The sequence below is a fragment of the Gouania willdenowi genome, unplaced genomic scaffold (assembly GCF_900634775.1).
Source record: "Gouania willdenowi unplaced genomic scaffold, fGouWil2.1 scaffold_151_arrow_ctg1, whole genome shotgun sequence".
Lineage (NCBI taxonomy): Eukaryota > Metazoa > Chordata > Actinopteri > Blenniiformes > Gobiesocidae > Gouania > Gouania willdenowi.
The window spans coordinates 19,050-91,138 of record NW_021144901.1 but is presented as its reverse complement, the minus strand read 5'-3'; the positions used below and the strand labels follow the sequence as shown (position 1 = coordinate 91,138).

At 41.7% G+C, this 72,089-nt stretch overlaps 2 protein-coding genes and 1 long non-coding RNA gene across 3 annotated transcripts; 1 reads left to right on the top strand and 2 right to left on the bottom strand.

The window, feature by feature from the left end:
* Positions 1–4,062: 4,062 nt before the first annotated feature.
* Positions 4,063–7,836, bottom strand: LOC114458640 (uncharacterized). Its single transcript, XR_003673094.1, has 3 exons — positions 7,773–7,836; positions 5,714–5,717; positions 4,063–4,279 (listed from the first exon to the last, which is right to left on the bottom strand). It is a non-coding gene; the product is annotated as an uncharacterized LOC114458640 (long non-coding RNA).
* A 4,965-nt stretch (positions 7,837–12,801) lies between these two features.
* On the bottom strand, positions 12,802–25,405 carry LOC114458642 (coatomer subunit delta). The gene is made up of 10 exons (XM_028441057.1): positions 25,220–25,405; positions 21,551–21,814; positions 19,574–19,753; positions 17,744–17,949; positions 17,506–17,667; positions 17,122–17,287; positions 16,220–16,367; positions 16,044–16,152; positions 14,669–14,873; positions 12,802–13,485 (listed from the first exon to the last, which is right to left on the bottom strand). The coding sequence occupies exons 1-10, from the start codon at positions 25,220–25,222 to the stop codon at positions 13,396–13,398; spliced, it is 1,533 nt and encodes a 510-aa protein (XP_028296858.1). The 5' UTR covers positions 25,223–25,405; the 3' UTR covers positions 12,802–13,395.
* A 6,143-nt stretch (positions 25,406–31,548) lies between these two features.
* LOC114458641 (porphobilinogen deaminase) lies at positions 31,549–62,039 on the top strand. Its single transcript, XM_028441056.1, has 17 exons — positions 31,549–31,755; positions 36,028–36,209; positions 36,305–36,358; positions 37,884–37,956; positions 41,466–41,515; positions 41,592–41,647; positions 41,832–41,909; positions 43,110–43,187; positions 51,380–51,455; positions 51,529–51,642; positions 52,197–52,219; positions 53,423–53,610; positions 54,730–54,860; positions 55,060–55,179; positions 55,257–55,310; positions 61,058–61,144; positions 61,204–62,039. Exons 2-17 carry the CDS (start codon positions 36,180–36,182, stop codon positions 61,372–61,374), a joined length of 1,383 nt encoding a protein of 460 aa, XP_028296857.1. The 5' UTR covers positions 31,549–31,755; positions 36,028–36,179; the 3' UTR covers positions 61,375–62,039.
* The last annotated feature ends 10,050 nt before the right edge of the window (positions 62,040–72,089 follow it).

Sequence of the window (72,089 nt, the reverse complement as noted above, 5' to 3'; positions counted from 1 at the left end):
CCCTCAACCTGTCAGCTTGACCCCCTCCCTACAGTCATTGTTAAATCCTGCCTCCCTTCACTTTCCCCCTTTATCACCAATATCATTCACTCTTCTCTCATCACTGGTACTATCCCTCTCTCATTCAAAACTGCCATAGTCACACTGTCGTGGGGTCCTCCCAAAAAACACTCCAAAGAGTGGGCAAAACACAGACGTAGTCAGAAGATTTTAGTGATGTTGAATTTATTTACAGTCGGCCTCCAAAGGAAAAAAAACAATGATGAGAAAATACTATTTACAATAGATACAATGAAACAAAAACAAACAAAAAAAAACAAGTTGAATAGAGTCCTTCTGTGACTCATCAGACCAACTCTGTCATCACCTGGTGTTACCTGCTCTGTAACCATAGCAGCCTGTATTTAAAGTTAAAGCCCCTCCTACTGGGCCTCATCAATCTCATGATCTGTTTTTCCCAAAGAATAGTTTCTTCTAAATAAACCATTCCACACATTGTCATCACCATCATTAATTTATAGGTTTTTTAATTACCTATTTTAAATTCAATCAAAACCCCAAATAACACTTATTTTCCCCCAGGAATAATTAATATCTAAATTACCCCCATCATGTGACCATTTAGTGGTATCAATAAACTATAAAAAAGGCAGAAGTATTGTGCCCCGTTTCCTCATCCCTACATCAGACGACTGCAGGTAAGAGCGCTTTGAATGTTTGCATTTTAACAACTAGAGCTTCCAAGTGTGACCCTTGGTTGTTCTATGACTGTGGAAGGAAGGAGAGGTTCTGTTATTTAACTGTCTGCACCCAGAACCACTGTCAGTAGGGAAAAGTTTGGAGGATGACGTGTCTGCTTTAGAGCTGTGTGTGTGTGTGTGTGTGTGTGTGTGTGTGTGTGTGTGTGTGTGTGTGTGTGTGTGTGTGTGTGTGTGTGTGTGTGTGTGTGTGTGTGTGTGTGTGTGTGTGTGTGTGTGTGTGTGTGTGTGTGTGTGTGTGTGTGTGTGTGTGTGTGTGTGTGCGCGCTCCGTCACATCATCCCTCTCCTCCGGGAGGTTACCGATGTGCGGAAACCTTGACAGGTAGTCAGTCACCACATTCGTCTTTCCTGATCGGTGTCGGATGAGGAACTTGAACGGCTGAAGAGAAAGATACCATCGGGTCAGGCGACTGTTTTGATCTTTCATTGAGTTGATCCAGGTAAGGGCACGATGATCTGTTTCCAGGTCAAACTCTCTTCCAAGCAGGTAGTATCGCAGGCTCTCCAATGCCCACTTGATGGCCAAGCCCTCCTTTTCCACAGTGGAATACCTGGTTTCTCGTGGCTGTAGTTTGCGACTCAGATACAGGATGGGACGCTCTTTACCAAGATCTCCTTGCGCCAAAACCGCTCCAAGGCCCACTGCTGATGCATCTACTTGAACCAGGAACTTTTGGTTAAAATCTGGACTCATTCAGGACAGGTGAGGAACACAGCAAGGTCTTCAACTTGGTGAAAGCCGTTTCACAGTCCTTAGACCAGATCACCGGGTTTTTCTGATCTTTACTCGTGAGCGCTGTGAGTGGTGCAGCAATGGTTGCAAATTGTGGCACGAACCTCCTGTACCAGCCAAATAGCCCCAGGAAAGACCGTACCTCCTTCTTAGTCCGAGGTCGAGAGCACTTCTGGATAGCTTCAACCTTATCCACTTGTGGTCGCACCTTTCCTCGGCCTAGTAACTAAGGTAACGTGTTTCCTGATGTGCCCATTCACACTTAGAAGGATTAAGAGTCAGTCCAGCTTCCTTAATCTTTCCCAAGATCAGTGCCAGATGTTGAAGATGATCCTCCCATGTGTTGCTGTAGATCACAACATCATCAAGGTACGCAGCACTGCAGTATCCACACTCCTGGAGAACCCGATCCATTAATCTGTGGAAGGTGGCTGGTGCCCCATGGAGACCAAATGGCATTACTGTAAATTGAAAAAGGCCAGCTGGTGTCCTAAATGCCGTATAGGGTCGGCTTGACTTCTCCAGAGGAACCTGCCAGTAGCCTTTACACAAGTCCAATGTAGTGATGTATTTTGCTGCCCCAATCTTCTCCAGGAGGTCATCAATTCTTGGCATTGGGTAGGCGTCAAACTCTGAGATTGAGTTCAGCTTCCTAAAATCAATGCATATGCGAAGAGACCCATCCTTCTTAAAAACAATTACTACTGGGCTGCACCATTCAGCGTTTGTCTGCTCGATCACACCCAGCTTCAGCATCTCCTCCACCTCTTGTTGCAGCTTTGCCACTAGATGTTGTGGTACACGGTAGGGTCGTTGGCGGATCGGTTGGCCCTCCTTCAGGCGGATGACATGCTCAACCACTGTTGTTTTTCCAGGGCTGGCCGAAAACAGTGATGAAGGCAAAGACATTAACACTTTAATAGAGTCAACAAATGAAGAACTATTAAAAATTCAAACATGGTTAGATGTAAATAAACTATCCCTAAACGTCAGTAAAACAAAATTCATTAACTTTGGAAAGAGAAAAAAAACAGGAGATATAAGACTGAAACTAAACAAGGAAATAATAGAAGAAGTAAAAGAATATAGGGCACTAGGAGTGTGGATGGACGACAAGCTGACCTGGAAAAAACATATACAAATAGTTAAAAACAAAGTTGCTAAAAGCAGTTACATCCTATGGAAGCTTCAACAAATCCTACAAACCAAATCACTTAAAACAATCTATTCTTCACTCATAGCATCGCACTTAAATTACTGCTCCGAAATATGGGGTAATAACTACAAAACGTATCTTGAACCACTATTTAAACAACAAAAAAAAGCCATAAGAATTTTACATAAAGTACCACACAACACACACACAAACGATTTATTTGAGAAGTCAAAATACCTAAAACTGCAAGAAATAATACACTATAACACACAAATACACGCATTTAGGGCTTCATCAGAAAAATTACCACATCAAATCCAAAAACGTTTCACTTACAATCAAAATCCCTACGAATTCAGACATAATAATGTGTTTAGACCAAACAGGGTCATATCAAACGTTGGCAAACATAGTACTGTGTATAGAGCCATGAACCTCTGGAACAGCCTTGACAAAGAGACACAACAGTCAGATAATCTGAAACAATTTAAGAACAAAACGAGGAGGACATTTTTACACACATACAGATCTCAAGTCAACTCTCCATTGAACTCTACAGCAACGACATGGAACTCATCAACTGGTCATTGAGCACCATTGACAAAATCTTCTCAACGAGGCAATTGCTTCAGCACGAAATACCGTGTCCAAAGGACACATACCCAAGTGGATATGTCGTGGACGCACGAGGGAGAAGCCAGATGCTCTGTCTCTCCCAGCTGAAAGTGGAAGATGTGGAGGACATCTATCTGCTAGGAGTCATGATCTTTGGCCTGCTGATGATGGGGGTATGTGTCTGTGCATGTGCCTTTCTGATGGATCGTAAGCTGAGGCGACTCTCAGAGGATATGAAGGTTCTCAGAGAGAAGAAGAACTTTACGTTTGGAGAGTTGGAGGAACGTAAACAACGACTGGAAAAGAAAGCTCGTGGAAATACGGGGGAAAAAGACTGTGAGGAGGAGTAACAACAGGAACAATGACTGCAGACGAGAACACATCACAAAAAAAAAAAAAAAAAAAAGGGAAGAAACGAGGTTGGATGTAAAATTATCTGTGTTCAAATTAGGGGACGGATCTGGATAAGCATAATGCTTTTTTCCGTCGCCCTTTCCGGCATGAAAAAAGGATGTGATTTTGCTCTGAATGTCAAATGAATTTCTGTGAATGCAACCATGTCAGAAATGAACTGAATAAATAAAATAAAATAAATAAATAAATAAGTCTGCTTGAAGACTTGGAGAAGCTGGTCAGCTTGTACTGGAGTCAGATGAGCCAGAATTGGAGAAACAGGCGGTTCAGGAGGTAACAGACCAACATCCTTTTCGTCTTCCAGGTTTACTTCCCTCACCAGCATAGCCATCCCAGGGGACTGGTCTGGTCGCTCTTTCCACTCTTTTAGAAGGTTTACGTGGTATATCTGTTTTTGTCTTTTTTTTTATGGTTGGTGGACCTCATAGGTGACCGGACCCATCTTCCGTGTAATGGTATAGGGGCCTTGCCATTTTGCCAGGAGTTTGCTGGTTGAGGAAGGGAGGAGTAGCAGTACCCTCTGTCCTGGCTGGAACTCTCGATGGCGAGCCTGTTGGTCATACCAAGTCTTCTGGCTTTTCTGAGCTTCACGCAGGTTGACCTCTGCCTCCTCTAGATACTTTGCAAGCCGCTCTCGCATCTCCAACACATACTGGACCACTCCTTTGTCGCTGGTCGGGGTTGAAGGGGCTTCCCACCCTTTACGGAGAAGATCAAGGGGTCCCTGAACATCCCAGCCGTACAACAACTCAAACGGTGAAAAACCTGTTGATGCTTGAGGAACCTCCCGGTAAGCGAAAAGCAGGAAGGGCAGCCAGCGATCCCAGTCCCTCCCTGTATCGTCTACAAACTTCTGGAGCATCCTCTTCAGCGTCTGGTTGAATCGTTCAACCAGACCATCAGTCTGAGGGTGATACGGGGTGGTTTTGAGTCCGGTGATGCCCAGTTGGTTGTAGAGGAGCTGCATCAGCCTGGAGGTGAAGTTTGTGCCTTGGTCGGTTAGGATCTGGTCCGGTATTCCCACCCTGGAGAAGAGTTGAACCAAGGCACGCACCACAGCTGGAGCAGTGATGGAGCGGAGGGGAAATGCCTCTGGAAATCTTGTGGCATAGTCACATACGACCAAAATGTATTGATGACCACTGCTGCTTTTCACGAGTGGGCCCACAATGTCCATGGCAATTCTGCGAAATGGCGTAGAGATAACTGGCAGGGGCTACAGAAACGTCCGGTCAGACCTGCGGGCAGCAGAAGTTTTCTGACATGTGGGGCATGTAGTGCAGTATTTCTGAATATCAGAGTACATTGAGGGCCAATAAAACCGTGAACTAACCCGGATATAAGTTTTGTGGCGACCTAAATGTCCTGCCCATGGGAGTGTGTGTGCGAGATGCATGATAAGGTCTCTACACTTTGCTGGGATCACAAGCCGTTTAGCTTCAACCGAAACACAGTAAAGCACATCATTCTCAATCATAAATATATATTTTCCCACACAATCTCTGATATTCTCTTCAGTCACTTTAGCAAACAAAGGTCTCAATGTTGCATCACACTTTTGCAGCTCAGAAATATTTTCAGGTACATCCCACATTTTCTCACCCAACAAATCCTGTCTGACCGGTGGAGATACCATTAGTTGTTTTTCAAAGCGCCGTTAGCGGCGTGATTTCCTTGGCCCCTTAGTGCCACCGTCACACAGACTACTGTCGAAGTCTGGGAGTGGTTGGACACCAGTTTTTGCTTGGGCTCTGGTACTAACAGGGCATGAAACATTTACATTTGCATCCAATACTCTGGGATTTTCCACAACAGTATCAGTCTTTCTGTCATTGTCATGTAGCAAATCTAAAAGCACTGGTAAGTCACACCCCAAAATGACATCAACAGGTAAATGTTCAACTACCCCCACTGTCATAAGATAGGGTTGTTCATCAATGGTAATGGTAAGATCACTTTTTGGATAAAAATGCTTGTCACCATGTACACATGAAATGTCTACGGTTCTGCTGTAGTCCATACTACCTACTGGTACCAGGCTTTGTTTAACCAGAGACATAAAACTACCAGTATCCAATAATGCTGTTACCAGCTGTCCATTGACTATCACAGTTTTAAGTTTAGTCTTCACAGCCATGTCCCGGCTAGCACTTACTTCAAGTCGGGGTGCATAGCAAGCGCCTGTGACTTTAGCTTTGCGTATGGGGCACACAGAAGCTTTGTGTCCTGGCTGCTGGCAGTAAAAACAAACAAGGTTCTTACCCAGTCCACGTTGGTTTGGGACAGATTTGACATCACCTGAAGGTTCATAGCTGCTCTTCCCCCAACATGGCCCCGTTTGAGGTCGCTGGAAGGATGCCCGTTGAGGTGTACCGATGTTGCGTGGAGTGGAGATACCCTTCCTCGCGTTCTGGTACTGTAGAGCCAGCCTGGCTGCAGGAAGACCCTCCACTGGCTCGTGCTCCTTTACCCAGGTCCTCACCTCCACTGGAAGCATCCGAAGAAGCTGCTCCAAGATGATGGTCTCGCCGATTTCCTCCTTGGAATGCTGTTCTGGCCTGACCCAACGTCTGTAGAGCCCCTTTAGGCGATGGTAGGTCTCGGTTGGATTCTCACCAGGCGGGATATTCGTGGATCTAAACTGCTGACGGTATGTTTCTGGTGAGATGTCAAACTTCGTCAACAGGGCTGCTCTCAGGTCTGGGTAGCAGTGGGCTCTCTCTTCGTCCATTGCAGTGTAGGCCTCCAGTGCCTTCCCGGTCAACAATGGAACAAGTCGGCAGGCCCATTCACATTCAGGCCACTTCCAAGTCTTAGCAATGCGCTCAAAGCGCAGCAAAAAGTTTTCAATGTCCTCACCCATCTGATACTGGGGAATTTTAGGGTCTTGATAATACCTCCATTTCGAATTTGGCTGCTGAGGTCCGCTGCTGGAACCCTGCAACTGAAAGGTAACAGTCTCTGCAGCCTCAGATGGGGACCTCTGATGTTGGTGTGCCGGTGTTGGCAGGTCTAGCCTTGGGCTGCTTGCCGTCACAGTGCTAGGAGTGGCAGCAGGTGTAGGCCGGTTTGGAAGAGAAACCCTTAGGCCTCGTAGCTCTGCAATCAGGCCCTCTTCTCTCCTCTGCTGTGCAGCCATAAAGTCTCTCATCATGGTAAGCAGTTCACCTACTCCTGTGCTGCTTGCTGTTTCTGGGACATTGGCCCCTGCTGAGGCTGATCCCGGTCTGGGCTCATTCGCTTCCTCTTCTGCTGCCGACATTACCTCCCAAGCTGGATCAATCCATTCAGATTCCTCGTCCAGCTGCTGTGAACGTAGTCCTGTGCGTGCTCTTTTGGACCGGATAATCTTGCGACTAGCCATCCCACTTCTGACACCATTTGTCGTGGGGTCCTCCCAAAAAACACTCCAAAGAGTGGGCAAAACACAGGCGTAGTCAGAAGATTTTAGTGATGTTGAATTTATTTACAGTCGGCCTCCAAAGGTGTAGCACAGGAAAAAAACAATGATGAGAAAATACTATTTACAATAGTTACAATGAAACAAAAAAAACAAGTTGAATAGAGTCCTTCTGTGACTCATCAGACCAACTCTGTCATCACCTGGTGTTACCTGCTCTGTAACCATAGCAGCCTGTATTTAAAGTAATCTATTACTGATCTATTTTTCCCAAAGAATAGTTTCTTCTAAATAAACCATTCCACACATTGTCATCCCCATCATTAATTTATAGGTTTTTTAATTACCTATTTTAAATTCAATCAAAACCCCAAATAACACTTATTTTCCCCCAGGAATAATTCATATCTAAATTACCCCCATCATGTGACCATTTAGTGGTATCAATAAACTATAAAAAAGGCGGAAGTATTGTGCCCCGTTTCCTCATCCCTACATCAGACGACTGCAGGTAAGAGCGCTTTGAATGTTTGCATTTTAACAACTAGAGCTTCCAAGTGTGACCCTTGGTTGTTCTATGACTGTGGAAGGAAGGAGAGGTTATGTTATTTAACTGTCTGCACCCAGAACCGCTGTCAGAAGGGAAAAGTTTGGAGGATGACGTGTCTGCTTTAGAGCTGTCTCTGTTCCGCACTGCGGGTGTGTGTGTGTGTGTGTGTGTGTGTGTTGTTGCCCGCGGTCAGTGACGGACCTGCTCCATCACACACACCCATCCTAAAAAAAACCTGGTCTGGATCCCACCAACTTCAACAACCTTCGTCCCATTTCAAATCTCCCCTTCATCTCCAAAATACTTGAAAAATCTGTTGCGGCCCAACTCCACAATCATCTCATCACGAACAATATTTACGAGCAGTTTCAATCCGGTTTCCGTCCCCTTCACAGCACTGAAACAGCCCTCCTGAAAATTACCAACGACCTCCTCATAGCTTCAGACTCTGGTTTACTCTCCATTCTCATTCTCCTTGACCTCACTGCAGCTTTGGATACAATTTCTCACTCCATTCTCCTTGACAGACTCTCCTCAATCGGCATCACTCACACCCCCCTCGCTTGGTTCACTTCCTATCTTTCTGGCCGTACACAATTCATCCAACTCAACTCTCACTAGTCCAACACTTTCCCTGTCCCCGTGCCTCAGGGCTCTGTCCTGGGGCCCCTCCTCTTCATCATCTACATTCTCCCACTCGGTCACATCCTCCGTAAACATAATATCCATTTCCACTGCTATGCTGATGACACCCAGCTCTACCTCTCTACCAAACCATCTTCCTCCCTTACCCTCTGTTTACAAGACATTAATTCCTGGTTCTCTTCCAACTTCCTTAAACTCAATAGTTCCAAAACAGAAGTCCTCCTTGTAGGCACCTCATCCACTCTCTCAAAATCCAACAGTTTCCATATTTCCTTTAACAACTCTTCTCTCCTTCCTTCCCCTCAGGTTAAGAGTCTGGGTGTCATCCTGGACAGTTCACTTTCCTTCCATTCACACATTAACAGCATCACCCAGTCCGCTTATTTCCACCTACGGAACATTTCTCGTCTCCGCCCCCCTCTCACCCCCCACACCACCACCATCCTCGTCCACAGCCTCGTCACCTCCCGCATTGATTATTGTAATTCACTTCTCTTCGGCCTCCCCAACAAATCCCTCCAGAAACTGCAGCTCCTCCAGAATTCTGCAGCACGAATCATCACACGGACCCCCTCCACTCACCACATCACCCCCGTCCTACAACAACTTCACTGGCTTCCCATAAAACAAAGGATCAACTTCAAAATACTCCTCATTACCTTCAAAGCACTTCATAACCTGGCCCTCCGTACATATCTGACCTCCTCCACATCACCACCCCTGCCCACACACTCCACTCTCCAACTCTCTGTACCTCTGGTCAAACTCATCACCATGGGACACAGAGCATTCAGCTACTCTGCCCCCCAGCTCTGGAACTCTCTCCCCCCTGACCTCCGTACCATAGACTCCTCCCACTCTTCAAATCAAAACTCAAAACTCACCTCTTCATACAATCCTACTCCATCTAGACACACATTCACACCAACACTGTTTTATTCTGCTGCACTTGTTTTTATCTGTTTTTATTGTGTTTATTTTAATGACTGCCCTGTACAGTGTCCTTGGGTGTTTTGAAAGGCGCTTTTAAATAAAATGTATTATTATTATTATTATTATTATACTAATATATATATATATATATATATATATATTAATTATATAACTTAACGTAATTATTACTATTAACATGTGGTACATAGAGAGAATGGAAGCAGAATAAACTGTGATTGGCTGAGGTGCCACAGACACTAAAACCTCTGTTCCACACACACACACACACACACACACACACACACACACACACACACCAAGGCCTGATGGGCGTGGCCTTGATCCTGTGAGATGATTGGACATCTCGTGGGGAAACAAAAAGCTCAGATTCTGTAATTAGTGATAATTAAGGATCAGTAGAGCGGGATGTGAACATTTGTAAACCTTTGAACAAAATGGATCACATCTGTGCTGAGAATGAGCAGATTTATAGATCTACTCCCACATGTTGGTTCTAAAGGTCCATGAACTCAGAACCATGAGTTTAGAACCATGAGCTCATCCTGTCTCTGACAAAGGAAGGATTACTGCAGATCACTACTGCCCCCTGCTGGTTCTCATCTAACCAACACCAGTAAGAGCAGTATCAGCTCTATGAGGCGTAAAAACTCACTCACTCTTTTATATCCAACATACATACATAATATTCTTCACCACTTGCTCTCAGAGGAGACGGACGCTATTTTTTTCCCTCTCCCAAATTTTCCCTGCTTGCTGCTCTTTTGTCTTGTTTTGTCTTGTTCAAATCTAACAGGAGCCTCTATCATCGTCCCAATCCTGAATCTAATCATGGAATTGATTATCTGGTCTTTCTTCGCTTTTGGTCAAATTTCTCTATTAGAAGGACGGGAAATGGGAGAGTTCACAAGTCCTGAGGATGTGGAAGACGTCCATCACCAGATTGGAATGTATGATATCGGGTCTTATGCTGATTGATCTGGCAGACGTGCCACTTTTGGCTTTCAAATTTTTATTTTTTTATTTTGTCTGCACAAGATGTCAAAGGTCAACATTACAAGAAGTTTAATCTTTTATAGACAGCAATACATGTTTTGTTATTGCAATTAAATAAATTAATTTATTGTATAATTGTGACCATCACCAGCCCTCCATAAGGAAGGGAAAGAAACATTTTATTATAGGGAGAATATAAAAAGGGAGAGCAGTGTTACACCTGGGGGGGAGGGGGGGGGGGAAGAGAGACTCAAGGTAGAAAATGTAAAGAATGGGGAAGAGTTGATTATTGTAAAGTGAGAGTGAGATGTGTAGTTATAGTTGTGTATATTGTGTTGTGTAATCAATCCAGTCAGGTGACCAGTGTGTAGCTTAGCTATAATGGTGGTGTCTGTGGACAGAGGGAAGGAGTGAGAGGTAAAACCTAAAACAGGTATTTAGGATCAACGTGTCTAAAGTTAAGCCCAGTTTTATCTACAGTCTAAGACATGTCAGTGTATCATAGACATATGTATGTGTAAGAACCACTACTGTAAACCCAGGCACTGTAGACGCAGCCAGACCAGCAGAAAAAGCGGTGGCCAGGGAGCCACCTCTCGCCGCACCCACAGTAATGCAAGGGCGCAGCCCGCGCCACCCACCCCGGAAGACCCCCGCTAGGACCGGCCCAAGACCAGCCCAGGCAGCTGACCAAGTCTGCCGGACCCCAAGAGAACCCCCCCGGGACGGAAACCCCCCAAATATGAGCCTTCGGGGAAACTCCTCCCACACACCAGCAACCCCCCAGCGCCCCCACGCTGGCGCGGCAGGCCGCCCCAGGCCCACACACCGCAAAGACCGCCCCCAAGGAAACCAGGAGACTAGACAAGCACCAAGCCACACCCGAAGGGAAGAGGCAACCCCCACCAAGTGATTGAGCCAAGCCAGCTGGGAGTGAAGTGAAATGTCCATGTAGGAGGCCTGTCTGGTGTGAGCCCGGCCAGTCCACATGGCGAGCCACCGGAGAGGGTAGATGGCGCAGACGGGCACTCAGCACCGCGGGCCCCAGTGATGCGCTGAGTAGCACAGCCGGAGACCCACCCCGTGGCCTCCCCGGCCCCACGAAGTACAGCGACACGCCCCATCCCCCAGAAGTCCAGGGGGCAACACCTGCCGCAAGCCGCTGTTTGTGGTGATTAGGATTTCAGTCACATTTAGTGATTGTGATTAGAGTTAGTGTTCAAGAGGGATCTGTATATTTTTGAGTTTTTTTTCCTATATATGGCCAGTTCTGGAGGTTGTAAGATAATTGGATCTAAAGGAGTATTTTTAGTACTGAAGAAAAAAAAAAAACTTATTTATATTAAATGTTTGGGTTAGATTATTATATGTCCTGAGCTTATCATTTTTGAAGAGGTCTTGGAGATGAATAATTCCGCTATCTTCCCATGTTTTTAGATAGAGCAGTGTTTTTCTGTTTCTAAAGTCAGGGTTGTGCCAGATTGGAGACAACATGCTAGTTTTTAATGGAACATTTGTGATGTCCAGGGCTTTCCACCACGCAGTCAGGGTGGAGGCAATCAGTGGGTTTATAAAGCAGTTATGACGTTTGAGGGTCACAGTGATAAAAGGGAGATCAGAGAGTTTAATATGTTTACAGTCTAGCTGTTCTATTTCTAGCCAGGTGTTGTGGTATTCTTTTGGTTTTAGCCATTCTGTTAAATATAATATTTGGTTTGCTAAGTAATAATATATGAAATTAGGGGCTTCAACCCTCCCTCGCTTTTATTTTTTTGAAGAGTTGAAAGGCTTATTTTTGGTTTTTTATTCCTAGCATAGAATTTTGTAATTGCAGAATCTAATCTTTGGAACCATTGTGTTGGTAGTTTCAGTGGATCATAGAGAACAAGTAGGAGTGAGATGTGGAGATTGTTCCATCTCCTCATATCTGAGAGTTATTAGTGGAAGTGTTTACAGGAATATACAAACGCAATATTTAAACAGCAAAAATTATGAATATTTCATCATTTGTGTTGCAATTGTTCCTTTACAAAATGAAACTAAACCAGGCTCCGTAGCTCTGACTCCCCATGGGGGCACCCCACCCTATGTGCCATCACGCTTTAAACCCACCTGTAAAAGTCACCTGTGCGTCACCCAGTGACACGCCCAGTGACACGCCCATCACCAATAGACCAATCCTAACAAAGGAAACACACGCAGACAACCACTGATATTATGGCTTCTAACATTTTAAAAACCATGTACAAAGTATATAATTGAATAAAATAATTGAAAGAAAGTAATTTGACTTGTGAAGAATAGAGAACATTTATAAAATAGTGTTTTAGTTCAGGGTCAGACTATGAATATAAATAACAAAATGGCTGAAAAAGTTTAAAAATAATGTAAAATGTTTTCTGTTTAATAAATGTGGAGAGAAATATAACTGTACTGTTGTTTATAGTCATTCATTCTTTGTGGAAGGGTTGGGTTTCTGCTCCTTTTCATTCTTTTATTCAATGTGGACGATAAATAAATGACTTTTAATGTCTTGAATGAAATAAACTAAAAACTAGGAGCACAAACAGTGAAGCCACTGTGTCTTTTTCAAGAATACATTTTATTCCATTAAAGAGTTTGTGTGTGTTTGTAATTGTACATTGGAATGTAAAGATCCCGTTAGAACCAACAACCATCACTGATCCTTCAATGTAGGGACGACTAAAGAAAGAAAAAAGTAGTAGAGGACAACTGTGGCTGTTCAGGAGTGCACAGACGCTAATGCTAACGCTAATTTAACACCATGACGAGGATTGTTTAAGTTTAAAACATGTTTGTCACAATTAGCAACGTTTGTTTATTTGTTCCCTAAAAACAATGGAGTTTCAACCAATCAATGAGGAGGGGGAGGGGCTTAGACCTGCACCGACAGGGTGGATCACTGATTGGCTGACAGAGAGAAGGCCACAGTTACTCCTGAATCTCACAGTCATCCTTTACTGTGTGTGTGTGTGTGTGTGTGTTAACTCCATATATAGCTGATCTTCTCATACAAACATAAATACACCAGCCCTGCTGTGCTCCACTGGGGAAGGCTCTCAGGGTTCACATGGTGGACAGGTTTCTTCTGGAGCTCTTTCTCATCCCGTCACACGCTTTAAAAGATTGTTTTGCTTTTTTCTCTCAAACTTTTTTACAGAATTTCATATTTGTCGACAACAAAGGAAGTTTCTGAGGAGAATCTGACGGGACCATCACCGTCTACGTATGTCACCTTGGCAACCTGAGAACACACACACACACACACACGTTTGACATTTCTTTTCTTTACCGCTAAGCTAACGTTACCAGGATGTCACAGTAAGCTAAGCTAAGCTAAGCTAACGTTACCAGGATGTCACAGTAAGCTAAGCTAACGTTACCAGGATGTCACAGTAAGCTAAGCTAACATTACCTGGATGTCACGGTAAGCTAAGCTAACGTTACCTGGATGTCACAGTAAGCTAAGCTAAGTAAACGTTACCTGATGTCACAGTAAGCTAAGCTAAGCTACGTTACCTGGATGTCACGGTAAGCTAAGCTAACGTTACCTGGATGTCACGGTAAGCTAAGCTAAGCTAACGTTACCTGGATGTCACAGTAAGCTAAGCTAAGCTAACGTTACCTGGATGTCACAGTAAGCTAAGCTAAGCTAACGTTGCCTGGATGTCACAGTAAGCTAAGCTAACATTACCTGGATGTCACAGTAAGCTAAGCTAAGCTAACGTTGCCTGGATGTCACAGTAAGCTAAGCTAACATTACCTGGATGTCACAGTAAGCTAAGCTAACATTACCTGGATGTCACAGTAAGCTAAGCTAACGTTACCTGGATGTCACAGTAAGCTAAGCTAACGTTACCTGGCTGTCACAGTAAGCTAAGCTAACGTTACCTGGCTGTCACAGTAAGCTAAGCTAAGCTAACGTTACCTGGATGTCACGGTAAGCTAAGCTAACATTACCTGGATGTCACAGAAAGCTAAGCTAAGCTAATGTTACCTGGATGTCACAGTAAGCTAAGCTAACGTTACCTGGATGTCACAGTAAGCTAAGCTAACGCTACCTGGATGTCACAGTAAGTTAAGCTAACGTTACCTGGATGTCACAGTAAGCTAAGCTAAGCTAACGTTACCTGATGTCACAGTAAGCTAAGCTAACGTTACCTGGATGTCACGGTAAGCTAAGCTAACATTACCTGGATGTCACAGTAAGCTAAGCTAACATTACCTGGATGTCACAGTAAGCTAAGCTAACGTTACCTGGATGTCACAGTAAGCTAAGCTAACGTTACCTGGCTGTCACAGTAAGCTAAGCTAAGCTAACGTTACCTGGATGTCACAGTAAGCTAAGCTAACTTTACCTGGCTGTCACAGTAAGCTAAGCTAAGGTTACCTGGATGTCACAGTAAGCTAAGCTAAGCTAACGTTACCTGGATGTCACAGTAGTTGCGTTTGGACACAAAGGAGACGTTGATGGGGAAGAAGTCGTTGGGTTGTCCAGCGATGCTAAACTCCAGACTTCCTGTCTTGTTGTTGGCGTCGATGAGGGGGAGGTTCCATTCTAGAACGTTCCTCCTGCTGTCATGTTTGTATTCTCCATCCAGATCACCGATCACAGGGGCTCCCACACCAGACCTGCAGCACACACACACACACACGTCTATCACACACACTGGGCTGTTTCCCCTATAGGCGGGTTAGGGTTGATCAAAACTTAATCAATAAAGCTGAACAGATCCAGTAAACCATTAAATATGATGACATTAATACATCTTTATATGACATAAAAATTTAACAAGGTTCATCACAATAATCCATGTCACTACAACTTATATCTACCTTTAAATTGTATCTTATGCATGGGTTTATATTACATTTATTTATTCATGACATACATTTGTTTAATAATGGTTCTTTCATTATTATTCATTTTGTTTCCTCACAGAAGTTAAAAAGTATGTTTGTATTAAAGGACCACAGTGACCTAAAGAGTTATTATAAATATACAGTATCAATGCTCTGAGCAGAGATTCCCTCTAATACTGACTATGTAAAGTTAGGAGAGACAGACGGTCATGTGACCTGGAGAATACATCACTTTATGGTGGCAGTCACATGACCACAGGCTAAGGACAAATGGATAGGACAGATAAACCATTCTAATGTTAGAGCTAAAAGTAGAGGAGCAGCTATAATAAACAAAGACACAGGAACGTTTGTTTTGAATAAAGTAATTCCAGACAGTAGGAGCAGATCTATTATTGTAACAGGAACACTTTATAACGACCCAATTACATTAATTAGCATCTATGCTCCTAATATAGATGATAATCAGTTCATACCTAATATGAACGCTCACAAGCTTATTATTGGAGGAGATTTTCATTTTATACTTGATCCACAGCTGAAAAAAAAAAAAAAAAAAAAAAGGGAGTAGGAGGGGCCAAGGGCCGGGAAGCCCAGCCCCACTTTGCACCCCAGCCTGACCAACCCCGCCCTGAGAGCCTATCCTTATCCTGAAGTTACAGATCAACTACTGTCTGCATACAGACCAGGGAGGCGGGGCTCACTGACTGATTTTAGCAACAGTGCTGCGGTGCTTGTGGCCACTAGGGGCGCTAGACGTGAAAGTTACAGGTCTAGCGCCCCTAGTGGCCAAAAGGTACATCGTGTGTCTTTAACTTATAAAAGTTCTATTTTTTATGTTTGGAACATGTTTTCAGTTTCAGTAGATTAATGAATGTTGTAATGGGCGGATACCAGTGCTGGGTGATGATGTAATGATGAGTGTGTCCGTATACTTACGGCACAGGGATGCTGATGACCACGTCGTTGAGCTCCAGACTCTCCTCCTGCAGCTCATACTCTATGTTAACGTCACATCCTGAGCCGCTCTCTGAAGGCCAGCAGTTTACTGCACAGGGGGAGGAGCCTCATTACAACACTGAGCTTTATTGTGAAAGGGCTGAGACAGGACGTACTAGTTAGAGGTGTGAGGGACTCGTCAGTAGTCTGTAGTCTCCACTTCAGAACGCCCACGTCGTTGTTCAGAGGAAACGACTTCTCTGGGTTCTTCAGACCAATCACAGACTCAGCTGTGAACAGCTTCTTATCCACGTTAGGATGAGTCTGACAGGAAGTAGTACACACTCATCTTTACATTCATCACAGGTTCATGTCAATAGTGAGAGAACACTGCCCTCTGCTGGTCTTTAAGGTAAATTACTGCCATTAAAACCTTAACATCAGCCCCCCCCCATCATTTTCAAATGTATTAACAGAAAACAACTTTCATAATAAATCAAAAACTAATTAAACTAATTACCTGCATGAAAAACACACGTAAAAGTGCAGCAAAAATAACCAAACATTTACAATCTGTGGCAAAAAGGTTCAGAAAACAAAAAAGGAAATTCATTCATTTTAAATCATAAATTTTAAACTTTAGTTCAAAGTAAATTCAGTTTATGAAATAAACTAACATGTTTCATAATGTTTCTAACTAAATTAATCACCTACATGAAAAACACATTTAAAAGTGTTAGTTAATGAATTAATTAGTCAAAAACACAGGAAATAAAGGAACATTGTTTACAATCTGTAGTCATTCATTATTTTTACACTTTAGTTCCTGGTCCATATCTATTTACAGTAATAATAATAATAACATATCTAATTATCTCATTATTACTATTAGGTGTTATTGATCTCACAAAGGCATTTGCCACCTGTCGTACCTCCATTCCCCACCAGGGGGTGCTCCCCACACTTTGAGAAGCACTGCTTTATAGAGACTTATGGCGCTTTCCATGTTTCCTTTATGATTAGTGGTGTGTACGCACTGTACCACTAGATCACTTATTAATATTAATAATCCACCAACCTGCAGCTGCAGCCCTTTGTTATCGTTGTTGTTGATGATGAGGCGGATTCGTCCGTTTTTATCGTCTGACACTCTGAGTGTCACCATACCCAACACCTCCATGTTCTGGAGACCTCCATCACGACCACACGTTAAGGAGATCTTCTCCTCCACACGCAGATGAACACTGGACCAACACACACACACACTACTAAACTATAGAAGAAGATAAACTCCTCCCCTAAGCAGTTAATGAAATGATTGTTCAGGTCACATGGTGTAAAATGATCTCACTGATGGGTTAGAAATATAAAAATAACACTCATCGTTTCTGATGAATTATTTTCTATAAATGAGCACCGATACATCTACAGGACAGATTAGCTTAGCACAGGCTAACAGTACCTTTCCACGTTAGCTGGTGGGGGGAGAGCTTTGGACACCTCTGAGCCTCTCTTTCCTGTACTGGCCATGATGGTTTCACCCTCAGACTTCAGCTTGTCTACAAAGTTGTCCACCTCTTTCCCTTTAGCTCCCAGTTTGAGAGCCTTACTGGGACCAGTGGCTCTGAACAGCAGAGAAAACACAGGGATCAACAAGAGGAAGTCAGGAACTAAAGGGCGTGGCCCTGGAGATCAAGTACCTGGCAGGTGCTGGTGTGATTTTAGGTTTCTCCTGCTCCACCATGGTGTCTGTGATGATGGTTCCTGAAGACACGCTGGTCATCCCAGCACTACCAAACCCTCCAAACGCTGGAACCTTCTTCCCAGAGCGCTCAGCGTCTCTCCTGGCCTGCTGCAGCTCCTTAGCCTTCCTCCTCATCTCCGCCTTAGCCTCTCGTTCCTGGGTCTGATGGACAGGTTAGCGTTAGCATTAGAGTTAGCCTCTTGTTCCTGGGTCTGATGGACAGGTTAGCGTTAGCATTAGAGTTAGCCCCTCGTTCCTGGGTCTGATGGAAGGGTTAGCTTTAGCATTAGAGAGTTAGCCTGTCGTTCCTGGGTCTGATGGACAGGTTAGCGTTAGCATTAAAGTTAACTGGTCCTACCAACCTTTTAAGGAGGCCACACCCATTTTTTGCCACTGTCCTCTTTAGGCCGCGAGCCTTTTTTACTTTACTAATTCTTTCAACTTATTTAGAGTGACTTCATTGTTAAGAAAAACTAAATACAAAAAAACAAAATAAGGCCAAATATTTAATGTCAACATTTTATTGTGAAAGTGCTTCTCATAATCTCTACACACAGAGAACTTCATCCACCATGTTTAAAGATTAAGATTAAAGATTGTAGTATCCACATGGACAACTTAATCTAATTAATATAATCAATTTATTATGTTTTCCTTACATTTTGGCTTATGATGTAAATATGTATTTTTTCTGACAAACATTTCCACTTTAAAAACTATTCTATTCTAAGAGTTTTCTGTCTAACAAATGAAATATTTTCAATTTCAGTGTAATGAGTGGCTATAAAGTGCTTGTGAACAGAAAATGTATATTTGAAAACAGAGGAAATTTGTGAGAAATGTATAGTTAAATTCATAAAAAGTAAAAACTGAAAGGATTAAAATTCATGAAGAAGTTCAGATTATTTAATCCACAAACCTGTGGTTAGCAGCTCATTTAAAACATGTCCACTGTAGGAATGGAAGCGAGGAATAAGAACAGTTCGATGACGATGCCCAACCCTATCATATATAGGCTGTGAAAAAAAATCAACTTCACGATATATCGCAATTTTTTGGGTGCCAATTTTAAATTGATTTTATTTTTTAAAAATTGATGTTTTTATTTATATTTGGCAGTGTGTGATGCCTGCAATATTTATGTATGCACATATATTTTATTTTCATATAATCTGTGTTTAAACTGATACAATACGATAAATTACCTTTTATTACTTTATACATTATCAGTAACTCAGGGTGATTTATCCTTAATGTTCTCACTTACAGTTACAATGATGTCATTATGTTGTCATGGTTACTTTGAGACTTCTACACAGTAGTTTCAGTGAAAAGAAACTTGTTGCACTTTATTTTATGATGACAGTGTGTAACACTAGTGAAAATGTGTAAAAACACTAATAATAAATAATAAATAGGATGTTTTGAAGCAAATAGTTTTGACTCAATTTGTTCTGAATGAACAATATCTTCTGATGAACATTTACAGTAACTTGATGTTTCATCTCTATGTTTAATTTTGATATTAACTGGGCAGAATATCACAATAATATCGTATCATGACCCACGTATCGTATTGCAACACCCTTGCCAATACTCACCCCTAATTATATATTATATATTATATAACTTCCTAAAAAATCCAGTAGTAAACAGGAAGTAAATGAGAGCGTCTCAGCACTCGGACAGTGTGTGAGCTGTGCACGTGATGGGGAGAGTGCACGTGGAGAAATAAACGGCCTGTGTTAAAGGGAACATGTTGACATAAATAAATAGTGATGATCACCTCTCTGACAGCACGGAACACCTTCTCCTCATGGGAGTCCATCTCTGTGAAGGTGCGTATCTGAGCCAGGTTGACGTTCTCCCGGTAGCCCAGAGCAACAATCTCATCAAAGGCAAAGATCAGATCAAAGCAATGCTCTGATATCTCACTCTCCTCCAGCACTCTGCAGTACTCTGGGATCTGAACACAACATCAACAGTGGTGGCATTAGAGCTGCTGCTTTAATTATGAAACATGGTTTATTAACAATAAATGTCATTGAGATCCATGAAAATGGTATAACAGACTTTTAATTTGAAAGGCCTTATTGGCTGTTGAACCATCTAACAGGTTTATTTGATACATTTATTCTAATGTGAGGATCAGACTATGGCTGCACGATTATTTGGATCCCAATAATAATCGTGATTATTCATCATGTTAGGAAAAACATTGGTATTTCTTTTTAACTACTTTGTAACAAACAATATAAGAACAACTTATAGAAAAGAAAAGCTTTAAAGAAGAATAATAAATACTATAGAAAGTCCCTAAATAACTATAAACAGTGGTACAGACTCCTTAAAAACAATTACAACGTATAAAGAAAAACATTAGGTTTAAACTTCACAGGTTTTCAGCCAGAAATACCAGCCTGTCAACATTAATAATACTAACTAATTATGTACTTATGTCAATACGTCCAATACCAGCGCCCTCCACACCTAGCGCATGCACACATATGTTTGAAGCAGAGAGGGGCGGGGCTTATGGTTAACACACCAGGCTGACCACCAGAGCATGTCAACATGTTTTTCTTTTTCTGAATAAAAACCAGTAAAAAAGCAGCGCAGCAGGTTGGTCACATGACTGTTCTCATCAGTCTAGTTTACAGAGCTGTTGAAGCATTGTTCTCTTGTTATTAAGGTAACTTAATGAAGCCTTAATCATGTGTTCGCCCCCTGGTGGTTGATGACTACTGGGGTTGATAAAGTGTTGATTAGATCTGCAGCAGAACCACATTAACTGTAAAAATCACCAACGATCAGTTCATTTAATCATGGAGGACAAAATCATAATAAAATCAGATGAATTGTGAAGCCTGATTGGTTAAAACTACTGAAGGAACTTCCTTCATCATCATCAGTACTGTGAGCTGTAAAGCCTGTAGCATGATGGAGGTAGACTGAGGTCAGCGTAAACAACTCAACTCCATCTAGAACTCTACAAAATGAGTCTGTGTACATCCAATGATAGCTTGATCAATACTTTTGCTGAAAACAACAACTTTCACACGTTGAAAAGCTCCCACGGTGTGATGTGGTTCATTTAAATGAAGGAACTATAATTAATAACATCAGGTCTGTAAACACACTGATCAATAAGATCAATAACTGCATTTCTCCCACACTAAATAACTACATTAGTTCAGAATCAGAACCAGCACATGAAGTGTGACGTGTGTAGTCTCTTGTTATTATATAAACTGGTACAGTGCCTGTCAGAAGTATGTATTCATATAGTGGGAGGAGCTTAAATGAGTATGTATTATAAGGTTGTATGTACATACAGGTGTACATACTCTGTACTCTGTAGTGTTATTAAGGGTTTATTTGTGGGTGTAAAATAAAAAAGTGTGTGTGATTTATCTGGTTTAATTATATGGGACATGAACATATGATGTCCCACACACACACAAAGACCTTTTATGCTTTATAGATAGATTAATATGATATTAATAGTTATTCTGTAATGCTCCATGACTACAGTTAGACTGAGGATGTTTTAACGTATTCATAGATATAATAGAACCATGTGTTTTACTGTAACGTGCAGCTGATTGACTGAAACAAACAACTAAAACATAAACAAAGCTGGTATTTAATCAGCGTGGGTTCATCTCCCTGGACCTGAAACTAACAAACTACCATTTTAAATATATATATATTATAGAAGCTTTTAAAATGGTCGATAAGCAGCTATAGTTGTGTTTCTTACCACTCGTGAGAAGAGTCTGAGGGTCTCCAGGTCCTCCAGGATGTTGCTGTTCTTGGTGGTGATGAGGACCATGTAGAGCTTCTCCAGAGGCTGATAAACGTAGCGAACACTGTCCGTTTCTACAAACGTGTGCTGCTTCCCCGTGTTCATGAGCTTAGGAAACGCAGCCAACAGACCCTCGATACGTGTCCTGGTCATCTCCACAAACTGACGGGATACGATGGCCTTCCCTGCCTTGGTGCACACCGCCGCTGCCAACAGCACCTGGAGGAGCAGGAAGTGACATCACACACACATGTTACCAGTGAAACATTCAGCCAGTGTGACACAGAAATAAAAGAATACATTTTGATTTATTTCAGCAATTTTCAGAAAAACAATAAAAACAAAACAATCAACTCTCCATTGTCTAAATAATGAGGCTAAAGTGTGTAAAATTAATATATATTATAACCTCACATATATCAACAAACTAACTAGGCTCTATAGATTATATCACTAAAGAATAATTAGGAAACTATTATCAATATTTTTAATATATATTATATATAGGGATGTAACGATTCACTCAACTCCTGATACGATTCGATTCACGATACGATTCTCTCACGATTTATTTTACAAAATGGGACTGTAGACAATTTTTTTTTTTGGGAAAAAAACTAGAAAATACTGCATTATTTTCCTTTTATATTTCATTGTCAAAAGAATCCCTTGATAAACTATTCAAAATAATGTAATTTAACTAAAAATAAATCTTGAATGAAATAAATAAAGGAATAATACAAATGAAAATGAAGCTTATTAATTTAAATTCTGGTTCTATAATAAACAATGCAAAACTGCATAATAGTTCTTTTTCTTTTAAAAGTGCAACTGAAAATGTATTTTGTGCCTTAACAATTGGACTTTAAAAAAACAAAAAAAAACAGTGAATACACTGATTTAAGTCATATTTGTTTGGACCAGCAGAGGGCGCTGGTAACACAGTGGTCGGTTGGTATGCAGATATTCTAGCAGTGAAGAAGAGAAGCTATGCTAGCAGACGGAGCTAATAGAAAAAAGACTTTTACAGATATTCAAGTAATATTACAGATATTCTTTCGGTGCTAAAGGGATAATGAATCATTTATTAACATATTTAGGAGTAGAAGGCAGCCAGAAAGAAACTATTAGCAGACTCCGCCCACCGCCTACACTTGTGGATAAAAAAAGTACTGCGATTCAATTTTCAGAAAATCGATATCAACCGTGATACCTATGAATCGATTTTTAACTGCCTTACGATTAATCGTTACATCCCTAATTATATACAAAGCTTTATATATATATACACACATCAAACATATACAGTACATAAACATGCATGTACATAATATACTACTTAATATTTACTGTACAAATTTCATCAATTCAATTTTAAATACAATATGTATCATGGCAATAATTAAATTAATAATATTCTCTATCACAATATATACCTTTTATTATGTTTATTAAGTATTCATATATTTCATACATCCTAGTTAAAATATATCAACACTTATAACACTATATTCAGTTATTTACTGAATGATTAACTGCATGTATCTGTAGGGATTATTCATTTTTAATGATGTTACAGCATTTATTAATCTACTGTAACTAAGTGTGTGTGAGCGGCTCATTGGTCTGTTTACACTCACTGTCTTAAAGGGGCCACATACTGAATGGGACAATGTTCTAAAACAGGGGTATTCAACTCCAGTCCTGAGACTTTTAGATGTGTCGCTGCGCTAACGCTAACGTGGTTGAAACCAATGTGTTGTCATCAAGCTCTGCAGAAGCAGATGACGAGCCATTCATTTGATTCAGGTGTGATGGACCATGGACACATCTAAAAGTCTCAGGACTGGAGTTGAATAGTCCTGGTTTAAACACTGCTCTTAACAGAGAGCTCCCCCTGCTGACTGGCTGCAGTATAGGTCATAAGCCCCGCCTCCTCAATGATAACAGATTAAAGTTAAAATACTCATCACATATTATTTTTACAAAGCTAAACTCTGCTGTGATCATTAGTTATTATCTCCCTACATTGTGTTTAAGTGCTGATTTTTCTGTGAACTTTGTTTTAAATTATTATTTATTTGAGGTTGAAAAACAAGATATAACGTCATGACGATGATTGACAGCCTTAGATCTTGCGTAGCTCTCTTTGTGACTAGCAGTTACATCGTTATGGAAAGCTGAGACGCTGTTAAACTTTTACGTTCAGTTTTTTTGGTCTTTTTAGAGCTCCTAGTACTGGCAGAACTTCTAGTGAGAATCATACTTAAGTTCTTGGCATAGCTGGGCTACGGACAGTACGCTAAATGGGTGGGGCGTGTTACCAGGGCTCCTCCCACCGGATCCTACTGCACAGACTCTGGCTCCAAATGACATCAAATTTGCAAAATGGCAGCGCCCCTACGCACCGTATGGGAAACACGCCCACTGGTCAAACTATATTAACAAAAATAATAAATCCAATATATATCACCTAGTCATCTGGTGAATATTAGTCCATAAGCAAGGCTTAAAGTAATGTTTGATCTCATAAAACATATGATCCTGACTGATTAAAATAAGATTTTATTAACATGAGTGTGTTACGAGACTAATCTACTGCCCTGTTGAGTTACATTACTTTAATGTGTACTTTAATGTGTACTCCTGACTTTAATGTGTACTTTAATGTGTATTCCTGACTTTAATGTGTACTTTAATGTGTATTCCTGACTTTAATGTGTACTTTAATGTGTACTTTAATGTGTACTTTAATGTGTATTCCTGACTTTAATGTGTACTTTAATGTGTACTTTAATGTGTACTTTAATGTGTATTCCTGACTTTAATGTGTACTTTAATGTGTACTTTAATGTGTATTCCTGACTTTAATGTGTACTTTAATGTGTATTCCTGACTTTAATGTGTATTCCTGACTTTAATGTGTATTCCTGACTTTAATGTGTACTTTAATGTGTATTCCTGACTTTAATGTGTACTTTAATGTGTATTCCTGACTTTAATGTGTACTTTAATGTGTATTCCTGACTTTAATGTGTACTTTAATGTGTATTCCTGACTTTAATGTGTACACACACTACACCACTTGTTGCAAAATAAAGACAGTGAGTGAAGTTTTGCATGTCATCTGTTAGGTTTGATGTAATTGGACATAGAAAACTTACCGAGATTTAAAATAAATAAATACAAAAAAAACATCCAGAATTTAAATATTTTATCCTTTTTTCTCCATTTAGGGTTATGGTTTAAATGGATACATTCGTTTGTTTTACTGGTTTAAAAAAAGTCTCTATAAGCTAAATAGGAAAAATCGCAATTTTTCAATGAACTCGTGCTGAGTTTCTTTACATATCGCCCACCTCTGGTTAAGGCTGAGAACGTTAGCTTAGATGCTAACGAAGCTAGCAGCTAACGACTGCAGTGTTTTACCTCCTAATTGTTGAAACATGACATAATAACTCGCAGTACGAACCAAACTATTACTTTTGTTTACTAAGACATAATGGTCCATTAGCGGGAGCTTATATTATGTTCCCTGGAGTTAGCTGAGGCTAATGCTAATGTTATGATGCTAGGCCCGACCAAGCCGTAGATATATCCGTGCTTTCAAAGGTCACTACTCACCATTGTGGTCCGTGTCCGCGGTACAGTTGGTTGTAACACTGGGGTCAGTAGCTGTGGGGGTCGTAGTCACCGTATAAAGGGTCTGTGGGGACAAAACAGTGAGCTTAGCTACACACGATTATTATGTTCTAATGTGGAGTCAGAGCCACGTCTCCACCGGAACAGCCTGTGACGTCATGGCGCTGACGTGGGCAGTAGGAAGTAAAACAACCTGATGACACGGTGGAGGATTTACACATAGACATATATGATATATCTATGGATTTACACATAGACATATATGATATATCTATGGATTTACACAGACATATATGATATATCTATGGATTTACACATAGACATATATGATATATCTATGGATTTACACATAGACATATATGATATATCTATGGATTTACACATAGACATATATGATATCTATGGATTTACACATAGACATATATGATATATCTATGGATTTACACATAGACATATATGATATATCTATGGATTTACACATAGACATATATGATATATCTATGGATTTACACATAGACATATATGATATATCTATGGATTTACACATAGACATATATGATATATCTATGGATTTACACATAGACATATATGATATATCTATGGATTTACACATAGACATATATGATGAGCTGCTGGAAGAGAGAAAACATTTAAGTATATTTCACCCAACTTTGACTTAAAATAAAAAACTTTTATCCCATAAGTAGTTCATGATTCATATTTCACTGAACTTAGTACGTCCTAGAGTACATGCATGAATAATATCGAGTACTTTTACTGTGTACTTTTTGAGTAATCCTTTGTCAAAATCATATACAGATCACAAATTTAAAGATATTTCACTAAACATTGACATGGAATAAAAAGATGATTTTCCATAAGTAGTCCATGATTCATATTTTGAGTAACTTAGCACTTCTGACAGAGGATTACTCAAAAAGTACACACTAAAAGTACTCAATATTATTCATGCAAGTAGTCTATGAAGTGCAAAGTTAATCAAAATATAAATCATGAACTACTTATGGGATAAAAGTATTTTATTTTAAGTCAAAGTTGGGTGAAATATACTTAAATGTTTTCTCTCTTCCAGCAGCTCTGCAGGGCGGGCTCATTGTGATTACCGTAAGTGTTAGTATATTTGCGCACAAGAAAACAACGTGCGGCTGATTTGACCAGACAAACGCAAACCACGGCTGGTTTGACCGCAGTTTACTACGGGTCATGTCTTCCTCTGCCCCATGTTGCTGCTGGTGTCTGAGGGTGAAATGAAGGTCATGACCACAGGGTATTTCCACCGTTTAGATGTTCCTGCAGATGACCCACTACGCTTCTCCTGACTTTTTTTCCTCTCATAAACCATCAGTGAAAAAAGCTGGTGTTAGCGGCTAATGCTATCATTAGCTAATAGGGATGTAACGATTAATCGTAAGGCAGTTAAAAATCGATTCATAGGTATCACGGTTGATATCGATTTTCTGAAAATTGAATCGCCGCTATCCACAAGTGTAGGCGGCGGGCGGAGTCTGCTAATAGTTTCTTTCTGGCCGCCTTCTACTCTTAAATATGTTAATAAATGATTCATTACCCCTTTAGCACTGAAAGAATATCTGTAATATTACTTGAATATCTGTAAAAGTCATGTTTTTCTATTAGCTCTGTCTGCTAGCATAGCATCTCTTCTTCACTGCAAGATATCTGCATGCCAACCGACCACTGTATTACCAGCGCCCTCTGCTGGTCCAAACAAATATGACGTAAATCAGTATAATTACGTTTTTTTTTTTTAAGTCCAATTGTTAAGGCACAAAATACATTTTCAGTTGCACTTTTCAAAGAAAAAGAACTATTATGCAGTTTTGCATTGTTTATTATAGAACCAGAATTTAAATTAATAGGCTTCATTTACATTTGTATTATTCCTTTATTTATTTCATTCAAGATTTATTTTTAGTTAAATTGCATTGTTTTGAATAGTTTATCAAGGGATTCTTTTGACAATGAAAAATAAAAGGAAAATAATACAGTATTTTCTAGTTTTTTTCCCAAAATAAATTGTAAAATAAATCGTGAGAGAATCGTATCGTGAACCCAGTATCGTGAATCGAATCGTATCGGGAGTTGAGTGAATCGTTACATCCCTATTAGCTAATGCTATCCTCACTCACTGCCGACTTTCAAAGATGAAAACTACAGAGAACATTTACCTGCTGCTCCACCTCCTCGATGATTCTCCTCCACATCAAATCCTTCCTGGTCCCGGTTAAAATAACAGGCCGTGTCATACAGCTCCCTGTGGTCACACACCGCTACCATTAGCAGCTTCTCAATGGTTGAACGGGTGAAAATACTGGTTTCCGTGTTGCCTGCCTGACGTCATTGCCAACAAGGACTCTGATTGGCTTTCGCGCCTGCGCGTAACGCAAAACAGCCGCTGGAGTTCAATATTTTCAACTCAAGCGAACGGCGAATATCACGAAAATCGGGAGCGCGCTTGCAGCAATCATCGCTTTCTACGCGTGAATGAGACCGCGCCGCCCCACCGGCGAATAATTTGCCTCCCAGCGCGTCTAAACCATTGACTTTGCATGTAATCTGTTAGCGTGTGCCGCAAAAAACGTGTTTGGTGTAAACGCAGCATGAAGGTTTTAAAGGTTCTAAAGGTGCTAACGGTTCTTCTGTGACTGACCAGCACATCATGGAGTGGGTGGGACTCATTGACCAAGATGTCCTTCACCTTGGACAGGCTCCTCCTCTCTGAGAGTCCAGTTTAATCCACAACGTCACTGACCTTGTGGATGAGTCTGTAGAGTCTGTAGGTGTCTGTGATCCTCAGTCTGTTCCTCCAGCAAACAACAGCGTAGATGTTCACACTCACCACCACTGACTCATTAAACATCCTCAGCATTTTTCTGCAGATGTTGAAGGACCTCAGCTTTGGTCCTTCCTGTAGAGGGAGTCAGTGTTCCTCCCCCAGTCCTGTTTATTATCAATCACCACTCCCAGGTATTTGTTCTCCTCCACAATGTCCACACTGACCTCCTGGATGGAGACAGGACTGACTGACCTCTTGGTTCTCCTCAGGTCCACAATCAGCTCCTTGGTCTTTGTCACATTGAGCTGTAGATGGTTCAGCTCACTCCATGTGACAAAGCTGTCCACAGCAGCCCTGTAGTCCACCTCGTCCTCCTCCCTGATACATCCAACCACTGCTGAGTCATCAGAGAACTTCTGGAGATGACAGGTGTCAGTGCAGTAGCTGAAGTCCATGGTGTAGGTGGTGAAGAGGAAGGAGAGAGGACAGTCCCTTGAGGGGCCACGCCCCGGTGTTGCTGAGCACTTTGTCAGACACACAGTGTCTCAGACGTACATACTGTGGTCTGCCAGTTAAGTAGTCCATAATCCAGGACACAATGGAGGAGTCCACCTGCATCTCTGACAGCTTCTCACCCAGTAGAACCAGACGGATGGTGTTAAAGAACATGACTCTCACAGTGCTCACCACCACGTCCAGGTGAGAGGAGACATGGTTGAACATGAAGGTGATGGTGTCCTCAACTCCAACCTTGGGCTGGTAGACAAACTGTAGTAGGTCCAGGTGTGGTCTGATAGATGGTCAGAGCTGCACCAGGATAAGTCTCTCCAGGGTCTTCATGATGTGGGAGGTCAACACAACCAGTCTGTAATCCTTGGAGCTGCTGGGATGTGATGTCTTTGGAACAGGAACCAGGCAGGAGGTCTTCCACAGCACACGGACCCTCTGCAGACTCAGGCTCATGGTGAAGATGTGCTGGAATATTCCACAGAGCTGTGAAGCACAAGCCTTCAGTACTCTGGGACAGACTCCATCAGGTCCTACAGCTTTTCCAGCGTGAAGTTTCACCAGTTGTCTTTCCACCTGGTCAGCTGTGATGTTTATTGTGGGGGGGGGGGGGGGGGGGGGGGGTCAGTACAGTCTAAAGGTGTGTGGGTGTTCAGGGAGCCAGAGGAGGAGATGAGATGATGGTTCACACAGAGGTGTGAAAGGTTAAGAGGAGGGGGGGGGGGTGACTGTGTTTGAGTGCAGACAGCAGTGGTGTGACTAGGGTTAGGGTTACCCTTTATTTTTGTACACTCATCTCTTTTTCAAGGACATCTTATCACATCACAAAAATCTAAATGTGTAGTCGTCTTTCACATAAACCATTTCACGTGCGTTCCCAAACTGTTTCTTGCCATACTTACTAAGGAGGAGCAGACGCCACCACCGCCCTCCTCTCCCCCCCCCATTTCATTTGAAAAAATAATAAGTTAAGCTCTTTGAGCTTTCTACCATTTCTGTGATATTGTGTATTTTTTTATTGTGCAAAATAGATAAATGAAATTAATAAAAATTTTGAAAATATGTAATAAAATAAAAAACTTTTTTAAATTAAAAAAAATGTGAATTTTTTTTTTTTTTTTTTTTAAATTTAAATGATTTTTTAAAATGTAATGAAACCATATTTAATAAAATTATTTAAAAATACAATTTTCATCAGTTTATTTTACTATTACTAGACATTTCAGGCGACCCCAAATGGGGTCACGACCCAAACGTTGAAAAACCGTGAGTTAAAGTATGCTGAGGTCATCACGTTTCAAATGTCCTGTTTTCATTTATTTATGTATTTATTTAGTTGGTTATTTATTTATTTATTTATTTATTTAGTTGGTTATTTATTTATTTATTTATTTAGTTGGTTATTTATTTATTTAGTTGGTTATTTATTTATTTATTCAGTTGGTTATTTATTTATTTAGTTGGTTGGTTATTTATTTATTTATTTAGTTGGTTATTTATTTATGTATTTATTTAGTTGGTTATTAATTTAGTTATTTATTTAGTTAGTTGGTTATTTATTTATTTAGTTGGTTATTTATTTAGTTATTTATTTATTTATTTAGTTAGTTGGTTATTTATTTATTTATTTATTTATTTATTTATTTATTTATTTATTTATTTATTTATTTATTTATTTATTAGTTGGTTATTTATTTAGTTATTTATTTATTTATTTAGTTAGTTGGTTATTTATTTATTTATTTATTTATTTAGTTGGTTATTTATTTAGTTATTTATTTATTTATTTAGTTAGTTGGTTATTTATTTATTTAGTTGGTTATTTATTTATTTATTTAGTTGGTTATTTATTTATTTAGTTAGTTAGTTGGTTATTTATTTATTTATTTAGTTAGTTGGTTATTTATTTATTTATTTATTTAGGTGGTTATTTATTTATTTATTTAGTTGGTTATTTATTTATTTATTTAGTTGTTATTTATTTATTTAGTTGGTTATTTATTTATTTATTTAGTTGGTTATTTATTTATTTATTTAGTTGGTTATTTATTTATTTATTTATTTAGTTGGTTATTTATTTATTTATTTAGTTGGTTATTCATTTAGTTGGTTATTTATTTAGTTGGTTATTTATTTATGTATTTATTTAGTTGGTTATTTATTTATTTATTTAGTTGGTTATTTATTTATTTATTTATTTATTTAGTTGGTTATTTATTTAGTTGGTTATTTATTTAGTTATTTATTTATTTAGTTGGTTATTTATTTATGTATTTATTTAGTTGGTTATTTATTTATTTATTTAGTTGGTTATTTATTTATTTATTTATTTATTTAGTTGGTTATTCATTTAGTTGGTTATTTATTTAGTTGGTTATTTATTTATTTATTTAGTTGGTTATTTATTTATGTATTTATTTAGTTGGTTATTTATTTATTTATTTAGTTGGTTATTTATTTAGTTGGTTATTTATTTAGTTATTTATTTATTTATTTATTTATTTAGTTGGTTATTTATTTAGTTGGTTATTTATTTAGTTATTTATTTATTTATTTAGTTGGTTATTTATTTATTTAGTTGGTTATTTATTTATTTATTTATTTAGTTATTTATTTATTTAGTTGGTTATTTATTTAGTTATTTATTTATTTATTTAGTTGGTTATTTATTTATTTATTTATTTAGTTGGTTATTTATTTATGTATTTATTTAGTTGGTTATTTATTTATTTATTTAGTTGGTTATTCATTTAGTTGGTTATTTATTTAGTTGGTTATTTATTTATTTATTTATTTATTTAGTTGGTTATTTATTTATTTATTTAGTTGGTTATTTATTTATTTATTTAGTTGGTTATTTATTTATTTATTTATTTAGTTGGTTGTCAATGATAGACATTGTGACGGCATCGGAAGTCAAGTTATAATAAATGTTAACATAAAAGGTTGAGGAAGTCATGTGAAAGAGGCGGAACCAGGAAGTGGAAACAGGAAGTGACCTTCCAGCCATCCCAGTGACGTCAGAGATGCCGAACTCGTTCTCACGGTGTCACGTTGGAGACAACCTCAGCCGGTGATTTAGTAACAGTTACTCAGGTGTAACTTCTCTTCGTGTCCGACACAACGAACTGTGGATTAAAGCAACTGGTTCCAGTCGGTAACCGTTACCGACATGGAGGCGGAGGCTCGCGCTCCGGTAAGTTAAACTAACCTCTCAGCGCATGCTGCCTCTGTTCCGTGTCACACCCACGGAGCGCAGTGATTGGCTGATGCACGTGTCCTTCAACTGAAGCTCTGACATGATTAAACCAGGGGACGTGGCTCCGCCTTCTGGTGTTATCAAAGTTAACTTGAGAAGAAATGTCAGGATTAGCCAACATGCTAATGCTAACTCTCGATAAAATATCTTAAGTTTTTAAATCTTTATTGTCCGAACTTTATCTGATATAAAGGTTGTTTTTTTTAATAGAAATGTATCAGCTTTGCACATGTTTGTGTTACTTATTCAAACTGTTATTTGTTCTTCACCTGCCTTATGTTGCCATGGTAACTAAGAATACGTCCATTGAAGAAATCATATCATACAGAGGTTTGTTTGTGTTTGTTTCAGCAGCAAAAAGAGTTAAAGGAAAATAGGGCCTCATACTTTGGAATAAATCAATGAAACATGAAGAAAAAGGGGATAATAATAATAATAATAATAATAATAATAATAATAATAATAGTATGATTAATGATAGTTTAAGAAAAACAACAGAGGACACACATTTACAATATTTACACACAATCATATTAAGCACAATATATTATTATTATTATTATTATTATTATTAATAATAATTAAAATGATAATTTCAGCTCTATAAAATATAATGAAACTTTTTTTAGGGTTTGACTTCAACTGATACAATGGTGTATTAGGGCCACTATAAAATATTATATAAATCTGGGCTCTACAAGATTTTATGAGAATAAGTCATGTGACTGATCTAAAACACATGTGTGTGTGTGTGTGTGTACAGCCCTCTTCAGATCACCTCACAGATGTTCAGTAGGATTCAGGTCTGGACTCTGGTTGGTCCATTCCAGAACCTCCATCTGATTGTGGTGAAGCCATAGTTTAGTTAATGCTGTGCTTAGGGTCACTGTGGTGTTAAAAGATAAAGTTCTTCTTCATCTTCATCTTTCTAACAGAAGTCTGAAGGTTTTGTTCCAACACTGTCTGGTATTTAGAACTGTTCATAATTCCCTCCACCCTGACTAAGGCCCCAGTTCCAGCTGAAGAAAAACAGCCCCAAAGCATGATGCTGCCACCACCATGCTTCACTGTAGGTATGGTGTTCTTTTGGTGATGAAAAGTGTTGTTTTTGCACCGAATAAACCTTTTGGAATTATGGCCAAAAAGTTCAACCTTGGTTCCATCAGACCATAACACATTTTCACCCGTGTTTGGGAGACTTCAAATGTGTTTTTAACAAAATGAAGCTGGGCTTAGATGTTTTTCTTGGTGAGATAAAGCTTCCATCTTGCCATCCTACCCCATAGACCAGACAAATGAAGAAGATGGAGATTGTTGTCACATGTTCTACACAGACAGTACTTGTCAGAACTTCCTGCAGCTCCTTCAATGTTGCTGTCGGCCTCTTGGCAGCCTCCATGACCACTTTTATTCTGTCTAGTCATCAATTTATGACAGACTTCCTGTTCTTGGTAAAGTATGTGATGGACATTTTTAAATGTATAATTCTCTGAAGGCCAAATTTAGTTAATTAAAGCTAAAGTTGTTTTTTTTAATCTTTGTTACATCAAATCAATTGATGGTAATGATGAATGTAGTTACTCATGCCTGCTATAGGTACTCTATTATAAATACTCACAGACACTAAATAGAGAAGGAATAACATTTACTATTAGGAATGAACCGAATATTCTCCACTGAATATATTTGGCCGAATATTGAAAAAAAAGCCACATTCGGTCTTTGGTTTAGTGAGTTAAAAGCACGGCCGAATAGTACCGTGTGATGCAATCAAACAACGTGCAGTGATTTTCAGTAAAGATGTGTGCGTTGCTGCAGCAGCTCCTCCTTTCCACACACAAACACATCCAGACTCTCTCCTTAACGCTCTCCGTCACCGCGTAAAAGTTGGAAACCGTCCATTTCCACAACAGAGTCCGTTGTTAGCGCTGTTAGCCATGAATACGTAAATATCCTCATCGTTTCCTCCTTACGCTACACAGGTCTTGCTGCATAGGCTGATGTAGCATTAGCATGAAGTGCTAACAGCTGATGTGTGTAAACAATGGGTCCATGGCTCCAAGCAGTGACTCCCAACACGATCAGCAGCAGAAAAAGTAGTGCAGTTTGTATTTACATATATGGTAATAAAGTATAATATATATTATATAATAAACTGCAGTGTTTGTTTTAGCTGTTAGATAGTTGGAGAGGGAGGAGCTAACATTCTAGGAGGCGTGTTAGGTGACGTCACCTGCCAACGTGGGTAAAATCCAACTGTCCTGTTTAAATCTGACTTTTTATAAAATATGTAATAATAAGAGGAAACATAACTTTTACACTTTGTTCCTCTGAATGAGACTAAATGATGTTTATCACTGTAGATAAACCATTAGAATGTCATTTATTATCATATCTCACCTTTAATGTACTTTAGATTTATTGGAATGTATGTTTAGTTTTATTTGAAGGGTTAATATAAATGATAAACTTTGTTGTGCTTATTTATGAAAAGCAAAGGCTACTGGAATATTTAAAAAATGTCATAATATTCAATAAACATTTACTTTCTTTAAAAAAACATGTCTAAAAATGTATTCTAACCCTATTTATACACTATTAAAAAATATAGTGAAAAACTTAACCATATTCGGTATTATTCGGTATTCGGCCAAGCATTTATATTTTATACCAGCAGTAATATTACACACACACTCATTAATGTTATATTGTTCTTTTATTTTACTTAGTTGATTGTCTTCGTTTAGATTGTGAATCACACTGTTTGTATGAAATGGTGATTATTGGTTCCAAAGAGGAGGACCTGGTCCCAGAACAGGGCCCGTACCGTCTCTTTAAAGAGTAACTAAACCCCAAACCCACTGTTTTCTGCTGAATAAATATGTATTTGAGGATTCACTAGTGCTGGTTATTAATCCTAATCATACGTTTAACAGCTGTAAAATATTAGTAACTGGTCTTTTAAGGGTTGAACCTACAACACACGCTACACCAAAGTATGAAAGTATTTCAATATATGAGAGAGATGGAGAGAGAATTACGGTAATATAATATTATTAGTACAATTCAACAATAGGAAAAGTTCATAGAAATGAGCTGTAACACTGATAATATTTGAGTGTTTAATTCCTAGTTTATAATTTGGATGAACACACACTCATGAATTTAATTAATAATTCAACATTAATCAGTTATGTTTAGTCAGATATGTCACACATACATAATGTGTTTGTGTTTCCTGCTTCTTTTAAAAGAAAACACTACATAGTTAAATGTATTTCACATGATTAATTGCACGTTGTCTAATAAAATGAATAAAAAGAGGCTAAACTGAGAAATGTAATGTTATTTACTTTATCAAACACATTTTATAAAGAGATGCTTTTCCATTGACAGTGAATGTGATAAATATTAAATATTACATCACTTTTTACTGTGATTTACTGATAAAATGTCTTTTAATAGAAGGTTTTTAAATAACGTAATGTCTCCATCTACTGGTGTGATGTGTATACGACACCATTAGGAAAACAATGAATCATCTTATAGATATATCATTTATTAGAATGTTAACTTTGGCTCAAACTAAATTCATCAACTATAAACAAAATGTAGAACTATATATGAATGAATGGATATATTGTGTACATCAGCGTGTTTTAAATAATTAAATAAAAGCTGTTTTTAAACTCAGAGCTGATCATTTGCTCTGTTTTAGTTTATTGATATTTTATCTTCAATTCAAACCCAAATATTTGTAATAGACACATTATTATTATGATCATAATGTGATCAATCTGTTAGTTAATGAAGTATTATAATTACAGTGGGCTTGTGATACAAACACTGCTGTTTATTTCTTTGACTTCTATAACGTAGAGTAGGTTGTTTGAGTAAAAATAAACTACTTTAAAAGTCATTTTGTCTGTTGTAGTGTGTAATGTGTAATAGGGCTGGACGAGATGGACCAAAACTCATATCTCCATATTTCTACTCAAAACTGTGTGTGTGTGTGTGTGTGTGTGTGTGTGTGTGTGTGTGTGTGTGTGTGTGTGTGTGTGTGTGTGTGTGTGTGTGTGTGTGTGTGTGTGTGTGTGTGTGTGTGTGTGTGTGTGTGTGTGTGTGTGTGTGTGTGTGTGTGTGTGTGTGTGTGTGTGTGTGTGTGTGTGTGTGTGTGTGTGAAACCACACCTCGGTAACGGACGTCCAGCCCTACTGTTTGTAACGGACACTGTGTTATCAGCTGGAACCAGAGGTGATGAGGGGTGGAGGTCAGAGAGGAGGAGTGTGTGTGTAGAGGCTATATGACCCCAACTTTCACACACACACACACACTGAGACTGTGTGCAGACCCTCAGCCTCATGGACCAACCATGTTACCAGTACCTGAGGGTGAGCCCAGAGAGGAAATGGTTGAAGTGATATCAAAGGATCCTCGCTGCAGAAGTGTCTAAGTCATGTGACTAATGATGGTTGTGTTGTTACAGGATGGAGATGGAAAGGTGGGGCGTGTCATCAGGATCGGAACTCGTAAGAGCCAGGTATGGAGTTTGATTTCTTATGCTGAGTCAGCTAAAGTCTTGATGTTGCTGAGTCAGCTGAATGAAACATGACTCAACTGTTCAATGGAGTTAACTGATGCTTCAGTTCACCATCACAGCTTAGTTCTGTTTGTGTTACTGATGGAAATGATCTAAATATATCAATAAAACACCTGAATTATTAAAAACATTAACTAATTAATTCATGTGTGATTACCTGGTCACATGACCACTTCTCTGTGAGGAAAGTGATTAATAATGATTAGTGATTATTAGACGTAATGATCATTATTTTTCCGCACGATGGATTATCGATATGCTCCCGCTAAGTATCAATTTTTTTATTTATTTATTTTTTTCAAAACCTTTTTTGCTTTTTCACTAAAATGTACAGGTACGTATTCACAGAAATGTTGTCACTGTTTGTTGTAGGAACCAATATATTGTTTACTGTAATATTATATAATACTATAATGATGTCACTGGTAATAAAGACCATATTTATTGTTTACATAAAGCACTAATAGAGATATTAATTAGTTTACATTGGTTTGTTGACACTTATTTACAGAAATGTTGCACTAAAATAAACACGTATATTCTATGTTCTCTAACACGTATATTCTATGTTCTCTAACACGTATATTCTATGTTCTCTAACCCGTATATTCTATGTTCTCTAACACGTATATTCTATGTTCTCTAACACGTATATTCTATGTTCTCTAACATGTATATTCTATGTTCTCTAACACGTATATTCTATGTTCTCTAACACATATATTCTATGTTCTCTAACACGTATATTCTATGTTCTCTAACACGTATATTCTATGTTCTCTAACACGTATATTCTATGTTCTCTAACATGTATATTCTATGTTCTCTAACATGTATATTCTATGTTCTCTAACATGTATATTCTATGTTCTCTAACACGTATATTCTATGTTCTCTAACACGTATATTCTATGTTCTCTAACATGTATATTCTATGTTCTCTAACACGTATATTCTATGTTCTCTAACATGTATATTCTATGTTCTCTAACATGTATATTCTATGTTCTCTAACATGTATATTCTATGTTCTCTAACATGTATATTCTATGTTCTCTAACACGTATATTCTATGTTCTCTAACACGTATATTCTATGTTCTCTAACATGTATATTCTATGTTCTCTAACACGTATATTCTATGTTCTCTAACACGTATATTCTATGTTCTCTAACACGTATATTCTATGTTCTCTAACACGTATATTCTATGTTCTCTAACATGTATATTCTATGTTCTCTAACACGTATATTCTATGTTCTCTAACACGTATATTCTATGTTCTCTAACACGTATATTCTATGTTCTCTAACACGTATATTCTATGTTCTCTAACACATATATTCTATGTTCTCTAACACGTATATTCTATGTTCTCTAACACGTATATTCTATGTTCTCTAACACGTATATTCTATGTTCTCTAACACGTATATTCTATGTTCTATGTTGTGTTATCTACAGCTGGCTCGTATCCAGACTGACAGTGTGGCGGCCATGTTGAAGGATTTCTACCCTGACCTCCAGATGGAGATAGGTGAGTACGACACTACTTTAGATCATTTATCATTTATCTCCATGGTTACATCATGTTTGTTTAATTCAGACTTAAATATTCACAAATAAAGTGTTGGATTGAGGTTTCTATGTAAAAATGTGTATTATTAACTTCCTGTTCCTGGTAATGGGGCGTGTCCAAAGTGTAACAACATCAGGTTTAGATAGACATTATATAGTAGACACACCTGTAGGAGGAGTCAGGGGTCCTGCTGCACATCCCACGCCTCACAGATGAACGTGTCGGGAGTTGGAGGGGGAGTGTTCAGGAAGGAGCTCCATCCAACCACATTTCTCTAGAAGCCTCTGACATCACAGTGAACATGCTGAGTCACACCATAATACATCTGACCAGAAACACAACGTTTCACCACGTCACAGTCACTAACGGAACTGATCACCACAATATCATCCATTGTATCACCACCACCTGCAATAGACGCTTACCCTAACCCTAACCGTAACCATGGTGACGAGCGTCTGATTCAATGATTACAAGCGTCCAACTACGTATTGCTGAGCCATTAACTTTAATCAAATAGATATTAAGGTTTTCACTACTGTGATAACATAACCTCAGCTTCTGGAGGTTTTTTATTCCGTCTCCATCATTTGAGCGATATCTATGTTCACCAATCAGAAATGCCGAGAACCGCCTTCCTGGGCTGCTGTTGAACGTGGAAATAGACAGAAGTGGGTTTAAACGGCGTCGCTGTGAAGAAATGTTCTTCCTACTCTCATCCTTGGACACTTCAAACACCACCCAGAGCCACCAGTGCCTGTTTAACTTTAATGTGTCTGTAAAACTCAGTTTCTCATGTAGCGCTGCATCACTCTGTGAAACCATGAGTCAGCATTAATCATCTTCACCTGCTCAGAGCGTTTAAACATCTCATCAGAGCTACAGAAGATCTGGATAAAGATGTTCTGTTGTTGAGGACGAGATCATCAATACCAGTGATTGTAGAGTCTGAAACATCATAGATTATTGATCACTTCTGATACTGTAAATATTCTGACCCCTAGTGGTGAAAAACACTTCTTACACGTGATGTGTTGCACATTTATTTTTGTTTAATCATTACGGTCTGGAATGATGTCATCAGGATCATTTATATTAGGTTGATTTAAATTAAGTTGATCAAAACTTAATCAATAAACCTGATCAGATTCAGTAAATCATTGATGGTGACATTAATGCTGTTCTCATAAATCTTTATATGACATATAAATAATTAAAAAGGAGAGAATAATTCATGTCACTATAACTAATATCTACCTTTTCATTTACTTTATTTTTCTCATCCATTTTTGTTTCATTATGGGTTTTTTATTTATTAATATTTTGTTTCCTCACAGGAGTTACAGGAACTAATCATTTCTGAAAAAATTGATTCATATTTTAAAAAAAAAATTTTTTTAAAAATTGATGTGGAAAACACAATTTGCTAAAAAAAAAAACGCATTGCATTTAAATGTATAAAATATTTTTAAAAGTCATATATCCAACTGAAATCGCAATATCTTTCAGAAAAATTGCAATTAGGTTTTTTGTCATAATCGTGCAGCCCTAGGCGTGAGGCACGATATGGTCACCTGACCAAGAGCTTTATTCTCCGTACAGTTACGTTCCTCTCTCTGATCATACTCTCCAGTCCAGACTCCTGACACGCCCACCGCGCGTTAGTAGACCAAACGCTTGTAGTCTTTGAATGAAGGCGGTCTGAAGCAAAAGGGGCGGGGCAATGATGTCATTTTTTTTGTGTTGTCTAGAAATCACGGAACATGGAGTTTTCCCAACGCTTGTAAATGTCGTTGAAATCTGTGAAAATGATAAAACGCACTTTTAATTTGAAACGCCTTCATTTCAACACTTTTTCGTTTCCAATACGATACCGATATTGCAGCTTTGCGTATCGGCCGATACCAATATTGAGCCGATATCAGCATGAATCATACATACTTTTTTTTCTCTCCCTCTTTTTTTAATAAAAATGACTTTATTTTGTAGAGTGTGATGTTAGAAAAGGTTTGATCATGTGACGTTAGTAACAGTAGGGATGAGAACCACTGACCCTTTATTATTAACCTATTGGTTACATACATTCATACCTTCAACATAATGTATTCTACAATAGAATAAAATAAATACAAAATTGATTGAAAAAAATAAATACATTTTAAAAAATCTGAAAATCTGAATCCAAATTTGAATCCAATATCCGATACTCGTTTTCAGGCTAAAATCGGACCAATATCCGATATCGGATCAGGACACCCCTAAAACTATGTAACAGGTTGATTTGATTTAACTTTTTTTTTCAATTTAATTAAATTTTATATACTTTATTGATCTCACAATGGAGAAATTCAATAACCATCCCTGGGGAACAGTTGGCAGCCATTTTGTGGCACGGGGTTAAGGGACTTGCTCAACATCCCACAGTAATGGCCCAGGTGAGGCTTGAACCAGGAACCCTCTGATTACAAGGCCAGTGTCTTTAACCACTAGGCCAGATTATTGATCAGAATACTGCAGTATATGTTTGTGTGGAAAGCCTGATTTTATTAACTTCCTACATCATCATCAATACGGGACCTGCTCTAAAGCGTGACAGTGTGATGCTCTGCAGGTTTGATAAAATAATCCCACAGAACGTTCTGCTTTAATGTTTGCAGTGAAACAATCATGGCTTCCATAATACACAGTATTAAATATAGTTTAAATCCTTATGGAGCTGATGTGAGTGAATCTGAACTGAAGATGAGCCTCATTTAAATGTGTGTGAGAACAGTTTCTGATCCATCGTCTCATGTTCATCTCATCATCCTCTGCATGACATCATCACTTATTATTCACTCTGTAGTGGATCAACTACGTTGGACACAATATGAAAATAGTTGGACATGACTGTGACCAACGTGGACAGAAGTCTGATCACAGCTGATCAGCTCCATGACTCAGCACTTACCGTCTCAGAGTGGACCAAACAGATCATAGATAATGTCTAGAACTGGTAAATGTGAACATGTTGAACCCTGTGATAGTGTAACACTGTCAGTTTGGACAGATTCTTTCTGGGAGTCTCTTCTGTAATATTATGAGTGGGTGTGGCTTAAATTGTAACTGAGTCTTCTAGTGCAGTATAATGTTTCACCTTATGGGGGCGCTTTTCTGACACACTCATGGTAGAATAGAGGTCATAGTGAATAATACCAGGTACCGTACATGTGCCTCTGTTTGGGCGTTCCCTAGGCAACGCATGTGTAGTATGGTATCACTGTTTAGCTGAATTAGGGACTGGGGTTAGATGATGTGGCTGTAAATGTTGCTGAGTCAGGTTAGGAGTGCTCAGTACAGTGGTTCCTTTAGTGACTCAGGGATATGAATGACTCATCATAACCACCAACACACAATACTGATCAATGTTTGAAAGTTGCTCTGGGGCAGGTCTGATGATGATGATGATTCTTTGTTCTTCTTACCAGTTGCCATGTCGACAATAGGAGATAAAATCCTGGACACAGCGTTATCAAAGGTGACTCAGCATATCTCCACTTTGGGGCCATACAAAGAGCTGAGGTTGTCTTTAATCCTGTTTTGGTTTTATTCAGATTGGTGAGAAGAGCTTATTCACCAAAGAGTTGGAGAACGCCCTGGAGAGGAACGAGTGAGTGACGTAATGTTCTAACATCACCATCATCACTATTGTTCACTATTATTGATTCATTTAAACAACTTCTACACTCAACATGTTCTTCATACTTACAGTAATACATATCAATGTGACAAAGAAACTGTGTGTGTGTGTGTGTGTGTGTGTGTGTGTGTGTGTGTGCGTGTGTGTGTCTCAGGGTGGACCTGGTGGTTCATTCACTCAAAGATCTTCCCACTACGCTGCCTCCAGGGTTCACCATCGGAGCTGTGCTCAAGTCAGTGTCACCCACTGTGTGCTAACGCTAACGCTAATGCTTTATCACCATTCATTTTCTCTAATAATCAGGGTCACAGGATGCTGTTTATTCAAGCTGACACACATAGACACACAGAGACACACACACACACATAGACAGACTCAGAAACTGTTTAGATACCATAACCAGATTAGGGGTGTGGCTTCAGATTATCAATACTTTGATGGAGTTTGAAAATGAGAAGAATTATTTGTTCTGGGGTTATTGCCCTTGTTCAGACCCCCCCGCGTACTGGGTATGACCTTGGGTCCCTCCTGAGGCCATATCTTGAAGTTATTACAACATGAACAACAAACATTTATTTCAGCTGAATTATTATGTTGAGGACTGTGAAATTTACAGAATATATATAGAAGAGCACACAGACCACCATACCAAAAACTGCATCACTAGGTGGCGCTATAATGGGTGCAAACACATTTTGGCCTCTAACTTCACATCTTTATAAACTTCATATCCACATGTTCCTTAATTAGAGTTGCATCTTCTGACATAGGCCACGCCCACTCCCACAGCGTATTGCTCTTTGTAAGTCACTACACATCACAAACCTACTTTTTTTAACTCCTCCTTGTGTTTAAGCTCTATCTGCATCAGACTTTGCACATTCGATTTCCAGACTTGCCTGATAAAAAGTTATAAAAAATAATTTTGATACTCTAAAAAATGTGCTCGGCGCTCTGCTGAGTCAGTATCGTTATTTGTTTTTGCATGGATAAGTTTGTTTCTTCATAGGTCAGTTGTTCAAGTTCCTAATGATCAAGTTTGCATAAGTTCCTTTTATTTTCAGATCTTTACCTTCCTAAACCCTTCAATAGCAGCTATTTCATGCTAGAATGTTGCATGTTGTCACGTTTATTTGCACTGGCGGAGGACGATTGTCTTCTTGTTATCATTATTATTATTATCATTATTATCAAACTCGTTATTTGCTGTTGTTTATCAGCTTGTGAAGATATTTCCGTTCATGTTAAACGTGTTTTATAAATTCCAGTTTTGTTGATCTTTAAAACCAGGATAAATTCCCAAAGCTTTCACAGCCGTTCTGTGTCTCAGTGATTAAATTTGTTCACTGACCAGTCACAGCTCAGCTCAGTCAGAGCAGATATAGATGTAAATGATGTAGATTGTGTGACAGCGTGTGTTTTCATTCCTCAGGAGGGAAAACCCCCATGATGCAGTGGTGTTACATCCTAAATACAAAGAGAGAACATTGGACACTCTACCAGAGAACAGGTATAAAGCTTGATTTTATAAATGTTCTTATTAGTAGATCAAAAGACTGAATAACTCTATCCCAGAATGACTGCAATTCCACGCGACCAAAAACATGTGATTGGCATTTATCTGCCCACATTGTCTCCAACAAAGCTGTGGACTTTCAAGTTGCCTTTTTTTAATTTGGGGTGTAACAAAAAAGCGTCAACAAATTCCTCCACTTCATAGAGCTTGTGGATGACTTTTCACAAATAGAATTTAGTCACTGTTTGATACGTTTGTGTTCAGTTCTTGTTCCAAATGAGTCTGAACATACCATGTATTGATTCTATCCTGTTTCTGCAAACCTCTATAAAGTTTATAGACATTGTTTGTTGGAGTGTTTTTGTAAACACTACCTCTCTACTTTCACCTGAGATTTATTTGATTATTTTTGTAAATACCTAAATAGTTTCCCATCCTCAAGCTTAAATTATTTTTAAGTTTCTGTACAGTACATATTACTGTTATTCCCTAAAGTGTTATCCATCACTCCAGGCTCTGAGAAGGCCGTATCAGAAGTTTACAATCCTCTTCCAGTTTATGTTTCTTAACAACTTCGAACCTTGTTTTAATTGTTCCTTCTAAAACGAAGAGTTACGAATGTAACTATGGTTCTATGAATCCCAAATGACCGTCAGAGGCAGTGCTTTAAGCACTGAATATTCCCCTTCGGCATGCGCAGTGTGAGTATGTATACCAACAATGTCACCCGTGACCCCTGGATGACCCAGAGGAAGTTTATATCTTCCGGTATCACTCCAGGGTACTTTCCTACAGAATCTTCTCGTGAGCATGTGAGGGTTCTGAGTGACAAAGAGCTCTGGTGGTCATTGGGGATTCATAGAACCATAGTTACATTCGTAACTCTTCGTTCTATTTCATCCCTGCTGACCGCCAGAGGTGGTGCTTTGAGCACTGAATGACTTATACCAGAAAAGTCTGGAAGAATCCTGCTTACTACCCTTCAGTGTGTAGGATCAGAGGACTCTGGCCGAAGGACCACAGCCAATGGATGGGGTGTGACTACATTCACCCTGTAGAATCTGGAGAAAGTGCCCGGCGACGCCCATGAGGCCGCAGCACAGATGTCCTCCAGGGGCACTCCCCTCAGGGCAGCCCATGACGTAGCAACACTGATGGTAGAGTGACACCGCACACCAGATGGGATGAGACGGTTACTTGCCCAATATGCATGGGCAATCACATCGACAATCCAGTTGGACAGGCGCTGCTTGGAGACAGCACCACCCCTGTTATGGCCACCATAACAGAGAAAGAGCTGAGCAGACCCCCGAAAACCTACAGTAGCTGCAATGTAGGCTTCCAGGGTGCGCACTGGGCACAACAGGTCAGACTGAACCTGTGGCTCCATGGAAGAAGGGTTGAACCGTGCCAGCCGAATGGGCTGGTTGAGGTGAGCGCGGGACAGCACTTTAGGGAGAAAAGCTGTGTTCGGCCACAGAGTGATTCCCAAGCCGTCCGAATTCCACCTCAGACATGTGTCGCTGATTGACAGGGCGTGCAGCTCACTGACACGCTTTGTGGAGGAAATGGCCAGAAGGAACACAGTCTTAAGAGTGACCCACTTCAGCGCTGCTTGTGCCAAAGGTTCAAACGGTGGAAGGCGCAATGCCTCCAGCACCAGGGGAAGATCCCATGCTGGAGTCCTTGTGGCTCTCAGAGGATGCAACCTCCAGCTCCTCTCAAGAAAAGGGACACGAGCTTGTGGCTACCAATCGTGCCATTGTCGACCATTACATGTCAGCAAGATATTGCTGCGACATAGACTCTCAGCGTTGAATGAGAAAGCCCTTTGTCCAGAAGGGACTGGAGTAAGTCCAGAATAGTTGGCACAGGGCAGTGCACAGGGTCCACCTCCCGCCTTGTACACCAGTTTCCATCTGTTCTCATACTGGAGGCGAGTAGACGGCGCTCTTGCATTTATTATAGTATATCTAACTTGGTCAGCACAGACGCTCAGGAGCGTTTTGGGCCCCCCAGTGGCCAAACGCACAGTTGAAGGAGTTGCGGATTGGGGTGCCAAATTCGCACGGCCAGTTGGGACAGGAGATCCCTCCTGTCGGGAAGGCGCCACGGTGCGCCGTGACAGAGGCTGTGCAGCAGTGGGAACCAGCTCCTTCCTGGCCAGAAGGGAGCTACAAGCAGGATCCTGTGGCCCTCCTGAAGGACCCTGTGGAGTACCAGCTGAAGCAGAGGAAACGGAGGGAAGGCATACAAGAGGCCATCCGGCCAACGATGAGCAAATGCGTCCTGGCCGAGAGGACTGGTTGTCTCTGCCAAGGAGAATCACAGAGGGCAGTGGGTCGACCGCTCCGAAGCGAAGAGGTCCACCGCTGCCCTGCCGAATATGCTCCATATAATGTTTGTTACCTCCGGGTGGAGGTGCCACTCCCCTGACGGAGGTTTCCGACGGGAGAGGAAGTCCACCAAGTGGTTCTGCTCTCCCCGTATATGCATTGCTCGTGTACTGATCAAGCGGGGGGCTGCCCATGTGAGGAGCTCCCTTGCCACTTCCAGCAGCCGTGCAGACTTGATGGTTTATGTGATACACTGTAGACGTGTTGTCTGACTGCACAAGGACATGCTTGTCCCTCAGATGCGGCAAGAAGTGCTTGAGAGCTAGGTGAACCGCATGGAGCTCCAACACATTGATGTGTGCACCTTGGTCTTCCACAGGCCAACGCCCCTGGGCCGTCCTGCTCTGCCACACCGCACCCCATCCTGAGGGGCATGCGTTCGTGGTAATGGTCTCCCTGCGAGATGGAACGGAGCCTATAGGATCACCTCTGAGCAAGTAAGCCCTGTCCCTCCACGGAGCCAGGGCGCAAAGACACTGTTGTGAGACCTTGAGCCTCCTGCTCCTGTGCCGCTTGGCATCCAAGTGAAAGCTGTTCAGCCACCTCTGCAGCGGGCGCAGCGACAGCAAGCCCAGAGGAACTACCCCCGAGACTGACGTTAGCTTGCCCAAAAGACGGAGGAAAGAAACATAGGTCAGACAGCGGCCCTCCCTGAATAAGGCGAGTTGGCGAAAAATACCGTCCACGCGGTGGGGGGAGGGTTTTGCTGTCATAGTTACACTGTTCACTAAAACCCCAATGAAAGTTGTGACCCGGGTTGGCACCAGGCAACTTTTTTCCACATTCACCTTGAGTCCAAGTCGAGCCACATGGGACAGGAGATGCTCTGTGTCCTGTGACGCCTGGCCCCGGGATGGAGCACAGATCAGCCAGTCGTCCAGGTATGGGAGAACCTTCAAGCCCCGAGACTGTAGAGGTGCTAGGGTCGCAGACACACACCTTGTGAAGACCCTTGGGGAGAGAGAGAGGCCAAAGGGCAGCACCCTGAACTGCCAGCGGCGGCCGCGGTATGCGAAGCGCAGAAACTGTCTGTGTTGCTGAGCAATTGGGACATGAAAGTACGCGTCCTTGAGGTCTATCGATGTGAACCAGTCCCCATGGGCCACCGTTCTGAGGACATCTGCTGTGGTCAGCATGTGAATAGGTATGACCTTCAGAAATTTGTTCAACCCTCTGAGGTCTAGGATTGGGCGGAATCCGCCTGTTTTTTTTGCCACTAAAAAGTACATTGAGTTGAACCCCCAGTGACCTGACCCAGGGTCTACAGGCTCGATGGCGCCCTTGGCCAGGAGGGCGGACAGCTCCTGGTCTAATGCGAGAGCCTTTGCCGGGTCGCTGATGGATGTCATTCTGACCCGGCCGGATGTGGGGGGGCCGGTGGCGGAATTGAAGTTTGTACCCGTAGGTTAGGGTGGCGACCACCCACGGGTCTGAAGCATGAGTAGCTCACTGTTGGAGCTACTGATGTGAAAAATATCCAACCGCCGGCCCCAAAGCCTCAATCTCTGGCCCCTCGGGGCTCTAGTGGGAGGGCGGAAAAAGAGGGCCAACATGAGGTATGGTAGGGAGTTTCCCATGCGACCAGCACGTGCTCCAGCATCATAAGCCCTCGTGAGAAGGTCATCGGTTATTCGACACTGAGGTCGAGGACACCTAGCATCCCTTTGAAGTGCTTCATCTGGGGACACAATAAGAGAAGCGATGGCAGGCTCGATGGGCAGAGTGCGATCCAGGCCGGCCCTTGCTGCATCATGCATGGCTGTCAGGGTCCGCCCATCTGCAGAGAGAAGGGAGCAAGCCTTACTGTCCCTCCAACAGGACTGCAACTCCCTCAGATAATCCTCTGAATGTGGAATAGCGAAAGCTGTGGGGGCAGGCCTGCGCCTGCAGAAGGCGCTTGCAGATGCTGCCTCTGCCTGCTGTGGGACAACTGTGTGCAGCCGCTGTAGAGCCAGGCGCATGGAGTTGTCTTCCACCTCGGCCCCTGAACTCTGATCCGAGGAGTGGGAGCCCTGCTCAGACACCTGGGATCCGACATCCAAATTCTCCCCATAATCACAGAAATGGCTAGGCAAAGCAGCCAAAGAGAGTGTATCCCTCCTCACGCAGCAGCGCTAGCATTGGGGGAGAGAGTGCCGCATCAGCCACCAGGGGAATAAATGGCTGGCTGTCGGCCAGCAGGGATCTCATCTGAGCCAATTCAGCAAACAGCTGCTCGACTTTAGATGATAACCCACTATGGTCAGACTTCATTCTCTTCCTGGAAGGGGCAGCTGCCACAACCTCTGCCCGCCTCTTGGAGCGAGTCTGACGGGTCGGAGGTGGCTGGCCTGGGGGGAGATCGACTACGGCTACTGAGCCTTCCACCCCCGCCAACCCGGCAACCCTGGCCGCCAGAGGCAAGTAGCTGCAGTTCATGCAGGGATTGCCTGACAGGGCCTCCCCCAGGTGCTCAGGGCCAAGGCATGCGGGGCATAGGTCGTGGCCATCCTCTGGCTGTAAAGAAACCCCACAAGATGTGCAGATATGTGAGCCATCCATCATAGCTTGACTGAGAAGTCACTGATTTCAACACATGTATTCAACAAAGGGAGGGGGCGTGCACGCCGCCTGTCCGGTATCACCCCGCACTCCTCGGCTTAGCCTGAGTGCGGACTCTGTAGATTGGGCGAGTATAGGGACCGTAAACTGGGGAAGGGAGCGGGGGAAGGGAGCGCGCACGCTGCCTGCACAAAAAAACAACCACTGTACTGTGGTCCTCACCCGAACTGGGTTCTTTAACAGAAGATGACACTAGCTTAGCCGGTGAAGCTAATGTAAACAAATCCACGCTGGGCTCCGGGCGTGCGCACACGACCCGCCAGCAAACAAATAAAGTCGGCTAACTTAAATTTCGGGAGTAGGCTGCTCAAACGCAGCCTTCACCAACAATCTCTTTCATTTTTATTTTATAAAGTCAACCGTTGATCTGCCGAATAAGCGGCTACTTACCTTGTCAGCGTGTTTTCGGGACCAAACACAGACCATATGCTGGGGGGAGGCGGCGCTAACGCGGCCTGTGCCAACAGAGGTTGCTAATGGGTGAAACTACCGCTACCCAAACACTCACCGTCGCAGCTCCTGGAGGGCGAATGCACGCTGCTCCGACCTACCACGGTCACGGAGCTATATTCCAGTAACTGCGCGCGAGAAGAAAAAAGGAAAGTACCCTGGAGTGATACCGGAAGATATAAACTTCCTCTGGGTCATCTAGGGGTCACGGGTGACATTGTTGGTATACATACTCACACTGCGCATGCGCGAAGGGGAATATTCAGTGCTTAAAGCACCGCCTCTGGCGGTCAGCAGGGATGAAATAGAACAAAATTATCTACTTTTTTGACAATACTTTCTTTTCTACCTAGTCTTACCTGGGGTTGAAACTGCGTCACTTTCAGCTGAATATTTTTCCATTTAGCTTGGTATTCTGGAGAGCACCAGCACACAATATTTTTCATTTGTGCAGCATAAAAGTATTCTTTAAGATTCAGGAGAGCTAGGCCTCCGTTCTCCTTGTTGATTTGAATAGTTTTGAATTTTACCCTCGGTCTTTTACCTGCCCAGATTAGCTGAGATATTTGTTTATTTTAAGTTGTAAACTGTGATTCTGGGACTTTGACTGGTAGTGAGAAGAAGAGATACAACAACCTTGGCAACACATTCATTTTCACTACTTGAACTAAAATCTAATGCTATTGTAGACCATTTTGTCATGTTCATCTGTATCTTATTGCTGCTAATGCTGTAATTTGCTTCATATCTATTATTCAGGTCTTAGTGAGTAGCATTCCCAAATATTTCATAGATTTTGCTTCTCATTTTAGACAATAATTCTGACTGATTAGCTGGTTAGGTTTGTACCTGTGTTTTCATGATGTTTACTTTATAGCCAGACATTCTACCGTAGTCATCTAAAACTGTCAGAAGTATTTGGGGGGGGGTATGTTATGTCATCTGTGAGTAATTCTATTTTATGTTCCTCTCTTGCTATGTAGACGCATGTAGCACTCTACGTAGGCGTAGACCCCCTCCCCGTAAGCTTACGTTCGCCTCCCAAAAATCCAAGTCGACGCCTTGACGTGTAGTCAGCTAGGGCTGTGATTGGTCAGATCAAAACCTCATCATTTCCACTATTTGTTTTTTCCGGTCTCTTGTGCCCAGACACCGCCATTTTTAAAGGATACATATCATGCCTTTTAAATCCTTCCTTTTTACATATAAATCATACAGTTGTGTCTATATAAAGCAGAACTGCAATGCTTGGGTCTGAATTCCTCATTATTATAGCTCCACCCCTTTTCTACCACTTTTCTGATGTGCTTCTGAGAGCAACTCGTTTTGGTGCTGTCTCTTTAAATGCAAATGAGACACTTCATACCCCGCCCCCTCTCCAGGTTCAACTCCACCCTGTTCGGCCATTTTTGTAGTTTGATAGAAGAGATACGATTATGTAGCGGTGCAGAAACTTTTATTCACACTTTATTTACAAAATGTCAACAACGTTAGACTTGTTCATCCAGCCTTACATGTTCCAGCCAGAGTCTGACCCAGTGGAGCGAGATGAATCGTCAAGGATCTAAAACGAGCACACAGGGTTAAACACATAATGACTCCAAAAAACACACATTACAGAAAAATACGTCAAAGCGAAAAAACAAAAAAAAAACAACACAATTCATCATGCGCATGTCCTGTCTATCTCTAAAATCAAAAAAGGTCTGTGTGTGTGTGTCTACCCAAAGTGTGTGTATCTGTTATTTTGGAGTAATGTGGTGTAGCAAAACGTTCAAAACGTTAATTTTAAGATTACGGCCCTCTCAGTAATGAGCGCGCTACTTATGGTTCTGGATTCATGACATCACTGTGTAAATAAATAGTTAAAACAAATAATCAAAAAATCAATTCACCCTTGGGTAGGCACTGCCTACCTTACCTTCCATGACTGCACGTCACTGGCCAGCATCATCAATGGTGAAAAGGTTGAAATGGTGAACACCTACAAATACCTGGGCACAATATTTGACTCCAAACTCAAATTTGATAAAAATACAGAGGCTATTGAAAAAAAAAAAGCAGACAGCGCATCTACCTGCTGTAGAAACTGAACTCTTTTAATGTATATCAATTTATTTTATGTGCTTTTTGTCATTCTTTTATTGAGAGTTTTTCATTCATGTGTTGGTTTTATGGATTGTTTGTGAAAGACAAAAATAACCTGTCCAACATTATAAAAACCTGTACCAGGATCATGTGTGAACATCACTGGTCATCCTCATCATGTTCTTAAGGAGAGCTTCACCCTGATGCCCTCTGGGAGGCGCTATCTCGCTCCCAGCAGGAAGACAAACACATATACAAACTCTTTTATTCCTGCTGCCATCAAGCTTTTAAATAGTAGTGAGAATGAGATGTGTCTATGTAATGGTTTTTAGGGTTGAATCTATTGTTTATTTATTTATTACCGATATGCACTTTATCACAATGTTGTAACTGCTGTAGCTACTTCATGGTTGTCTGACGAGATGACATGTGGATGTGTGTGTAATGTTCTGTCCTTTGCTTAAACACAACCCACTACTCTGAACTGAATTACCCTCAGGGATAAATAACGTTTTCTCATTCAATGATTTATCAGCTTTTTAAATCATTTAGCAGCTGTAAACTAGTCCCATTTTTAAAAGGAAATGAAATGAATATGGAATATAATAATAACACTAAAAACACTTCCTGTTCTAATGCTGGTTCCCACAGTGTGATAGGAACCAGTTCTCTGAGACGTGCTGCTCAGCTGAAGAGAAGATTTCCTCACTTGAACTTCAAAGACATCGTATCCTTTCTGAGCTCATAGAGGACGTAGCACATGTTGTCAGTGACGTTATGTTTCCTGAGCCTGTGCTCAGCGTGGGAACCTGAACACACGTCTGAAGAAGCTGGATGAGAAGGACGACTACGCTGCTATTGTTCTGGCAGCAGCAGGACTGCAGAGAATGGGCTGGGAGCAGCGTATCAGCCAGGTATAGATCTATACATTTAGCTTCACCTTTACACATGTCAAATGTTACACATTTACATTCAGTTGTTAAAACACTGCATTAGGTTTATCAGGAGAGAACACACACACACACACACACACACACACACACACAGAGCGCTGAAACTCTTAAGATAAAGTAAAAATCAGCCGTTAATGATAGAAATAAACAGTAAACAGCATAAAGTTGTTAAATAATCACGTTAGCGTTAGAAGTGATGGTTTATCAGTCTGTTCAGTATAAAGTGAAGATGGAAACTAAGCAGTAGGTCAGATGACATCATCCTTCATCAGCCAATAGGGTGAGGCCTATGTCACAGAGAGCCCATAAAATAGATATAACTAAATGTAGTAGTAATAATGGTGATTTACACTGGTGAGAATAGAATTATAGATATCTATTATTAGAATTACAACCTGTTCAGATTTATATTATAGATATGTGGACATGGTATTACAACATGTAATGATAGATATTTACAATGACAAGACTGTTAGTGAATGAAATGTTAAAAACATTTGACCTTTGACCTCTAGATCCTGAGCCCTGAGGACTGCATGTAATGCTGTGGGGACAGGTAGGTTGTGGGTTTCTTTTCTTCTTTTTTTTCTTCTTGTCTGCACATGCTGTCAAAGGTCAACACCACAGGAAGTGCAATCATTATGAGACAGCAATGCATGTTTTGTTATTGCAATAAAATACATTGATTTATTTTATTGCTTAATTGTGACCATCACCAGCCCTCCCTAAGGAAGGGTAAGAAAGCTTTCATTATAGGGAGGATATAAAAAGGGAGAGCAGTGTTACACCTAAGTGGAGGGGGAGGGGAAAGGGAGCAGGGAGGAGAGACTCAAGGGAGGAAATAGAAAGGGTGGGGAGAATAGATCGTTTTACAGTGAGGGTGAGATGTGAAGTTGTAGAATATATTGTGCTTATTATGTTGTGTAATCCAGCCAGTATAGTGACAAGTGTGAAGCTTAGCTATAATGGTGGTGGCTGTGAACAGGGGGACTGAGTGAGTGGTAGTACCTAAAGCAGGTATTTGGGATTAACGTGTCTAAAGTTAAGCCCAGTATGAGTTTTATCCCACATCCCAAGGCGTGCCAGTGCATCGTAGACCAGTGTATGTGCAAAAAAAAAGCTACCGCAAACCCAGGAACTGCCCCGGGCCCACAGATGCAGCCAGGCCAGCAGAAAGAGTGGGGGCCAGGGAGCCCCAGGCCACCCCCCCCCACGGCCGAGCAACCCCCCAGACGCCCCCAAGATCCCAGGCTGAGAGGCAGCCACCACTCCCCACACACACACACACACACACACACACATCCGAGGAAGCCCCAAGCAACCGAACATCCAGCGCATCCTGCCACTGACCCCAACCTCCAACCCCAAGGCCCCCCGCCACATCCCGCCCCCCCAATCACCCAACCCCCACACCCAAGCACCCAACCCCCGAGGGGAGGGCCCAGAGAGCCCCCCGCTCGAGTCCCCAGCAGCGAAGCCAAGGCCCCCACCCAGCAGACGGCCAGAGCCGCGCCGAACGGGCAGCCAGCGGGCACTCGTCGGCGGGCCCAGAGCCAGCAGGGACCAGACCCCAGGCCAGAAGTACCCGGAACGGAAGCAGCACCAAGAGCAGCGCCCCTAGGGACAGCGACCATGCCCATAGTCGCTGAGGGCACCAAGGGGATGCTGAAAGTTGCCCCGCTGGCCCCCAGGCACACCGACCAGGCACCCCAGAGCGCGCCAAATCGCCTTTCCTTGATAGAAAGCCCCCCCCAACCAAAGGGCCCAGCCACACCGCAGAGCCCGGCTCACAGGGCGCCGCACCCACAGGCATGGTAGGGCACAGCCCGCACCACCCGCCCCGGAAGACCCCCGCCAGGCCCACCAGACCCCAAGGGCACCACCACAGGACAGGGAACCCCCAAGGGCGAGCCCCCGGCCCAAACCCCAGTGGGGGAGCCCCCCACCCCAGCCCACGAACAGACCACAACCCAGCAAGACCGCACAGCCCCAGGCGGTGCAAGAACAGCAGCCCAGGCCTCGCCCCCACCGGACAGCGGCAAGCCACGGGGGCAATGCCCCCCAGGTGCAAGGGCGACCGGCGGCCATCACTGCAGGAGCGAGGCACCCCGACGGCACACAACCGATGCGGAGCAGCAGCCCCCCACCTGCCAGCCCACAGATAGCAGGACAGACCTACCAAGCGGCCGATACCGACCTCAACCACCGGAACAGCTAGAGCCGCCCCCCAGCAAAGAGCACCACCCTGGAGTGCCAAGCAACCCCGGCGCAGAGGCCAGCACCTCCCAGCGCGCCCACCCCCCACACCGGCGCGGCAGGCCACCCCAGACCCACACGCAGCGAGGCGCGCCCCCAAGGCAACCAGGAGACGAGACAAGCACCAAGCCCCTCCCGTAGGGAAGGGGCACCCCCACGCCCCACCAGGCAGGCACCGCCCGGAGAGACCCCGCAAAGAGAGCCCCCAGCAACACGCCCCCCAGAGACCCACCGCCCCGCCACGCCCGACCTCACCCTCCCGATCCCCACACGGCGGCCCAGCCATCAACAGAGGGTCCCCGCCCCCACCCGACAGGCCCAAATGTGTGAAGTTACCCACCACCCTGTTAGGGTGGTGGGTCCACTGAGTGAATGTATGTGTTTAGTGAATGTATGAAGTGCTATTAAAAAGGGTGGATGGAGGGGAGCGGTGCTCCCTATTCAGCCTATGTGTGTATGTGGTGCAATAGCTCCGGAGGGTGGAAGTGGTTGTCCCACCCTCCGGGGGGTGGTGTGTTGAGGTGTAATTAAAATTTGGAGGGATTAGTAGGGCAGTCAGAGGTGGGAGTGCCGCCCACTTAGTAGCACAGGCGGTGGCCCTCTCCATCCCCAGCCCCCCAAGGGTTGGGTATGTGAGTGTGGTGCAACAAGTGGGTGAGCCAGACCAGCTGGGAGTGAGTGATGTGAAGTGCCCATGTAGGAGGCTTGTCTGGTAGGAGCCCGGCCCATCCGCATGGCGGGCCACCGTAGAGGATAGATGGTGCAGACGGGCACGCGCACTGTGGGCCCCAGGGACGCGCCAAACAGCACAACCGGAGACCCCCCGTGGCCCCCCCCCGAACCATGCCGGCCGTACGGAGCACGGCGGGACCCCCCCCCCAGGCAGAACCAGGCACCAGCCACATCCCCCAGCAGCCCAGGAGGTGAACCCCATCGCCAGCCGGCCCAGAGCGGCCCGCCCCGCCAAAGCAGGCGGCGGCCGAGCAGGAGAGAGGCCAGCCCCCACACCAGGACCAGTGCCGGCCCGCACGACACCACGACATAGCACCCTCCATTGGGTTTCAATCCTTGTGTTGCTCTCGGGAGCTCTGGTTGTGGGTTTAAATCCCTGTGTTGCTCTAGGGAGCTCTGGCAGTGGAGGTTCGATCCAGTGATGCTGACATCCTGCAGATGGTTTCTGTTCTTCATCATGGTGATACGGTGCTACGCTGCATCTCAGAGAGAGCCTTCCTCAGACACCTGGTACTCCATCACATTTCACCATCATCATCATCACTAAACACACACACCGTTCATTCATTGTGTGTGTGTGTGTGTAGGAGGGGGGCTGCAGCGTTCCAGTGGCTGTGCACACGGAGCTCAAAGATTCTCAGGTAAGAAGTGGTCAGAAGGGGGCGCTGATGTACATTCCTCCTTTGAAACTCTAACGCAGGGGTCTGTAACCTTTACTCTACAAGGAACCATTTAACCTCATCTCACCTGGATTAAAGTCCTCCTGGAGCCATAAAGACCTTCTCTATGAAGACAATACAGTGTATTACATTATATACAGTTAAATTATATAGAATAATGTTTGATTTCATTTGATTTTTATTGATCATGTAAATGGAAACTTAAAAACAGTTTAAAATAAAATAATTAACATCAATAAATAAAACAGTATCTTTATCATCAAATTCTTACACATCTCAGTTTATATGAACACAATGTTTATAAAGTAGATTTTTATAGTTAATGTATATGAATGTCTATAAAAAGTAACATGAATATAATAACACATGATCATGTGATCAACACATGCTAATTACTCATTTCTTGCCACACATAAAACATACATATTTAACCTGTACATTGGTGGTTAAATGAATCTGTTCCCACACAATTAAAATCTGTATTTTCTTCCAGAAATAGTGTTTTTGTTGGTTTAGTTTCTTACCAGGGATTTAAAACTTAAGGTTAGTCACAGGTGGAGGAAAGTTGATGGTCTGTAGATGTTGTAGGAATGTGCTGAGTCATTGTACAACATGATTTATTTTAGGTTAATAAATTATTATATCATGATTTTATTTGTTATTAATCATTAATAAACTCTGTAAAAAATAACTATTTATTTAAATAGTTTGCAGACTCCTGGTTTAAACCAATGAAATCTTTTTAATTTAAAGTGAAACTTTAGTGGAAATGTTTATAACAAAAATATGTTAAATGTATTACCAATAAACTGAATATGTTAATCTTTTTATTAAAAAACACAATAATGATTTCATACCTTGGGTCTCCATTTTCAACAGGATATGACACACGTTGGTTGATTTCTGTTAGCTGTTGCTATGCAACAGTGTTCCGTTGGTCTACAGTTTTTGAACAATGGTGGAGTGTAAAGCTAATAATTGCTATGACAACAGAAAGAAATTTTTTAGCGTCTCTGAGCCAAATAACAACCCTAAAGTGACTCTGGCAACTAAGTTATATTAGTATTATTATTACTAGTCCAGTGCCCGTCTGAAGTATGTATTCATATAGTGGGAGGAGCTTCAGTAGAGTTGTCAATTATGACCAAATGAGTATGTGTTATAAGGTTGTATGTACATAGAGGTGTACATACTGTACTCTGTAGTGTTATAAAGGGTTTATTTATGGGTGTAAAATAAAATAGTGTGTGTGATTTATATGGTTTATTTCTATGAAACATAAACATGATAAATGTGTTTGTTTTTTTTACTAATTTCTATACTTTTTCTTTTTGTTGTATTTTTCTGTAATGTATGTTTTATGGAGTCATTTTCTGTGTTTTTGGAGCCTTTTTGTATCTTTGGTGCATTTCTGTTGTCATTTTGTGTACTTTTTGTATAAATATTGTTTAGTTTTTTGTTTTGTTTTACTCAGTATATTTTTATTATAAAAACTGCATGTGTGCATGTGTGTGTGTTTACATTGTAGCTGCTAGCATCTTAGCACATTATATAATATAAAAAGAAACTCACCCTTGCACAGAACAAACAATAATCATAGTAGAGCTGTGTTGTGGATCCATCCACTCACTGAAATGTTACATTTCTCTGTCTGAAGAATCAGAATGTTTGTGATCTAATCAGCTAACGACCATCAGCACAGCCACGCCCACAGTCATGGAGGAGGAAGTGACGTCTGTGACCCGCGATTTAAAGGAAGTTTGGAATCACGGGAATAATATTAAATAACCATGAAATATTAATTTAAGTGACTTTTAGTGGTACATTGACCTTGTTTTTTAAACTTAAACAAACTGTGACACAGTGACGTCGTGAACCCAGAAATACCGCTCTCAATACTGAGATGGAGCCGTAATGTTAAAATCAATGTCTTGGCCTACGTGGAAGCTGTTGACAAAGTTTCAGGTTGAACTCACACCACATTCGCTCCATAAACACACACACACACACACACACACACACAGACCTTTGCTGCTTTATAGATAGATTAATTTTACCCCCACCAAGCACAGAGCAGGAAGGTTATGTTTTATCCTCTGTCTGTCTGTCTGTCTGTCTGTCTGTCTGTCTGTCTGTCTGTTAGCAAGATAACCTAAAAAGTTAAGAGTGGATTTGGATGAAATTTTCAGGAAAATTGCTAAATGGGACCAGGAACAGGTGATTAAATGTTGGTGATGTTCTGACTTCCAAAATAAATTAAAAAAAATATATACATATAACCCATTCTTTTCCCATCCACTCTGTGGAACTTATTGTTGATGATGTCATATGTTCTTTCAGAGTCAACAGCTCAATGTTGACAGGTAGTCATGGTAATCCTGAGTTTACCATGTTGCGTAACCAGAGCGTGTTAGCTGAGCTTGAGCTGCTTGGTGGAGGTCTGCGCTCGCTGAGTGCTTTTCTAGTTATTATTATTATAATTATTACTAGATTATATTCGCTTAAAGTTGAAAATATTTAACTTTTAAATCGACTTCAAGTGACGCTGTGTTGCAACATTCAAACGGCAACGAGTTTCTCTCCACGTCACTTCCCTGGTCGTCACTGAAGAGATGAAATGAGCAAAAATCACGACTATGTTCAAGCAACTCATCACAAGTGATTTAAGCAACTATAGTCACTGAAGTCACGTTAGGTGTGAACGCACGTTAAGTCAGAGTTATCCATAATATCACTACAGGATACACATTGGGTGGTATGTGAGGGATTTATGGGCTAAGATAATGAATTACGTTAATGGGCTAAGCTAATGAAATAAGCAAATGAGCTGAGCTAATGAGCTAAGCTAATACACATAATGCAGCTTGTAAACATACGTGTTCAGAGCACTATTATGTTTCTGTTTACAGAGGATACTATGGGGGTGTCATGGCACTAACCACACCCCCCACATTGTTCTCTCTTATTTCATTGTGGCTAAATGATGAACTCTGTCAGGAGAACTTACCTGTTGGTTCAGGTGCTGATCATCATCCAATCAATTAACACGTCCTTTCACGCAGCTTTCATCACAGTTACTAACCATATTTGTCATTTCCATCACCTAACTACTCAGCCATGTCTCGTTTCTGCTGCTCACAATAGCTCTGTTAGCCCGTTAAGCTAATTGATGCTGAGTGGGTGCTGGAAGGTTCACAGGAAGCAGGAAGTTGGTGAGAAAGGTGATATTTAATCCTCTCCTAACATACAACCTTTATCACTGAGGGAGGGGCTACACATGGCTGCTGAAAAACTACACTTTCTGTTACAACTCTACCTCCCACAATGCATCAGTTATTTAAAGAGACAGACCATGACCATCAACCAATGTGTCATATTCTGTTACTCCATGGTTTATGATCTAAAGTATAAAATAATTCTAAAAACACGTTTTAGTTTTGACTGAAATGCATTTTATTAAGTTTTTACATATACAAAACATACAACAACTAGAAAAGTACTCAGTGGGCACAGACCTCCACCAAGCAGCTCCATGACTACCTGTCAACATTGAGCGGTTTGACTCTGAGAGAACCTTGACATCATCACAAGTTCCACAGTGTGGATGGGAAAATGAATGGGATAAATCAGTGATGTCCTGAAAAAAAAGTAGCATGCTAATTGTAGACGCACAACACCCAAACCCTCGGAAAATGTAGCAGAAATGATGCTAAATGTTGGCTTTTGCTGCATTATATATATATTAGTGTAATTGTGGCTTTTCTTCTATTTTGTAGCACTTTTCTTAACATGATGTATTTTCTCACCTAGTTTGTGTTTACATGATGCATTTACAAGTTAAAATCTGGTATCCATGGTAACGATGACAAAGAATTGAGCATCATTATCAGTTTATCTCTTTCCAGTGTAAAATGTACCAACTTATAGTATAGCAGTAGTATGGGGGCGTGGTCTGTTAGTAGTCCTCTGTAGAATAATGTCTGGTACTGGAACATCTCTGCATCATTTATGTGTGGTTTGATTGTAGTTGTTTTTGGTTTTGGTTTAGTTGTAATATTTCCCATAATATTCACAATATACTTAACACAAGCACATTTTAATGAAGCACTAAAGTTCTGTACATTAAGGTTTGAGTCACGGCCTGAGCAGGGTTGATGATGGTGAAGGTCTGGTACTACTAGTAGTATTAGTTTCATGGTGATAAAGTGACCCCCAGTTTCCACTGGATGAGGCTCCGCTGCGTTACGTCACCAGAGCTGATAGGTTTCTACTTTATTCTATGTGATCATTTTCACCAGGTCCGTTGTGGTGCGTGTCTCCTTCCCAGATGTTGTCGCCCGGTTCCCTCCACCAGATACAGTATATACAGGACTTCTATTTCTGGTGGCACGACGCATCAATCTCTATCTATCCTTTATTTATCCCTCATCCTTTATATTTATCATTATTATTAAAATATTGTTGCTGGGTTGTTCTTTGTTTTTTTTATTTATTTTTTGTTTGTTTTGTTGTTTGTTTTGTTGTTTCTTTTGTTTGTTTTGTTTTTTATTTTTTTTTTGTTTTGTTGTTTGTTTTGTTGTTTATTTTTTTGTTTGTTTTGTGCACCAACTACCAAGACAAATTCCTTGTACTGTCCTTAAAACTGTACATGACCATTAAAACATTTCTGATTCTGATTCTGATCAGCTCAGAGCAAATGAAGCTAAACAGGAAGTTAAGCACGTACTCCGCAATAAAATATCGGGTTACTTTTCAAAATAAAACACAGATTATATTTCAAGTAAATACATCACCAAAACGTCATAATGTGTAAAAACAAATTCACATCCACTATATTGTTTCCTCTCATACTGTAACTCACTGTAAACTGCAGCAACTTTGATTTAGTTCATGTTTTACTGGTTTTACAGTTTTATTTCTGTTGATAAAAAATGTGTTTATTACAAATCCAGAGTCCAACCTTCTAGTTCTCCTTTATTAGGAACACTGACCTGTTTATCTGTTTATTGTTGTGTTTATAACATACATTTAACTGCGTTCTCGCGTAATTATATAAATATCGTGAGAACTCCTCTGTCTCGTGACGTCACAGTCGTTCAACCGGAGCGCACCGCGGCGCACTCAAAACACAACTGGTGTGATTTACCAGACGGCGGACAGCGGTGAAATACCGGATCGGTGCCGTGGAGCAGTGGAGACGTATCCAGTGGAAACCCTGGGTCAGGACGGCTCTGTAGACTCAGTAAATATCAGTTAGAATTAAGAAGAAGACATTTTGTTTCCAACCCCCTCTACAGTGAACACACTGTGGCACCAGCTGAACAGTATTGGTCATGGATTCCATCATTTCTTTTTACACTATATTATTTATTTGTTCTATGCGATAAACTCAATCATTTTCAGTAAAAAACTGGAACAAGTGTGATGTCCTAAAACTTTACACCCTTAGTGTGTATATACTATATATATATATATATATATACTGTACATGATGTAATGAAACAGCATATATATATATATATAAAAACCCACAGTCTGAACTTAGTAGTATTTTAAATGTGGAACTTCAAGCAGTAGTGGAATGTATAACAATAAATTAGACACACGTACATTAGTACAGCTGTGTTTAAACAGATCAGACATAATTACCAAAAACTGATGAATATTGTGTTATTCTCTAAATGACAGTGTGTGTTTGTGGCCCCCAGCTCTACCTGACGGGGGCCGTCTACAGTTTGGACGGTTCAGACAGTCTGAAGGAAACCATGGAGACCAGCGTTGCCAATGGTGACGAGGTAAGAACCACTGAGTGTTTGCACTGCGTCACTTTGACTGACAGCTGATGTGTTTACAGATGTTAGCAAAGGTGGACGAGCAGCTCCAGAGGGTGGGGGTCACAGCCAATCAGATCTGTGGAGAGGTCCAGGACCGAGCAGAGCAGCTGGGGGTCCAACTGGCCGACCTGCTGCTCAGCAAAGGAGCCAAAGAAATCCTGACTGTGGCACGGCAGCTCAATGACGCTTGAGCCAACACACACACACACACACACACACACACACACACACACAGAACCTGTTATGTGCTCCACATGCTGTCAAACCACTGGGCTTTTTATTATTCAACCAAACAATGGGAGGGTCACAAACCAATGAGCTTTGACCACATAAGTATTAGTTACATTATTATTATTATTTTATATCTTATTTCATTAGATCATTATTTTTAAAGAGCTTCTTTGTGTCTGACCTTCATTTCCAGTATTTAGAGCTTTTATTATTTTATATCTCTTTATTAGATCACGTTTCAAACAGAACAAAGCTTTTATTTATTCTAGACAAATGAACATTAGCCATGAATGATGTCTAATGTCTAACATTCGCTCTGACTAAAGCTGCTCGTTTACATGTGATCTCATTATCTTTTAAGCATTTATTTAACTACATTAAATGAAACATGTTTGATGGATTTATTGAATTTATTGGACCTTCAGGAGATAAAAACCATCTGGTCCTGTGAGACAGACACTGCAGCCGTTTCATTAATAGATGAATGAGTGAACGATGCTAATCCTTAATCAATCAGTTTGTTCTCTGATCAATCACTGAGACCCAAATCAGTATCACTGATTAATTTTGTCTGTAAGCTCTGGATCAATCTAAACACTCAATAAAGCTGTGAGTGACAAATGTGCTTCTGTGTCAAAAGTTTGATTTTAGAATGTTTGAATATTTTATAGACATAATCTGGTCATTGAACTTTAAAAAACTAGAAGAATGAGAAAAATAGTTGCCAATTCCTTTGGCTGTATGTGTTTATTGTCAGTGAACACAAGTTAGTACATATTATCAAAAGCCTAGATATTTGTAGTTAGTATTCACAGAGAACTGACAGCATTACGTTTCTTTAGTTATTGTTATAGACATTGTGCAGGATGTGATCACACAGCTACAGCTGCTCATAGAAGTCTCAGGATAAAAGTTGTATTTGTGGAAGCAAAAGAAAAAATGAATGTTAAACGGGTTTGGGTTAAGGTTAAGGTTAGGGTTAAGGTTAAGGTTAGGGTTAGGGTTAAGGTTAAGGTTAGGGTTAAGGTTGGGCCCAGACAAGCAGGGACCAGACCCCAGGCCAGAAGGACCCGGAATAGAAGCAGCACCGGTAGTAGCCCACCAAGGGGTGACGACCACATCCCCACCTGCCTCCCAGCCAACATGTACAGCCAGTACTACTGCTGCTGACGTGGTGACGTATCGATCATTTCCTGTTTACGCTCTACCGCTGCTTGCAGCGCTCTACTACTGTGTTCTACTAACGCTAATCAAACTTGTTGTCATTGATATTTTAGCCTTGAAAACACTTGTTTTAATTTTTTACCGTAGAGTTAAACGTACGAAGGTTAAGTAAAAAGCAATCTCGCCTCTTATAGGCAGTACAATCTCCTTTAAACTTCCTTTTGTCCTTAGCTTAGCTTAGCTTAAATTTAGCACCTATGGCTTCTCTCTCCTCCCCTCCGCTCTCCTGCCCGGTGTGTCAGATGTTTAGTTACTCCTCGTCCTCCTTTAGGGACAATGGTAGTTGCATAAAGTGTAGCGTACTGTTAGATATGGAGGCGAGGATCAACAATCTGGAGAAGCGGTTCCGGACCCCTGATACCAAACCTGAAGCTAGCAAGCAGGACCTAGCCGGTGCGGACCGTGCTAGCTCTAGCTTAGCCTCCCCCCCGGCCAGCAATGAGTGGGTTACTGTCCGTGGTAAGCATAGTCGAAGGTCAAAAAGCCGCTCGGGACACCACCATGTTCACGTCTCAAACAGGTTCTCCCCCCTCCGTGAGGACAACACACTCACCGGGGAACAAACTCTGATAATTGGCGACTCCATAATGAGAAACATGAAGCTAGCGAAGTCAGCGGGCATCGTGAGGTGCATCCCAGGGGCCAGAGCGGGCGACATAGAATCAAATCTAAAGTTGCTGGCAAAGAGTAACCGTAAGTTTTTTTTTTTTTTTTTAAAGGATTTTTTGGGCTCTAGTGGCCTTTATATGACAGTTGCTCGACAGGAAAGGGATCAGAGAGAGCAGGGAATGACACGCAGCAAGGGGTCCCAAGCTGGGAATCGAACCTGGGACCGGCTGCAGGTGAGGAACTACAGCCTCCGTACATGTGGCGGGCGCTCAACCCACTGAGCTACACACCACCCCCGTAAGTTTGATAGGATAGTCCTCCATGTCGGCACTAATGACTCCCGACGTCGTCAGTCGGAAGCAACCAAAGTGAACATTGAATCAGTTTGTGCTTATGCTAAAACAATGTCGGACTCCGTAATTTTCTCTGGTCCTTTACCAAATCTGACCAGTGATGACATGTATAGCCTATAGCATGTCATCATTTAACTGCTGGCTATCGAGGTGGTGTCCAGAAAACGAGGTGGGCTTCACTGATAATTGGAGATCCTTCTGGGGAAAACCGAACCTGATAGGAAGAGATGGAATCCATCCTACTTTGGAGGGAGCATCTCTACTATCAGAAAACATGGCACAGTCACTGTTATGACATCTCATGAATGAGACCATGTTACAGAGGCGGAGTCCTCCACGCCCCTCTGCGCTTGCCTTAGGACAGTTTCCCTCCCATTGCTATTATGATAGCTGTGTTCATCGCCATGACAACTGTTGTGATGGTGATGAATATTATTTTATGGAGACGGTGTCAGTCCCCCGACCCATATTTCACAATGATTTTAACATAAAATCAAATAAAAGAGCTATCAATTATAAAAATCTGAAAAAAATTAAAATCTCAAATCTAGAAACACCAAAACATAAAACCATTAGATGTGCTCTATTAAATATTAGATCACTGAGATCCAAATCTCTACTAGTAAATGACCTTATCTCAGAAAATAACTTTGATTTATTCTGTTTAACTGAAACATGGCTGTATCAAGATGAATATGTTAGTTTAAATGAAGCCACTCCTCCCAGTCATTTAAATACTCATATGCCACGAGACATAGGCCGTGGAGGTGGTGTAGCAGCTATTTATCATTCCTCTCTCCTAATCTATCCTAAACCAAAGGCCAGTTACACTTCCTTTGAAAGTCTGGTTCTAAATTTATCTCATACTGAATCAAAAACCTGCCAGCCAGTCTTATTTGTGATAATTTACTGTCCTCCAGGCCCTTATTCTGAATTTCTATCAGAATTCTCTGAGTTTATATCAAACTTAGTCCTCAGTTCTGATAAAATACTGATAGTAGGAGATTTTAATATCCATGTGGACAAAGATAGTGATAGCCTGAGCTCAGCCTTTATGTCCCTAATAGACTCAGTTGGCTTTTTTCAAACTATTAATGAAGCTACTCATCGTTTAAATCATACTCTTGATCTTGTTCTAACATATGGCCTTGATATTAATGAACTAAGATTCTAAAACACAGGACAAGATGTTAATACCCTTTTGTGCGAGCACGTACAAAAGTTTATGAAAAAAGCTTGACCCGGGGAACAGAACACCCATCCCCCCACAGGGCAAGCAAGGGCCTAGGATGCATCATCAGTCGTGTTCCTCCGGATCATAGGGTGTTTCGGCCATTCACTATACACCCTCCCCAGAGTTGGCCAGCCACAGGGTGATCAGCCCATAGCTTGCATCCCAGGCCCACACATGGCATGGGCGCCCTGCCCCCCAGAGCCAAGCCTGAGCCAACCACATACCCCAACCCGCTATTTGGGGGCCCAAGAGGTATCGTTCCTCTTAAGCCAGAGCCACTGGCTGCTTCTCTCTGCTGACTCCGATGCAGCTTTGATGGCTGCGCGCTGGCTCTGGCCCCTGACTCCCAGGTCCCTGAGTAGTTTGGTGGTAGATGTTGCTACAAACCCTCTGCATCCAACCTCCACTGGGCGTACTTCTGTATTCCAGCCGCGATGTTGTGCTTCTGCTGCTAGTTTGGCATAGCGCAGGTGTTTTCGCTCATATGCCTCATCTATGGAATCCTCCCAGGGTACGGTGAGCTCGATGATGTAAACCTTCTTGATGGAGCGGGACCAAAGCACCAGATCAGGCCTTAAGGTGGTGGTGGTGATCTCTGCAGGAAACGCCAGTTGTTGGCCAATATCTACCAGCATTGCCCAGTCACGTGCTAAGCACAGCTGGCCCCTTTCTGATGATGCCGAGCTGCTCCTGGTTGCTTTCACCCCTTCACCGACAAAGGCAGTTGTCCATGTGGGGTTGGCTATTGGCAGTGGTAGGGAGTTGATGGCAGATCTTTTGCCCTCAAAGGCGGCCGCAAGGCTCTTTAGGACTTGGTTGTGGCGCCAAGTGTACCGTCCTTGGGTGAGACTGGCTTTACATCCTGTTAGAATGTGCCGGAGAGAGGCTGGCCTGGAGCATAGGGTACAAGCTGGGTTCTCCCCAAACCACTGATGGAGATTGACAGGTGTTGGAAGGACATCATAAGTAGCCCTGATGGTGAAACGCAGACTCTGTGCTGAGCCTCCTCTTCTCCACATTGTCCCACCATGTCCACTGTCCCTGTTTGCCAAGGGAGACTGCCTTGGCCCACCTTGCAGCCTCCTCCTGACGGCGTACTTCTTCCACCACCATCTTCCTCCGTGTAGGTGCAGTTGCCTTGCTCCATGTTGGTTGGCTGGTATTTAGGCCAAGGCCTCCTCTTCCGCACTGAACATTCCCCACAATGTCAGCATGTTTGAGAGCTGATGTTGCCTCCTCCACTGCTGTTGCTGGAGTCCATTTGAGCCCAGTAGCTAAGGTTGGTGCGTTGTCTTTCACCACTTTGTCTTTGGATTCATTCAGTGTCATCTGTAGTCGTGTTTTAGCACACTTGAACTCCTCCGTGAGACTGGTGAGGGGCAACTTGAGAACACCATCTCCATACAGGCCTATGTTAGTGAGGCATCGCGGAAGTCCAAGCCACTTTTTGATGTACGCTGTGACTCCTCTTTCCAGTTTCTCTACTGTTGAGATGGGGACTTCATACACTGCAAGGGGCCACAGCACCCGGGGTAGGAGACCAAATTGAAGGCACCAAATCTTTAATTTCGCAGGTAGCTGAGTATTATCGATGGACTGTAGGCCAGCGCTGATGTCCTTGCGCAGCTGTTGCACCTGGTACCTGTCCTTCAGGCTTGCATCGTAGCACCTTCCGAGGCTTTTGATTGGCTGTTCAGATACTGTGGGGATTGGATCATCGCCAATGAAGAACTTCAAGTCAGCAAGCACTCCTTTCACCACTGAGATGCTGCGTGACTTAGATGGCTTGATCTTCATACGGGCCCAACTGATGTTTTCCTCCAGTTTCCTGAGCAGCCTCTTGGTGCATGGGATGGTGGTGGTCAGGGTGGTGATGTCATCCATGTAGGCTCTGAGGGGAGGAAGGCGCAGACAAAAGCCGACCCGCTGTCCACCTACAACCCATTTTGAGGCTCGAATGATGATCTCCATCGCCATGGTGAATGCCAGAGGAGAGATAGTACATCCGGCCATGATGCCTACTTCCAGGCGCTGCCATGAGGTGGTGAACTCAGAGGTTGAAAAGCAGAACTGTATATCTTGAAAGTAGGCTTTAACTAGGGTTAAGATGGTGATAGGGATATGGAAGAACCTAAAAGCAGTCCAAATGAGTTCATGGGGCACAGAGCCAAAGGCGTTAGCGAGATCCAGGAAGATGGCATGGAGATCCTTTTTCTCCAGCTTTGCCACTTGGATCTGATGCCAGATCATGCTAGAGTGTTCCAGGCAGCCAGAGAAGCCTGATACCCCTGCCTTCTGTACAGTTGTATCAATGTACTCATTTCTTTATAGGTACACAGCCATCCTCTGTGCAATGACGCTGAAGAACACTTTACCCTCCACATTAATTAGGGAGATTGGGCAGAACTGGCTGATGTTCTTTGCATCTTTTTCCTTTGGAATCAAGACTCCACCTGCTCTACGCCACACTTTGGGTATCATTTTCTTCTGCCATACTGTTCTCATGAGCTTCCAGAGAAATCTCAAGACATCTGGAGCGTTCTTGTATACTTTGTATGGTATTCCGTTGGGCCCAGGGGCTGATGCTGATCTTGCCCGATGGACTACGCTTTTCACCTCCTTCCAGGTTGGAGGGCCAATTTCAAATTGATGTTCTGGGGGGGCGATTGGTGGGATGTCTGGAGGAATGGCCAGATGTTCGTAGTGCCTTGGATCAGAGTGCGTTGTTCTCAAGTGCTCCTCCAGTTCGTCTCTTGTTGTTTTTAGGGCACCGCTTTTTTCCTTGGCGAACAGAGTTTTAAGGAATTTGAAGGGATCCTTGTAGAACTGTGTTCGTGTATGTTCTTTCTTTCTCAGTCGGTTCCTTAAATTCTCTGCTTTGCGGAGGGATGCCAGACAAAGTTTAATGTCAGTTTGGAAAGTATTTATGCACTCCTTTTCCACTTTAGAGGCTTTCTTCCAATGTTTCCTGAGCTGTCTCCTTTCTCGGATGAGACGCTTAATCTCCTGCTGTCTTCTGGAAACTGGTGGGGTTGTAATCTTTTTAGAATCTTTAACCTCGTTAACCCCAAACTGTTCTGCCCCATAATGGTAGACGCTGTCTTCCATTTTTTCCAACTTTTTTTCCACTGTGCATCGAAGTTGCTCAAGGGTCTGTGTCAGGTCAGTATTCACCGTTTCCCACAGCTTCTTGTCAGCAGCACTGGGCCACTTCACACGCAGTCTGCCCCCTTGGGGCCTCCTTTCAACGGCAGGTCTAGGAGGTTGGGCAGGTTCCGCAAGTGATGTTTGTTCCACCACTGATTCTGTGCTTGAGTTTTCATCTTCCATTACATTGTGCTGATGCACTGCAAGCTATGGTTTGTGTCCAGTTGCTGTGCTTCACTCGACTGATTTGATCCCTTTCGCAGAAAGTAGTCAATGCGAGGCCCTTGTCTCTCTTTACTCAAGCACCTTTTCTTTCCCTGGTGAATCCTCAACCCACGGTGAGATGTAATCTTCCTCCATCCACAGGCGCATATCTGTAGTGTGTGGTCTGCTGTTGCGTCAGTAGCTTTGACAATTGCTGTGGTGTTCTCTTGCACTGTGCTTATGTTACTCATAGTCGTTTCCGGTCCAGTCGTTACCATGTTGTCAGCCGATGAGTTTCTTCCGCCCCCGCTCTCGCAGACTCTGGGGGTATTCTTTTACATTGACTTTTTGTAGCTACGAAGGGTGTCTCTGACATGCTACAAAGCATGAGAAACTACGGTCATGGGCAGCTAACCCATGACTGTCCCAATGGGGTCTATTCCCTCCTGCCAGCTGTCTCTCCGTGCCGTCACAGGGGCTTTCCCCTGTTGTCAGCTGATCTTTCTCAGCAGTCACTGAATAAGTCCAGATAGTTAGATTCTAAAACACAGGACAAGATGTTAATACCCTTTTTGTGCAAGCACGTACAAAAGTTTATGAAAAAAGCTTGACCCGGGGAACAGAAAAAAAGTCTACCCTGAAAATCCTCTGCTATCAGATCACTTTTTAATATCTTTTAACATTATCCTAGAGGATCTCGCACTGTGCAATAAAATAGCTACAAGTAGAAATCTGTCCAATAGTGCTGTGGCTAAATTTAAAGAGGCCATTCCTGCTGCCTTAAACTCAGTGCACCATCCAATAAATAACTATGATATTAATTATAACCCCTCTCAACTGGATCTGCTTGTCGATAGCTCTGCTAGTCTACTAAAATCCACCTTTGACTCAATTGCCCCATTGAGGGAAAAAACTATTAAACGTCAGAGGAAAGCTCCGTGGTTTAGCTCCGAAACTCACACACTCAAACAAACAACCCGTAAATTAGAGAGAATGTGGCGCTCCAATAAAACAGAGGAGTCACGAATACTTTGGCAAGAAAGCCATAGTAAATACATGACAGCCTTACGACATAGTCGATCTACATACTACTCCTCACTAATTGAAGAAAATAAAAATAATCCGAGGTACCTTTTCAGCACTGTAGCCAGGCTAACACAAAGTCAGAGCTCTATTGAGCCCATGATTCCTCTAGCCCTCAGCTGTGAGGACTTTATGACATTTTTTAACCATAAAATTCATAAGATTAGAGATAAAATTAGCCACTCCCTGCCTTCACCTGGGCCTGCTGTACCATTAAATGTAAATAGGCCTAACCTAAACTGTTTCACACATATAGGACTTCAGGAACTTAACTCTATTATTTCATCCTCCAAACCATCGACCTGCCTTTCAGATCCGATCCCAACTAAGCTGTTTAAAGAAGTTATTCCCCTGGTCTGCCCATCTTTGTTGGAGACAATAAATATATCCCTATCAATAGGCTACGTGCCACAGTCCTTTAAAGTAGCTGTAATCAAACCCCTTCTCAAAAAACCTACTCTTGATTCCAGCACTTTAGCAAACTACAGGCCTATATCTAATCTTCCTTTTATTTCAAAGATTCTTGAGAAAGTTGTGGCGGCTCAGCTCTGTGAATTTCTTCAAAACAACAGCCTGTTCGAGGACTTCCAGTCAGGTTTTAGAGCTCAACACAGCACAGAGACTGCTTTAGTTAAAGTAACTAATGATCTACTCTGGGCTTCAGATGAAGGACGACTCTCAGTGCTGGTTTTATTAGATCTTAGTGCAGCTTTTGACACTATAGATCACTATATTCTACTAGAGAGATTAGAGGAATTACTTGGAATCACAGGGACTGCCCTAAACTGGTTTAAGTCCTACCTATCTGATAGGTACCAGTTTGTACACGTGAATAATAGGTCTTCTGTGTACACTAAAGTAAGCTACGGGGTTCCTCAGGGCTCTGTGCTAGGTCCAATCCTCTTCTGTATCTATATGATCCCCCTTGGTAATGTTATGAGAAAATACTCTGTTAACTTCCACTGCTATGCTGATGATACCCAACTGTATGTATCAATGAAGCCAGGTGAGACAAATCAGCTATCTATACTTGAGGCCTGTCTAAAGGACACTAGGGCCTGGATGGACCAAAATGTTCTTCTTCTCAACTCAGACAAGACTGAGGTCATTGTACTGGGCCCACGACACCTTAGAGAAACCTATGCTAGCCTAACTGCCCTAGATGGCATTACTCTGGCACGAAGCACAACTGTTAGAAACCTTGGGGTTCTATTTGATCAGGATTTATCCTTCAACTCTCACATAAAACAAACTTCAAGAACTGCCTTCTTTCATCTCCGTAACATTGCTAAAATCAGATCTATCCTGTCTCAGAGCGACGCCGAAAAACTAGTCCATGCTTTTGTTACCTCTAGACTGGATTATTGTAATTCTCTTTTAGCAGGCTGCCCGAGCAAGTCGCTTAAGACACTTCAGCTGGTTCAAAATGCTGCAGCACGTGTACTGACTAAAACTAGGAGAAGAGATCACATTACTCCTGTATTAGCCTCTCTGCATTGGCTTCCCATAAAATATAGAATAGAATTCAAGATTCTTCTTCTCACTTATAAAGCCCTAAATGGACAGGCACCAGTCTATCTCAAGGAGCTTGTAGTGCCATACAATCCCCCCAGAACACTACGCTCTCAAAATGCTGGACTACTCGTTGTTCCATTTGTCTCTAAAAGTAGTATAGGAGGAAGAGCTTTCAGTTATCAGGCCCCACTTCTCTGGAACCATCTACCAACCACGGTTCGGGGGGCAGACACCCTCTCTACCTTTAAGGTTAGGCTCAAAACATTCCTCTTTGTTAAAGCTTTTAGTTAGGAACCAGCTCATAGCTCATAGTTAAGATGCAATAGGCATAGACTGCCGGGGGGGGGGTCTGGCATGCTCGGTTGGAGAGGGCGTTAAGAGAGAGGTCATTTAGGTTAGAGAGGGACCGGAGAGGGTCCCATTCCTCTTTCAAACACTCCCTCTATGTCTGCTTCTTCCCTTGTGTGTTTGCTCCTGTTCTCCTTCTGGCTTTTGTCTTGCAGGTCCGTGGGATCCTCAGTGTGGAGTTACAGAGTCTCAACAACTCTGTCTCCACCCTTTCCTCTGCACACACCCAACACAGCATAACGTGGATGGCTGTTCATCATAGGAATGGGATCCACACAAGGTTCCTGCTGCTTAACAGAAGGTTTTCCTTGCCGCCATGATGAATTCATGTTGGGTGTGGGATACATATGTATGTGTATATCAGAATCAGAATCAGAATCAGAAATGTTTTATTTGCCATGTACAGTTTTGAGGACAGTACAAGGAATTTGACTTGGTGGTTGGTGCACAAAACAAGCAACAAAAAGAAATAAAAGAAATAAAAACAAAACAACAAAGAACAACCCAGCAACAATAATAATAATAATAATAATGATAAATATAAAGGATGAGGGATAAATAAAGGATAGATAGAGAATAAAGGATAAATAGGATAAATATAAATATAAATATATATATACAGTGCAGCAGGTATCAAGCTGGTGGAGGTGGTGATCGGGTGGGGGGGGTGGGGGGGGGGGGGGGGTTCAGTGGGTGACTTGGGGTGTGTTCATGTGGATGGTGGCAGAGGGAAAGAAGCTGTTTTTGTGTCTGGAGGTTCTGGTCCTGATGGACCGAAACCTCCTACCAGAAGGGAGAGATTGAAACAGTTTATGACCGGGGTGGGAGGGGTCGGCCACAATCTTTCCTGCACGCCTCAAAATCCTGGAGGCGTACAGGTCCTGGAGGGAGGGCAGATTGCAGCCGATGACCTTCTCTGCAGAGTGGATGATACGCTGCAGTCTGGCCTTGTCCTTGG

What these genes read in the sequence shown, in the direction of transcription:
- LOC114458642 (XM_028441057.1), bottom strand. An exon ending in ACAAAGGGCTGCAGCTGCAG is followed by an intron (nt 16,368 to 17,121) that starts GTTGGTGGATTA and finishes ACTTCCTGTCAG; the next exon opens with ACTCATCCTAACGTGGATAA. An exon ending in GTCATCAGCATCCCTGTGCC is followed by an intron (nt 14,874 to 16,043) that starts GTAAGTATACGG and finishes TGTGTGCTGCAG; the next exon opens with GTCTGGTGTGGGAGCCCCTG.
- LOC114458641 (XM_028441056.1), top strand. Translation starts at nt 36,180, where the DNA reads ATGGACCAACCATGTTACCAGTACCTGAGG. An exon ending in TGGACACAGCGTTATCAAAG is followed by an intron (nt 41,516 to 41,591) that starts GTGACTCAGCAT and finishes GGTTTTATTCAG; the next exon opens with ATTGGTGAGAAGAGCTTATT. An exon ending in AACGCCCTGGAGAGGAACGA is followed by an intron (nt 41,648 to 41,831) that starts GTGAGTGACGTA and finishes TGTGTGTCTCAG; the next exon opens with GGTGGACCTGGTGGTTCATT.